General features: G+C 42.6%; 2 protein-coding genes across 6 annotated transcripts in view; one reads left to right on the plus strand and one right to left on the minus strand.

Annotated features, from left to right (window-relative positions):
• The first annotated feature begins 12174 nt into the window (after positions 1–12174).
• mbip (MAP3K12 binding inhibitory protein 1) lies at positions 12175–25587 on the plus strand. 3 transcript variants are annotated; one of them, XM_052486491.1, is made up of 9 exons: positions 12175–12272; positions 12893–13012; positions 16012–16233; positions 16910–17006; positions 17490–17555; positions 20433–20606; positions 20770–20864; positions 23795–23833; positions 24035–25587. In XM_052486491.1, exons 1-9 carry the CDS (start codon positions 12261–12263, stop codon positions 24143–24145), a joined length of 936 nt encoding a protein of 311 aa, XP_052342451.1. In that variant the 5' UTR covers positions 12175–12260; the 3' UTR covers positions 24146–25587. The 3 variants fall into 3 exon arrangements, with proteins under 3 accessions (XP_052342451.1, XP_052342450.1, XP_035597943.2); XM_052486490.1 differs by having other exon boundaries at positions 12199–12388; positions 20770–20878; positions 24035–24127; XM_035742050.2 differs by having other exon boundaries at positions 12201–12388.
• Positions 25588–69710: 44123 nt separating this feature from the next.
• The window catches only part of rps6ka5 (ribosomal protein S6 kinase, polypeptide 5), a 41823-nt gene continuing 39444 nt past the window's right edge, over positions 69711–72089 (minus strand). For all 3 annotated transcript variants that reach the window (XM_035743562.2, XM_035743561.2, XM_035743564.2), the window contains one exon: positions 69711–72089. This exon is cut by the window's right edge. The gene's annotated coding sequence lies outside the window, so the exon portion shown is untranslated.

Here is a 72089-nt window from a genome sequence, read left to right on the forward strand (position 1 = left end):
GAGGGCGTGAACAAAACGAGTTAAAACGTTTCTAAAATAACTACCCCAACAGGAACAAGACAAAATAACAAGCAATCCAATCAATACGCTTTATTCCAAAATAACCTCGGAATTACCATGCCATGGCAGCATGATGAGTTCAGACTAAAAATAATCCTCCTAAGTATATGTTTAACCAACAGGTCTATACGGGTCGGGGCTGCGAAAGGCAAAGCACGTCTATTTAACTCAAACCAAAAGAAAAAAAAGAACTGCAGCCGAATGAAAAATATCGGGGGGTGAGGAGTGAGGTTGGATCGGCTATAGCATTAGAACCTGTTGAGACGTTGGAAGGCGTTCGACATTAGTTTTGTTCTAGAACCTCTAATGAAATATGCAATTAAGACAGATTCATGCAACACAAAAGGCACGGCAGTCAAAAATTGCCCCACTGCTGTTCGGTAATTACATAGTTTGCCCTGGCAGCGGGCCGACTCGTGTCGAGGCAGGTGGCGATAGTCCATCATGCAAATGGCCTTGACTGTGTCGACATAATTAGCCTCTGCGAGCCGCTTAAATGAACAATTAGCTAACATGCAATTCGGTCCATGCAACGTGGTAGTTCTCCTTTGTATTGTATTTCCCGCCCATCAGTTGAATGCAATGAACACTGTAGGATTTGTTTCATAGGTCAATACCCAGCTGGCACATTTGGTTCCTTGGAAGTTGTGGGAACATATGTTTTTGGTTTCACATTGATTGCGGGAACGAAGCCATATATTACCTGAACGGTCAAACTGGACGTTTTTTGTTCTGAGATCAGAAGTGAAAAATGTGCCTGTTCTGAGAATGTTTATTTTTAAGTTGCAAGGAGGTTCTGAGAACGTTTCACTCTGGTTCCTTGAACGCTTTCCTTGGAGGTTTTTATTAATGTTCAAAGAATGGAAATTATATGTTATTTACAGGTTTTTTTTAACAACTTCCTTAAAACTTCCAGTAAATGTTTCAATAAGACTTTTAATACAACTGCTAGTTTATTGTAAGGTTAACTTTTTTGAATTCCAAGCACAGATATAAATTAATTTCCTTATGCATTAATCATGCAAACACATGTATTTCTTTTATTGTGAAACGGCATCAGTGAGATTTGTTTGACCCTGTAATCTTCTGTTTTCTATCAATGGAATTAGGCCACTACCCCACCAGGATGGAGCTAGCATGCTGTTTTATTTACGCATACAAAGGAGTTAATTTTATTATATTCAAACAGATCCCATTGCAAAGGAAACAAGCACACATTAAGATCAGGTGTGGCCAATTAGTGGGTGTGGCCAATTAGTGGGTGTGGCCAAACATCTGACCACACTTAACAAGGTAGAGAATAGAGTTTTGTTGAAGCTGAGAATGGAATGTATATGTTTAATACCATTCTAAATTAAGGTTTTCTTGTGGTTTTTATAAAACGTTTTCTTAAAGTTCTCAGGACAGTTTGAGAACATGACCTGAAATAAGAACCACGAGGCAATCTGTACAAAACGTTATGCTGAAGTACTGAAATTCCCACAGAGGAACGTTTTCTTAACATTATCTGAACTATTTGCGAACATTCCCAATGTCAAACCAGTTGGAGAACATTCATAGAACATTACCAAAATTGAAAATAAATGTAACCATGTTTGAAATTTTAGGAAAGTTCTGTTAAAATAATAAAATACCAAGAAAATTGTTCCTTAAAAATATATATATATTTTTTGTCAAGTTCCTTTAAATGTGCATAGGAATTCTCCAAAACCAGGCAACTATCCTAATATGCACCATTCCTAGAAAGTTGTGGGAAGGCTATATGCAAATTAACCATAGGACAGCCAAGCTCTAACAAACATATAGTTCTAAAAACGTTATGTGCTAGCTGGATATTAATAAGCTAAATCTGAAGGAACGGAACACGCTGGTGGTACAGGCCCATGGAGACACAGTTGGATCTCTGTGTTTGGAAGAGCTGAGTAGGTTATTATCAGTTATCAGCCATATAACTTTAGTCAAAGTTACGTTTCCTCCCCTTTAATTAGGCTAGTCTATTCTTTCAAGTCACTGTATAGATTTTACTTGGGTGCTTCGATCCCTGAATGCTAATTGGCTGACAGCCGTGGTATATCAGACCGTATACCATGGGTATGACAAAACATTTACTTTTACTACTCTAATTACGTTGGTAACCAGTTTGTAATAGCAATAAGGCAACTCGGGGGTTTGTGGTATATGGCCAATATACCACCGCTAAGAGCTGTGTCCAGTTACTCCGCTTTGCGTCGTGAGTAAGAACAGCCCTTAGCCATGGTATATAGGCTATATACCACACTCCCTCAGGTCTTATTGCTTAATTATACTGCCATCAATTTACCCTAGTGGGGCATGTGACACTATTGGTTTTAGTATGGGCTAATACAATTATTAAACATCAGTGACAATTATGTTAGAAAACATTAAATAGCTCATTTTTGGAATCCCTTTTGGGTCAACTTATTTGTGGGACGGTGACCCAACAGGCCACATCCTGTGTCCCAGGGTTCTGATAGTCTAACATCGCTCACTGATCTTCCTACATACCCCACATCATCCAACACGGACCCATCACGGCCCACCCACCCATTCATTATCCTCACTGCCCTCCGGCTGCGGCGTGACACAGGAACGAATCAGACATTAGGCAACTTTAAACCCTGGGCCGGGAGTAATCAGGACACAGTTTCTGTTAATGAGGGGAAACATGCAGAGGGATACTCACACTGCCTAATCAGTCGAAGCTGTCGGACAATGCTGGTTTAATGTTCAACCGATGGATGGACCCTGAACGCAAAAAAGGGAAAACGCAAGTCAATTAGAATCCCCTACGAAACAAACTAATTCATTTCACACGTGATCATAAGTTTCACATGTGATCACATTTGATCTTATTTGAAGTTAATGTGACAACGTAATGTGATACGTAATGCTTATTAAAGAGCAGTGATACTATCAAGAGCGGCGTGCAGGTTTCTTCTTTTGTTTTCTTCAGGTTAATGTGATAACATGTACATGAAAATTGATAACATGAAACTGCACATGTGAAAACTTGATCTAATGTGAAATAAATGTGACAACCATGGGGATGCAACATTTCAACCATGAAACGAGCCTTGATGACATTTGAAAGTTTTTCACATGTAAAACTGCAATTGCACATCAGAAGAGAGAGAGGTTTTTACATTTGAAAAAAATCACATGTTGAGAGGAAACATATTATTCTCCTCACGTGTGAAAATGTGAACTCTAAATTGAATTACATGTGAACATACGCTTTCACATGTGAACAACTGACCTCACATGTCTCTTTTGTTTACAGTGAACTTTTTTTAAACAGACATTATTTCACATGTTTTTTTTTTGTCACGTGAAAATTTGAATCCTCATGTGAAAGGTTATGTGATCACATCTGAAAATCCACATGTGAAATATCATGTGAAGTGTTCCGAAACAAAAATGGTTTCACGTGATTTCACGTAATATAGGACATGTGCATCATGTGAAAATGTTCCATCTGTGAAATCATATGTTTTTTTCCATACAGGATCCTCAGTCTGTGTTTGCCTTGAAACCATTCAGTCTATCTGTAGCATTTACTTCCTTAAATGTCATTTGTCATCCTAGCCTAAAGGTTACCCTAAACAGCCACAACAGTTGTTTAGTCCCAGGCACCATTTGAACAAAACCTAATGAATGTGATGGGACAGGACAGCCATCTGGCTATGCAATGAGTTAACAATCCCTTGAAGTCACTAAATTAGGTTAACATAACGCACAGTTGCACAATGAAATCACCGAAACACATCAGAAGGATTTTTTGGGGGGCTATTTTTTTATAAATGTGTAGATTCTAAAGCGTACAACATCATGAAGTTTAAAACATAGGCCTATACCATACCATTGAAAAAACAGGTGTCTCGAGCTCTTATTTTGATCAGACAGAACTGAATTTGTGACACTTACAGTGCATTTGGAAAGTATTCAGACCCCTTGGATTTTCCCACATTTTGTTACGTTACAGCCCTGTTCTAAAATGGATCACAAATTATTCATTTTTTTTTTAAACCTGTTTTTGCTTTGTCATTAGGGGGTATTGGGTGTTGACCGATGAGGGTAAAAAAATGTATTTAATCCATTTTCGAATAAGGCTGTAACGTAACAAAATGTGTGAAAAGTCAAGGGGTCTGAAAACTTTTCAAAATGCACTGTATATCACGTCTTTTATTTGCATGATCGTTAAGTGTGTGATCACTGTTACCTTGACTCACTGCAGCTACTACAACGTTACTCGGCTTCTGCCAGAGGCCTACCTCCTCTAGACTATGCGGGTTGCTATAGCATTCTCAAGCACCATTCTACTAAATCCCCGCCCCCACAAACCCGCTCTGTGCACTTGTCATAAATTAGCCTCAAGTGAAACAGCTCAAATGATATTTGGAGCAACTGGATTGGGCTGGACATGGCAGGGGCACTTTGGTGAATCATACCTCACAGACACACACACTCTTCAACTTCATATTGTGCGAGTGACCCTGAACCTACCCTGTCTGTATGCAGTTGATACACCTGGCATGTTCATTTCTGGTTTAGTTTCTTCTTACATAATCCCAGCTATGGGTTTGCTGTTATGTGGTCACATTTGGCACCAGTGGCAGATTGGCAATAGACAACATCTGTATGCAACAGAAGAAACATGTCTCGCATACAGAGCCTGTGCCTCGCCCCCTATATTCCAGCTTGAAGTGCAAACATATGTGACAACCAGGCTCCTGAGAAGAGCTCTGATTTGTTGACTAATTGAGAATGGCCCTTCAAAATGGCCCCTAAAGCGAACCACCACTGTAGACCGGCACCTCCAGGTTTACCAGTGAACAAGTGGAAATTTTAATAATTCAACCCCCTTTTCTATGAGCCCCATCTTTGCCAAATTGAATGCCGATTGAAAATAATTTTACAGCTCTTGACTTGTGCGATTCATTGGCTCTCTGGATTTGTTTATCACGGTCACATTGCCACTAGAATGCCAATAAATGCAGTTAAAGCTGCAGTAAATGCTTCACATGATGAATACGCATGGTTGCATGGTCATTTTGTGGAGAATGTGTACAGGGTGAAGGAATAATGACTATATTGAAATATTTTGAAAAATGGCGTGTTTTGTTCACTTTTGGCGCTTTTCAGCACAGCCTGTTAATGTTGTGATTCTTTTTTGGAAGGTTTTGAATGGACAAATCTTGGTGTTTTTATTTATGTTATGCATTGACATGGATGTAAAATAAAAAAAATAAAAAGCATTGATCATATACTCAAGCTTGGTAAATAGTCGGTAGATGTAAAAGCATCACAACATCCAAGTGTATTGATTGCTTTTGTACTCTTGAAAGTAAAGCACCAGGCAAAGAATCATTGAGTTTGTCTTTTTTCATACCTTTATAGAAGTTCATACCTTAGGAGACATTGATACATGTTTTCAAATACTAAAGCCTACTGAACACCCCCCCCTTACCAGCTCTCCTTACCCTTGCCCCCCACCCCACCCAAGTCGCTCCCCACCCTATTCGCCTCCCACCCCAGCTCTTCCCCCCCACTCCACCACAGGACCAGGACCAATCGCACGCTGCGATTTGGCAGAAAATCAATAAAAGGGAAAATCTGTTCTAATCATCGGTACATTTACCATCACAATCAACAATCAAAGCCAAGACCCTGGTGCTTTATTTGTAGGCCTGAGCCGCCCAATTTCCCCACTGTGAGACGCAGGCTAAATTAGAACCTTTGGTTCCTGTTAGCTGCTCCTAATGGCCCTGATTTGTGAACTGCTAAATGAGGTTATGTAAATGGCTCCTGAGTGTAGTGGAGTCTAGGCAGCAGAGGAAGAGCAGAGCAGGGGCTCCCAGGTGACAGGTGCATCGTCCCAATGTGGGGGCAGGGGAGAGAGAGGGAGGGAGGAGGGGGGAGATGTAAGGGGGGAGGGGGATGCTGGCAAGAAGCGCTGCAGGGCCACCGACTAAGTGAGAGTGAGAAACGAGGCAGTTTGACTGCACATTCCTCAAAACGTTGAGTATTGCCCTACATTTATTTGCCCCACAAAATCACCTTTGATACCTAAAATGGCAACAACACAAAAATGATGGGTAATATTGCTACCACAAGAAATACAAATAAAAATATGTCTTTGACATTAGTCAATTTCTTCACCAATTAGTCATGCTACAAATATCCATATGATGTATCCATCTACAACATGCAGATAAACAGTCTTCCAGACTGGAGTGCTCATAGTTGTGAGGATATAATGACAAGACAACTATCAACATGCTCCTTCTCCCTCTCGGTGGAAGTAATGCTGCAGAGTGATTGGCGCGCTCCTCCGATTTACTGCACTTCACTTCTGTTCCCTGTTTAGACCCCCCCCCACGACCCGGGTTACTGTCACAGCTGAGATGGGAGAGAGAGGTTGGCTTCTTTCTCTCTTCCCCTATCTTCTCTTTCCCTCTTCTGATTCTTCTCCCTTTGTTTAGGCAGTAGGCATAGGGACTTGTGTTTACCTATCTCCATCACAAGGCTGCGGTCAATTTGATTTGTCAATTCAGTCAGGATGTAAAATTAAACTCCAATTCCAATTTTACACTAAAGTACACATTCAAATTTCAATTCAAATGTTTCTCATTGGACTTCCAGTTTGCTTCCAAAATGAACTGGATTGAAATGGAATTGATTGCAACTCTTCTCGGCCAAAGATATTTTATTAAGTAAATACCGTATGTGGTAATGAGAAACTTTACTGAACAAAAAGGTGAAAGAGGTAAGTCTGAGCGTCAGTCAGGCTCTTGAATGTGAAGCCGGATCTTTATTATATTAAGAGGTCCAATTGAACATGGAACCGCCTGGGCTCTGATGCTAGTAGCTAATCCTCTACAGTACTTCTGCTGATTGGTGACACAGTCAGTGGTGGGCAAGAACAGAACAGCACTATAACTGACTGCTTTAAAAGCCTAACGAGTATACTCATTAATGCTCTCAACAGCGTAAAGTGGAACTTTTAAGTAATTTTTTCATTTCACTATTTTATGTTATTAATGCATGTTAAGGATGTCATTTTCGATCCCGTTGTAATTGCTTAATTTAGTTGAAATGATGTAAAAGCTAACAGCTATTTAAAGTTGCATTTGTTTCACCTGTCTGGTTGTTTATATATTTTTTGTATATTTTATTTGTGTTGTCTTTTTTTAAGGCAAAAATAAAATGATTGAAAGATTGAAAAAAAAAAAATATATATATATATACATAAATATATGCATTTAATTTTCCATGAGACAAAGAGGTATCTAGGCTATTCTACTGTCAATTGTCTGCTGTACAGTTTGCATTACAAGATCACTCTGTGATATTTACAGCAGTTTGCATTAAGCGCTTGTTCACCCTCATTGATTAGTCAAGTGCAGGTTTAGAAACCTTGCTGATGATCAACATATGTAGTAGGTAAGAAATACACGGCCTGGTATTATTCTAGAACTACTTACAGTTAAACATTTCACTGTGTTTCTTTTTCCTTTATTTAAACTGTTCAATTATAGTTCTACGTTAGCCCAGACACATTACATTACTTTATGTTGTTTTGAAATGGTGAAGTACAACTAGCACTGATTTTTCTTTTAGTTTTGTCACTTTTGTCTAAAAGACTGGAAAAGAAAACAGAAAACAAATGAATTAATCAGAGAGACTACAATGGACAACATTCTCTTTGTGCTGAGGAGTGTAGCTGAGACTGGGAAATATCCCTGGCATCTCGAGTATAGGTGTATGTATTCTGAATATTGCTCCCAAACTGAAGCAGGAAAAATATCAACGCCTATCACTTCCCCATACAAAAAAATATAACATTTCAGAAGGCAACACTACTCTCTCCTTTCCTGTCACTCTCTCCATCTCTCTCTCTCTCCCTCCCTCATGTTCTGCCTCTTCCTTTATCCGTCTCCTACTCTGTCAACATCATCTGCTAGTGAAGACTAGACAGACGGGCTAAATAAGCCGCTTTTTACTATACTGCAGGTGGCTGATGGTAGAGCAGCAAGAGGCAGCCTCAATCCCTCTTCAGATCCCCATCTCCCCACCACCTCCACCACTTCATGCCAGCCTCCTCCGTCTTCTATCCTCCCTACTCCAACACAAAGTCCTTAGACCTGTGAATGCACCAAATCCTGTCCTGAATAAAGCTAAAACCATTTATCGTAGAGATCAAATATGAAGTTATCCAGTTTATAATGATTACAATAAACTTGTATTTGTTTAGCACCTTTAGCACCAGTTTGTGGAAATATTGTTTTGTATTATTTCAATGGTTATTTATTTTGTTTCACAGCACAATTGCAACGTATTTAGAATCATATTTAGAATCATACAGTACCAGTCAAACGTTTGGACACACCTACTTATTCAAGGGTTTTTCTTCATTTTTTACTATTTTCTACACTGTAGAATAATAGTGAAGACATCAACACTATTAAATGACACATATGGAATAAACCAAAAAAGTGTTAAACAAATCAAAATATATTTTATATTTGAGATTCTTCCAAGTAGCCACCCTTTGCCTTGATGACAGCTTTGCACACTCTTGGTATTCCCTCAACCAGCTTCATGAGGTAGTTACCTGGAATGCATTTCAATTAACAGGGGTGCCTTGTTAAAGGTGAATTTGTGGAATTTCTTTCCTTCTTAATGCGTTTGAGTCAATCAGTTGTGTTGTGACGAGCTAGGGTTGGTATACAGAAGATAGCCCTATTTGGTAAAAGACAGAGTCCATATTATGGCAAGAACAACTCAAATAATAGAAATGACAGTCCATCATTACTTTAAGACAAGAAGGTCAGACAATCAGGAACATTTCAAGAACTTTTAAAGTTTCTTCAAAAGGGCAGTCACAAAAATCATCAAGTGCTGTGAGAAACTGGCTCTCATGAGGACGGCCACAGAAAAGGAAGACCCAGAGATACCTCTGCTGCAGAGGATAACTTAATTAGAGTGACCAGCCTCAGAAATTGTAGCCCAAATGAATACTTCACAGAGTTCAAGTAACAGACACATCTCAACATCAACTGTTCAGAGGAGACTGTCTGAATCTGGCCTTCATGGTCAAATTGCTGCAAAGAAACCACTATTAATGGACACAAATAATAAGAAGAAGAGAAGTGCTTGGGCCAAGAAACACGAGCAATAAACATTACAATGGTGGAAATCTGCCCTTTGGTCTAGTGAGTTCAAATTTGAGATTTTTGGGCCCAACTGCTGTCTTTGTGAGGCACAGAGTATGTGAATGGATGATCTCCGCATGTGTGGTTCCCACCATGAAGCATGGAGGAGGTGTGATGTTGTGGGGCTGCTTTGCTGGTGACACTGTCTGTAATTTATTTAGAATTCAAGGCACACTTAACCAGCATGGCTACCACAGCATTCTTCGGCGATACGCCATCCCGTCTGGTTTGAGCTTAATGGGACTGTCATTTCTTTTTCAATAGGACAATGACCCAAATCCTCCAGATTGTGTAAGGGCTATTTGACCAAGAAGGAGAGTGATGGAGTGCTGCATCAGGTGACCTGGCCTTCACAATCACCCGACCTCAACCCAATTGAGATGGTTTGGGATGAGTTGGACCGCAGAGTGAAGGAAAGACAGCCAACAAGTGCTCAGCATATGTGGGAACTCCTTCAAGACCGTTGGAAAAGCATTCCAGGTGAAGCTGGTTGAGAGAATGTCAAGAGAGTGCCAAGCTGTCATCAAGGCAAAGGGTGACTACTTGGAAGAATCTAAAATCTAAAATCTATTTTGATTTGTTTAACACTTTTGTGGTTACTACATGATTCCATATGTGTTATTTCATAGTTTTGATGTCTTCACTATTATTCTACAATGTAGAACATTGTAAAAATAAAGAAAAACCCTTGACTGAGTAGGTGTGTCCAAACTTTTGACTGGTGCTGTATATATTTGGTTAAATATATTGTAAGTAACTTTCTGTAAAAGTTAATTGTCAGTCAATCATACATAGTCAGTCAGACAAATGAAATGAGCAGCTTTTAATTATCCAGCTCCTCTTAGTGTGGGAACATACAACCACAGCATGTCAAAAGATGTCAAGTAACCACGACTCAGCATGTCAAGTGTTACAGTTCCCTTCCTGCTGCAAGGAGAGAGAAAAAAACAACCTAGACATGAATTCAAGTGAAAGGCTTGTCTCTAAACCCCTTCCTAAAATGATTAACCCATCCACCAGGACATTATGAGGTTCAGCTCTGAGTTCTCATGCTTTCTTATTGCTGTTAATTGTTCTTTTTCTGTTGTTGCCTCTCTTCATCAGTCTCCCCCCTCATTATATGAAAAGAGGGGAAAATGTCGACCTGAATAGAGGAAGGAGATTTTCCCACAGTCACTTAACAGAGAAATTCACCATTGTAGGCCAGGCCAGGCAGGTTCCCATCCCTTGTCTGACACACACACACACACACACCTCCAGCACAGTTTGATAGACAGTGTTTTTATAATTGAGTGACCAGTCTTTCCCCTTGTGTCTAAATTGAAAAAACTGAGAATAATATAGTTTTGGTAACAGGGTGCGTATCCCAAATCATTCACTTTCTGTCAAACTGATGGACCATTCACTCAGGTAACACTTCAGTGTTTAATTGGTATTTTATCATACCAACTATGTCCCAAATGGCACCCTATTCCCTATAGAGTGCACTACATTTAAGAAGGGCCCATACATCTCTGGTCAAATGTAGTGCACTAAATAGAGAATAGGGTGGCATTTGTAATTTCCTGGGAATAATTCAATTCACCATTACAACCCATTTCAATAAAAAAAAATATATATATAATATCTTAATATTGGAGATGAATAAACCAAATGAACCCGTTTTTGAAATCGTCAAAGCAAAACTGTGTACATCAAATGTTTTGTGATTACATTTTTAAAAACCTATTGAGCTCAGGTGCATCCTGTTTCCATTGATCATCCTTGAGATGTTTCTACAACTTGATTGGAGTCCACCTGTGGTAAATCCAATTGATTGGACATGAGTTGGAAAGACACACACATGTCTATATAAGGTCCCACAGTTGACAGTGCATGTCAGAGCAAAAACCAAGCCATGAGGTTGAAAGAATTGTCCGTAGACCTCGAGACAGGATTATGGTGAAGGTTAAAAAAATACTATTTGTAAATTCCTGGGAATAATGCAATTCACAAATTCAACTCATTTCAATAAAGAAAGTACTGCAGTGTGTCTCCATAATATACTATCTTCAGATTGGAGATTAATACACAAAATGAACCCGTTTGGGAAATTGTAATGGCAAAACTGTGTACATCAAATATTTTGTGATTCAATTAAAAAAAACTTGTTAAAACACAAAAAAAGCTCCATAAACCAATGCAATGTGAAATGAGGCTATTATTTGATTGCCAGGTCCTTGCTACTAATACAGGCCCCATTTGATTGTGGGACATAAAAGTTAAATGTTAATGTTTTAGTCAAATATTTAGGACTTTAGTTTTGAGTACCGATTCATATATGATGCAAGTTAAATCATTGTTCTGAAGTGCTCCTACTGGTTCTGGAATGTTTGACGAACCAGGTCGTTGGTTCACTTTGTTAGCGGTATCTGACTTTTCACCTTGAGTAGGCCTACCTTCTGATAATTCTGAAAGACTGATTCTATTCAATAGTTATATTTTCGCTACAAAGATAGTGGAGGTATATATGGAGTTTATATATATTATTTATTTATTATTTTTTTTTCACCTTTATTTAACCAGGTAGGCAAGTTGAGAACAAGTTCTCATTTACAATTGCGACCTGGCCAAGATAAAGCAAAGCAGTTTGACACATACAACGACACAGAGTTGCACATGGAGTAAAACAAACATACAGTCAATTATATAGTAAAAAGGTATGCGAAGAAAGTTGTAAATATATACGGGACAAGACGAGGACAAAAGACGTCTGAACTGCTATACCATCTTGGAGCGAGTATGTGCATAACATCGATTTTTTCTCATTTTGTTTATACTATGGCCAACTTGTTGCACCATCCATTTATTGCTTTGCAGGGGCAACGTAATAACACTTCCGGTATTGGAGGGACCGTTTCTTAACCAATCACTGAGCACTGTGCTTGAGACGCGGAAATGCAATGGCGGACAGGATGAAGTTGAATGACGAAAACGGTGTGTGCGATAAACAAAGGGGAAATGTTGCCATAACGTCTTCTTGCAAGGAAATATCAAGCTACAGAGACAGTATGTTAATTCTTTTGAATCTGCTCACAGACTTCGGGAGTGAGGTTGGTATACTAATGCTTTTGTACAATCTAATTCAGCTATAATTGCTTCGATCACAGCGAGAGATGTCCACGAGATGTGCATGCTGCATGTCTGTTCTTATCAAATAGGAGGAATTGGTCAAATATCCTTTGTCGCATGCAATCGCACGCTAAATGGTACAATGTTGCAAGAATAGTTTGTGTTGCAGCACAGTAGGCTACGACTACTCGCTTGCTTTTGCACTGATTACAGATCGGCTCCTTCCTCCTTTATCTAGCAGGCTGAATGCGACAAAGTAGCAATCAAAAATATCTTACTGACAACTGCCGCGTGGAGCAAAGTAACAAATAATAGCCCTCGTTTGTATTAACAGCCTTTGCGTGTTTTCTTTACCCCGGTTCATATAGCCCTGGAAATAATATAGTTTGTAGACTTAGTATAGCTCAAATGGAGGCTTAACTACTCTTAGTCCAGGTTCTGACCAAGTTTCAATGATTTATTTTGTAACTATTTTTCATTTCAAGCTGAAATTGGGTGAAGCTGCACTGAAAATCAGCGCCAGCTTAGAAGCAGTGGATGTGTCATCTCTTCAACCTACTCGTCATGTGTTCACCTGTCTTCAGCAACACATCTCCAAACTACAGGTAGACTACACTACAGTCTCACAACGATGTGCTGACAGGTGCACAGTGGTGTCATGTCGAAAATTAAGGATGGATATGCAACACTACTTTCAGTATTTATTACATTTTTAATTTGGTTCTTTACTCTAGAGCAAGTATTCCCAAACTGGGGTATTCCAAATCAAATGTGATTCACATTTAAAAATACATTTAAAAAAGTAAAATATTTTTATTAAAAAATAAATGTTTCACATTATCAAATAGTCCAATTATATTTTCCAACGGGGCTATGCATTTGGGAGATGTTGTTTTCTCGCCTGAGTAGCCTTGCTTCACTGCCAAAAATAAAATTAAACCATCTAGTGTTCAGCAAAATAACAACATAATGTTAAATACAGGTAGCCTAGTCAAATAATTAACATCCGATTATATTAACCATTACTCTCTCGTGGGAATTCCACTAACAGTCCCATGTAGCCAAACGTAGCTGCTGCTGATTCTGTTTGCTAAAAAATTGATAAATGTTTTTTTTAAAGTATGGCACACGTCCATAGACACATACCAGCTCTACTGGTAGTACTGCTAATACCAGCAGTACTACACCTGCACCTGTCGATGACACAAGTTTTTCTGCTTCCATGAGCGCATCAGTAATTCTACATTTGTTGTTAGCCCAGCTTGCATGGACACTGATAGTAGTGAATCTGATACAGCCAAAGAGCTACTGCCCCTTACCCGGGAAAGCACCGAACAACAGACAGGGACGTTGGACCATCAAAGAGGCGCAAATATGATGAGAACTACATTGATTTTGGGTTCACTTATATTGGGAGTAGTGCCTTTCCTCAGCCACAGTGTGTTATATGTGTGCAAAAGTACTATCTCACAACTCAATGAAACCTTCACTCTTGCGTAGACATTTAGAAACAAAACATTCCAGTATGAAAAATAAGCCACGGGAGTTTTTTGAGCGAGAATTAAGATGACTTTTGAGTAGTAAGACATGTATAAATGCAACAGATACCATTAATAAGAAGGGTCTAGAATAGTCTTATATGGTGAGCTACCGAGTGTCTAGGACAGGCAAACCACAAACTATTGTGTAGGACTTAATTCTTCCTGCTGCCATGGATATGGCTGGGATAATGTTGGGGGGAAAGGCCGAAAAAACTATACAGACAATATCTTCATCAAACAACACTGTTTCACGACGCATCAGTGACATGGCAGGAGATGTTTCGAAACAGTTACTGCTTCGCATACAAGCCATTGAATTCTATGCGTTACAGCTGGATGAGTCAACAGACCTGTCAAAAGGCCTGGCACAGCTCCTGGTATATGTTGTTTAAGTTTATGGGGGTCAATTAATGAAGGCATCCTCTTCTGCAAACCACTGGAAACAAGGACAACAGGAGAGGATATTTTAAGTACTGGACAGCTTCGTGACATCAAATGGACTTTGGTCATCAAGATTTGTTTGTATCTTTACTAATGGCCCAAAAGCTATGAGAGGGAGACATGGTAGAGTGATAACCCACGTGCAAGCGGTTTCTCCCGATGCTACTCGGGTACACTGCAGCATCCACCGAGAGGCTCTTGCTGCCAAAGGAATGCCTGACAGCTTGAAAGATGTTTGTGACACTACAGTGAAAATGGTTAACTTTGTTAAAGCAAGGCCCCTTAACTGTCGTGTATTTTCTGCACTATGCAATGATATGGGCAGCGACCATGTAACGCTTTTACAACATACAGAAAAGCGCTGGTTATCAAGGGGCAAAGTATTGACACGTTGTTTGGAATTGAGAGACAAGCTTTAAGTTTGCTTTACTGACCATAATTTTCACTTGTCTGACCACTTGCATGATGACGAGTTTCTCACGTGACTGGCCTATCTGGGTGATGTTTTTTCTCACCTGAATGATCTGAATCTAGGATCACAGGGACTCTCCGCAACTATATTCAATGTGCTGGACAAAATTGAGGCTATGATAAAGAAGTTGGCGTTCTTCTGTCTGCATTAACAAAGACAACACACAGGTCTTTCCATTGTATGATTTTTTTTTTGTGTGTGTGTGCAAATTAACTCAAACTTACAGACAATGTCAAATGTGATATATCGAAGCACCTGAGTGAGTTGGGTGCGCAATTACGCAGGTAATTTCCCGAAACGGATGACGTAAATAACTGGATTCGTTATCCCTTTCATGCCCCGACTCCAGTCCATTTACCCATATCTGAACAAGAGAACCTCATCGAAATTGCAGCAAGCAGTTCTGTGAAAATTGAATTTAATCAGAAGCCACTGCCAGATTTTCTAGATTGGGCTGCGCTCAGAGTATCCTGCCTTGGCAAATTGCACTGTTGTTAAGTCACTGATGCTCTTTGCAACCACGTACCTATGTGAGAGTGGATTCTCGGCCCTCCCTAGCACGAAACTCAAATACAGGCACAGACTGTGTGTGAGGCATGATTTAAGACTGCGACTCTCTCCAATACAACCCAACATTGCGGAGTTACGTGCATCCTTTCAAGCACACCCTTCTCATTAACCTGTGGTGAGTTATTCACAATTGTCAATGACCAAATAAGGTTTTGTATGTAAGATGGCTAAATAAAGAGCTAAATTATTTACATATTATTATTTGTGCCCTGGTCCTATAAGAGCTCTTTGTCACTTCCCACGAGCCGGGTTGTGAAAAACTCACACTCATTCTTATGTTTAATAACTATATTGTATAATGTGTGTGTCAGGATGGTAAAAAAAAAAACATTTGCGAGTGCGCTGACCCTGTCGCTAGAGGGGGTACGCAGCTGGAGGTTGAATGTTTGAAGGGTTATGGGACTATAAAAAGTTTGGGAACCACTGCTCTAGAGTTAAATAAAAAATAAATTGTTGCATTTTCATGTTTTTTTTTGTGAGTTTTAATTCTTTGTCGTATTCGTTAATGGATGTAGAAAGTGTATGTTGACGGGGACTTCACCGTCTCTCCCCATAACCTGCCTTTAATCCTCCTCAACAGTCAGTTTCAGACAACCTGAGGGTCCTGGTGGAGGCAGAAGACCAGTCCTCGTCTTCAAAGAGCAACAAGGATGAAACCACTAGCACACTCTCTTCTGATGAGATGACCATAGACTCGCCACCCATTCTACCTGCAGCTCAGCCAACCCGGCCAGAGGTAGAGGAGGAGGGCAAGTTGCAGGTTGATGACCTCAGCATTCAGATCAGAGCCAACAAATCCGAGGTGAGTTGACTGTAGCTTCTGTTTGGTCATTGGTCAACTCCGCTCAGCTGTACTGATGCTGCGGTTTATACGGCAGTGTTTTCAATACTGTTTCCTATTCTCTGCTAAAGCCAATGAATACTCCATAAGTAATTGCCTCCGAGTGTGCTGCACACTTTGCAATAACATAGTAGTGAATCAAATGCTTGATCAGGACCTGATGATAAGCCAGTTTAGCACAGAATAAGGGCTCCTTCAGAGTGCTGCAGTCAGGGAACGTGGGAGTGTGTGTGGTCGCTGACTGGTGTGGTGGCAGTAGCAGGAGGGCTTTGCGAGAGGGCCAGGCCCTTGATATATTATGAAGTGGATGCTCATTACTCTAGAGAGATTGCATGTGGATGAAGGACAAGAGGATGCCGAGGCCTGTTGTATTTCATTGTGTATTTATTTTTGTAGCCAAATAAACAGTATTTTGTAGTACTTTGTCATTTTTAGAAATGGCAAAGCAATTGTGATGGGGTATTCTGAATCTGAGTACATTTCACGTGCTGTTTGGATGTGAGCGCTAGTCTCATATCGCTTTGCTTGCCCCTGCCTTTATTACCATGATGTAAACAAAACTCGACTGTCATTTGATATCAATGGCTCTTTAATCCAGCCTGTGTCACATCTCCAACTGTCTCCTCTACTACTATAGATTGATAGGAGGATATCTGCATTTATAGAGCGAAAGCAGCTGGAGATCAATGAAAACAACGTGAGGGAGTTCTGCAACGTGATCGACTGCAATCAGGGTAAGAATCTGAGTGAGGTGTGGGGAGAGGCGTGTGTGTGTGTGTGTGTGTGTGTGAGAGCTGGTGGAGTGGGGGGGGGGGCCGTGCACAGATTGCCAATGTTTGGAGAGGGCTGATTTCCACAGCCAGAGAGGCAAGAGGTCAGACTGAACTGTTATAATAGTGGGCCTGAAGTAGCTAACACCCTCCTCAGCTGGCCTCAAAATAAATCCAGCTTTCTTTGAACAGAAGGTACAAGTTGTTGTTTTTCTTCAGAAATAGATGGTGTGAAATGACAGCAATACAAATGACAATTAACAGTAATGACCGGAACAGAAATATTGGTAACAGAAATGAGGGTAACCGAAGTGACCGTGTCACAAGGACAGTCCATTTAATTTTAAACGGATGCATCAGTTAATTATCCACAAAATTGATATTTCAAAGGTAAAATATATATTTTGTGCTGATTAATATAAACGGTTCTCTTTTGCTATGATGTAGAAGACAGCTGTGCCAGAACCGATGCAGTATTCACACCCTACCCAGGCTTCAAAAGTCATGTTAAAGGTAAGAGCATTCTGCTTTAAGTTTAAACATAGTTTTCTTATGTTATTTTTTTATGTTTATTGGTGGGTCGTTCAAAGAAATTAGTCCCTTTTGCGTAGTGTAACTTGATTAAAATAATAATAATAAATTAGTTACCTAAATTTAACATTATTAACAAAAAAAAAACATGTATTACCATCAAGTTAAATAAATGACTGTAGTAATTTCCTATTAAGTGCCAAATAAAGTACCAGCGTTGCCAGTCATTAATCCCCTTGTGACGGGGGGAATGGAAGCTTGTTGTTTGCAACAGGGAGGAGCAATTGAATGCAAGTTTCACAAAGAAATGTACATTGTAAAAAAAATGTCTAGCCTGTCTATCGACATGTTATGTTTGACCCACTGTTTTCCACCACGATACACCAGAAAATGGCCAGAAAGAGTAGAACCAGCTAACTTGCTTTTACACTATGATTTGACAATTAGATGTTCAATGTTTCTTTAGAAAAAAAAATGTAATGATCAACTGCCCCTTGGAACCATCTTCTCTGGTTTTAAAGGGCCTATGAGGCATTGATATGAGTCAGAAACATTAATTATAGTATTAGAATTGACTACAAAGTGTAAATATGATAATTTTGTTTTATAAAGTCAGTCTCGTCCAAAATGGAGTGTGGTAAGTGACTGTGTTATGACTTGATGGTTTGGATTACAGTTATGTCAACAATTCATGCCTCATTTTGCCTATTAACGCGTGATGTCACTGTGTTTTCTGGGAAAAGACTGGGTGAGTTCGCTTTGCATGGCACAGTGCCCCTCGGCAGACATAGGAGACCTCTCCTTAGCACAGTTTTTCCCAACCCTGGTCCCCGAGTATCCCCCAAAGTTCACATTTCTATTGTAACCCTGGAGGACAAGCACACCTGATCCAACTTGTCAACTAATCATCAAGCCCTCAATGAGTTGAATGAGGTGTGTTAGTCCAGGGCTACAACGAAACGGTGTACTGTTGGGGGTACTGGAGGACCAGGGTTGGGAAACACTGCCTTAAGAGGACCATTCCATTGGTCCTCTTAAGGTAGTGAGCAGACCCCACCGAGGCGAAACAAACTCGCCCACTGGAACCTCTTCCCAAGACAAGACGTGGGTAGTACATGCCCTACCCCATTCATAGACGCTAACTACCTTTAGCGCCTATTGACGATAGTATCTTCTGGCCAGGGGGGTTTGTTAGGAGCCATGACCCTCAACCTGAACACGGACCACGGGTCACTTTAATTATGTTTACATACTGTTTTTTTTTACCCACTTCATATACACTATATATGCAGAAGTATGTGGACTTCTAGTTAGTGGATTTGACTATTTTGGTATTTTTTTAGGATCCCCATTTAGCTGTTGCAAACGCAGCAGCTACTCTCCCTGGGGTCCACACCACACAAAACATGAAACATCATACAGAATGACATAATACAGAACATCATTAGACAAGAACAGCTCAGACACAACTACATTCATTAAAAAAAGGCACACACACACACACACACACACACTATCTAGGGGAGAGGTGAGGTGTTGCTTTACCTTGAAACAAGGTTTGCTATTTATTTGAGAAATGTGCTCTGTTCTGTTCTGGGCCAGCTGCAGCTTAACTAGGTCTTTCTTAGCAGCACTGGACCACACAACTGGACAATCTGCAGCCACTCCTGTTGCTGACAGGTGTATAAAATCAAGCACACAGCATTGCATGTTAAAATTGTCTGTCCTCTGTTACAAGACTCACTACAGTGTTCCAAACTGCCTCTGGAAGCAACGTCAGCACAATAACTGTTTGTTGGGAGCTTCATGAAATGGTTTCCATGGCCGAGCAGCCGCAATGCCAAGTCTCTGCTGGAGTGGTATAAAGCTTGCCGCCATTGGACTCTGGAGCAGTGGACTCATTCTCTGGAGTGATGCATCACGCTTCACCATCTGGCAGTCCGACGGACGACTCTGGGTTTGGCAGATGCCAGGAGAACGCTACCAGCACCAATGCGTAGTGCCAACTGTAAAGTTTGTTGGAGGAGGAATAATGGTCTGTGGCTGTTTTTCATGGTTCAGGCTAGGATCCCTCAATTCCAGCGAAGGGAATTCTTAACCCTACAGCATACAATGACATTCTAGATGATTCTTTCAACACACCTGGTCTTCCAGGTCGATTAAATCAAAAACATGTGGTCCTGGGCCAGGGTTGCCTACCCCTGTACTAGGCTAGCTAGCTCATAACTAAGCAAAGCTGACAACATGTTTGATGCATGTTACCAGCTTGCTTTCAGTAAAGAAAATTAAATGCGAACTGGGGAGCTACTGTCCTTTTTTTTGTGACTGAATGACAAAGACAAACCCAAGAAACACGCACATCAAACCACACCCCCAAGACAGCTCTCGTTTGCCTTTATTCACAGGCGCTAGCATTTCTTAATGAGCAATGATGAAAGACGAGGCCAAATCAGGAAGTGCGGTCGCCCTTTAACAACGAATACTTTCACCATATTAAAAGGTTTATCTTTTTTAAACCTTTAAACCTGCATCACTAATCACATTTAAAATAAAACAAAATCTTCAGAAATGACTTTGTCACAGCAACAAAAGAACTAGGGCTTTGTGAAAACTGCTGAATTTTGGGCACAATAGCTAGTCTTTATTCATATATATTGATTTTTCCATGTGCTCTATATTAAAGGCCACTACATTTTAAAATAACAGGCTTTTAAAATCCAATGTAGGTGCACAATTTCTACTTAAAATATCAAAGGGATGTAAAAGGGACTCATTCCGATGAAACAACCCTGGTATGTTTCTTTACTTTGCTTGTGACATTTAATGGGTTTCTATTGTCTGTATGCCTTGTCTGTGCAGTGACTCGTGTGGTGAACACCTACGGGCCTCAGACTCGTAGAGGGGGAGGGTTAGGAGGAGGTGCCTTGGGGGAGGCTGAGGAGCAGCAGAGGGCCATGGTGTCTAGAGACTGTGGGAATCCAGCCATAGAGGAACGCCTGCACAACATCGAGACACACCTAAAGCTCCCAACAGGTGAAGAGGTTAAACAAGATGTGGCATCGGCCATATTGTGGTCGTTGCATGTCTCTCTTTACCCAAACATTTGTATTCCTTTCCATTTCTGACACTTGACTTTTAGGAATTCTGGTCTTATACTCTAATATTCCTATCAGCCACACAAACCTTTCTTTTCCAGAGGGTCCAGTGCCTTTAAGTGTGTACCAGAGGCTGAAGAAGCTTGAAGATCGGATCCTGGAGTTGGAGGGACTTTCCCCGGAGTACTTCCAGTCTGTGAGTTTAATATGGTAGAAAGATTTTAACACATCCACTTATTTTTTTGTGTGTGCGTGCGGACATGCGTGCGTCTACTTGCGCGTTAGTATTTCTCCATGTTAGTATTCATAAAGAGTCCTTATGCCGTGATTATGAGAAGTGGGGTATTTCTTCCTCTTCAGTTCAGAATATATCATCCATGTCATAATTTAGCCTATCAAAGTTAGCTGAATAAGAGCGCTCGAGTTTCTGCATGACTCTTATCTCTCCCTTCTCTTGGCTTGACGTGCCGGTTCTAAGAGCGTGCTGCTCTCCATGTCCTTTAGGGTGTGTGTGTGTGTGTGTGTGTGTGCACAGAGAACTGGGGGTTGAGAGAGTCTTTTTGAATAAACTGAGCTGATCTTTTTTTTATTCCAAGTGCCACTGTTTAAGCAATTTCTGCAAATAGTTTGGAAGTACACAGTGAGCAGGTTTCTGAGGGTGGAGGAGGGGAGATGTTTCCTCAGTAGCGGCCCAGTGAGTCTATAATCTCGTCTTTAACATTCATACCCAGGGCCTAACATTAACACCTGCCAAATGTGGGTAGATTTTTCCATTGGTGGGTATAAGATGTCTATTTCACCAGCCACGTTGGTGGGTGGTCGGTCGGGGCTCCACAGTGCACACATTTCACTCGCATTTTGTGAATTAAAATGGTCAACTATGATCACATTTTATAGTAACATAAATGCTGCAGTAACTGTTTTCAAAGTACACTACAAATGTATGTGGACACCTGCTCGTTGAACATTTGCTGCTGAAACAGTCTCCACTCTTCTGGGAAGGCTTTCCACTAGATGTTGGGACTTGCTTCCATTCAGCCACAAGAGCATTAGTGAGGTCAGCACTGATGTTGGGCGATTTTGCCTGGATCGCAATCGGCGTTCCAATTCATCCCTAAGGTGTTTCGATGGTACTATGCATTGGGGCAGGTAGCGTTTTTTCCTGACATCCGCCAAACCAGATTTGTCCATCGGACTGCCAGATGGTGACGTGTGATTCATCACTCCAGCGAATGTGTTTCCACTGCTCCAGAGTCCTATATCAGCAAACTTTATACCACTCCAGCCAATGCTTGGCATTAAACATGATGATCTAAGGCTTGTGTGTGGCTGCTCAGCCATGGAAACCCATTTCATGAAGCTCCAGACTAACAGTTATTGTTATAGCACAATTTCAACATGCTATGTGCTTCAGCACTCGGCGGTCCGGGTTCTGTGAGCTTGTGTGGCCTACCACTTCGCCGCTGAGCCGTTGTTGCTCCTAGACGTTTCCACCTTACAATAACAGCACTTACAGTTAACCGGGGCAACTCTAGCAGGGCAGAAATTTGACAAACTGACTTTGTTGCTTTGTTTCATAGCTGGTAAATTAATCGCACAAAGTCAAAGAACTACGAATTCTATATAGCCTATACCATCTCGCGCTGCAACACTTCCTAGATTGGGGCTTTGCGCACATGAAGAGCTGAGTGAAAGATTATTTACTTGAAATGAAAGTCTACTTAAGTGAGACTTTGTCAATGTGTTTCTTGTCTATTTACATTGTTTTGTTCACAAGCTAGGTTGTTTTTCAGTTTGAGTTTCAACTGCTAGGGAAGATAAAAAACTGCTACTAATCAGACTCAATCTCAAAGGCAGACTGGAGCAGCGTTACCACGGTAACCTCTCACTCTTAAAGGGGCAGGTGAACATTGTTGTCTCATCTGTGATATTTTGGTAAAAGACTCTGGCCACAAAATATATTAAATTAAACAATATACCACATTACTTCTTACTAGTAATACATTTGTATTGTTTTAGAAACATTACAACGCATTGCAGCATGCTCTCCTCTTTTTGTGTTTTGTTGGTGTAATTTTACAGGGGGTGGAAAAATGTTCTCTGGTTAAAAAAAAATCTGAGTGGCTGGTAGATTTGTATTTTACCTGGCACTGTGGTTGGTGGACCAGGAAGTTAATTTTAGGCCCTGCTCGTACTCATATAGTGGTTGAAAATTCCAGATTTGGTCACTAATAAACGCTTAAATTGGAATGCAGTGGCTTTCTATCAGTGGTTTAGCTAAGTCATTGCCCAAGTCTTTAGATTTACAGTACTGTATGTTACATAGCAGACTGCTGCAGTGCATTAAAATACTTTCATGGTTGGGTTGAGGGTGGGAAGGCCATGTTTTTGTACTCTCATTCCTGTCCCTTTTTAGTCTGCTAGTTCTGAAATGACTAAAGAACTGAATTTTTCATGGAGATTCTTCATATGAGTAATATACTTGCACTGTTAGCCTTCTTGCAGAATGTATTTTTGTCACCAGAAAATGAAGACACAGCTGGTTGATTTTAGTAATTTTTTTATTCTGAAAGCTATTAGATGGTGCCATTTCCAGAAATAGAAGGTATTTTCTGAGGTCGGTGTATTGACGTAAAAAAGAACAAGTAGCTCTCGGGGCTAATTTTAAAGCTACAATATGTACGTTTTTGGACGACCTGACCAAATTCACATAGTAATGGGAGTTCTAGATCTGTCAGTCACATTAAAAGCAAGTCTATTATTTCTATGCTTTCCATTTTTGTACACCAGCTTCCAACAGTTGAAAATATAATATTTTTGGTTATGGAAACTGTTTAGATGGTACAATGATTCTCTACTTGCTTGTTTTGTCACACAAACTGAAATTATACGAACGATTTTAGAATTTTTAGCAACCAGGAAATGGTGTAGAGATTTCTGCATAGTGCATCTTGAATGGATGGATAATATTTGTTCAGTCTGTCTGACCCTGTGCACGGCAGGAATGTTGCCAGTGGCTAACCTCCTAACTCTTCGAGTTCTCTCAAAGTTACTGAACCTCTTTTTGTCTCAGCTCTCTCTGAGTTACCTCAACATTCTAACCTCTCATCTCCCGTGTTCTTCCAGAGTTACCTACACAAGCGACCAAAGACATCAATGTCTCAGGTGAGATGTGTTATCATACCTTATCACTTGTCTCGTACCTTTCCTCCTTTCATTACATTCAAGTTCAAAGCAGTGTTTCTCAACCTCCGGTCCGTGGACAACCAGCAGTTTAAGGTGACACTGATTTTAGTGCGCGCGTATGTGCTTATACTTGTACTTGCTTTTGTTGACTGTGATTGTTCTTATCTCCCATGTTGGCAGGTCTGCAGTCTGTCGGAGCTGGATGTGAAGATCAGTGCTGTCAAAGCAGCCTTGCTGAAGAGGATGGGGGAATTTGGGCCGGTAGAGTACGACACCGAGTGTCCACTCTGACCCCCCCCAACCGTTTTGACCTATGACCTTGACACGTACCCACCATTATGGGCAACAGACTAGAGGAAGAGATGAGAGACTTTAACCTTGAGGTGTAGATATCCACCCTTACACACGGCTGAATGCTGTGTGTATCATACAGCCATATGGGTCAGGGAGAAATCCACACCAGGCTAATCGGAATGAGTGGCAGTAGAGGCGCAATATGGATTTTTACTTATTCGGGGAAAATAAAACTAATGCATGTGATATATCAGAAATTGTTTAATACAATTATCAACTGAAAATATTGTCATATAATTATAAATACAGTTTTATACCAATTGAAGGATACCATAAATGTCTAAATTGATGTTTTCTTGGAAAGCTGCGAGTGCTATTATATGATACAATGTCAGTACTTGTTGCATTTACAACTTGTCTAAGTCCTATCATCAGCTGATTTCAACCAGTGTGTGGCTGTGGATTGACTGCATTGTCTAATGGAATGTTGGGATATTGGCCGTTTTTAATTAATTAGAAAATGAATGAAATCATTCCCCTAAAACTGTCTGGCTAGCTAGCTGACCAACATCACAAATAAATTATTTGAATTAATATTTTATGAATCACAGCACTGACTAACCATGGTTGACCAACTCCCTGACCAAGATGGCTGACCTTTATCCTATCATAAGAAGGTTAATGTCCATTCTGGTATTCTATTCCTAATTCTGTGTGTCCTGAGCTGAAGGTCTTGGTTTTGTTGCACTCCATGAAACTACTGGAGAATTCAAGTGTGTGTGTGTATCTTTCTAGCATGATGTGGCTCTGCGGCTCCCGTGTTTTTCGGGATCTATAGTCTGCCCCACTCAAAGTTCCGGAGCTTCCTGAAGCTTCTGCGCATGTATATATTCTCTACTTTACGCACAGAGAACAGGCTACTCGGGTGAATGGTGCTCATTTAATAAAGTTGGATCAAAGCTGAAACCGCGTCGGCAAGATCGCATAATGATAATATTCGACAGAGTTTGATATAATAGCGTAGCATAACATTACTGCAAGACAAAAATGGGGATATGCATTTAGATCTTGAGTTATACAGTGTGTTTTTTTTCAAAGTAGTCTACAGTGTTGTTTTGAATGATGTACGGTGAATTAATTTTAGAGCAGATGGAGTAAATAAACTAGCATAGCCTACCTGTGTATTTTGCCCAGTGGCGCATGCTGTTGTGTTTTGGCCACATGAGAGAGAGATGCGTTGTTGTTTTTTTTAGAAATGTTACATGCTACTATTATATGATTGTTCTGTTATGGAGAATACTATGCTCATTGTGATGTTGCAGACATGGCTTCAGACATTGATCTAACTTGATTCAGCGTTGATTCTTCCTCCTTTTTGCTGTTGTGTTGCAAAGTTTTAACGTTGATGTTTTTGTAAATAAATTCTCTTTTTCATTGGGCGAACCTGTTGAAGTAGACTTTGACTCAGGGTTCTAATCACACACTCACTATGAACTGTTAGACACACACACACACACATTGTACATGAACAGTGTTAGTCATGCACACAGCTAATCAGATCGCAATTAATTCCTTTTCTAAATTGTACACAACTGAAGAGGTTTAAATTTAACTACGTGAGGTAATTCATATTAAAGGGTGACAGTGGGAAATCAGCAAATCCAGGAAATGACTTGGCAGGGGGCCACTACAGCCTGCATGCTCTGTTCAGTGAACTTTCCAACAGAACATTTAAAGTACAGTAGTTTGTAGTTAGGAATTGAGTAGTGCTTTTCAGGACCCTATCTTTTTCAAAGATAATTTGTAAAAATCCAAATCACTTCACAGATCTTCATTGTAAAAGGGTGCACCATAAACAATTAATGAACATGCACCTGTGAAACGGTCGTTAAGACTAACAGCTTACAGACGGTAGGCAATTAAGGTCACAGTTATGAAAAATTAGGACACTAAAGAGGCCTTTCTATTGACTCTGAAAACACCAAAACAAAGGTGCCCAGGGTCCCTGCTCATCTGTGTGAACGTGCCTTAGGCATGCTGCAAGGAGGCATGAGGACTGCAGATGTGGCCAGGGCAATGAATTGCAATGTCTGTACTGTGAGACGCCTAAGACAGTGCTACAGGGAGACAGACAGCTGATCGTCCTCGCAGTAGCAGACCACGTGTAACAACACCTGCACAGGATCGGTACATCCGAACATCACACCTGCGGGACAGGTACAGGATGGCAACAACTGCCCGAGTTACACCAGGAATGCACAATCACTCCATCAGTGCTCAGACTGTCTGCAATAGGCTGAGAGAGGCTGAACTGAGAGCTTGTAGGCCTGTTGTAAGGCAGGTCCTCACCAGACATCATCGGCAACAACGTCGTCTATGGGCACAATTCCACCGTCGCTAGACCAGACAGGACTGACAAAAAGTGCTCTTCACTGACGAGTTTCAGTTTTGTCTTACCAGGGTTGATGGTTGGATTTGCGTTTATCGTCGAATGAATGAGCGCTACACCGAGGCCGGTACTCTGGAGCGGGATCGATTTGGAGGTGGAGGGTCCATCATGGTCTGGGGCGGTGTGTCACAGCATCATCGAACTGAGCTTGTTGTCATTGCAGGCAATCTCAACGCTGTGCGTTATGCAGGGAACACATCCTCCTCCCTCATGTGGTACCCTTCCTGCAGGCTCATCCTGACATGACCCTCCAGCATGATAATGCCACCAGCCATACTGCTCGTTCTGTGCGTGATTTCCTGCAAGACAGGAATGTCAGTGTTCTGCCATGGCCAGCGAAGAGCCCGGATCTCAATCCCATTGAGCACGTCTGGGACCTGTTGGATCGAAGGGTGAGTGCTCAGGCCATTCCCCCCGGAAAATGTCCGGGAACTTGCAGGTGCCTTGGTGGAAGAGTGGGGTAACATCTCACAACATGAACTGGCAAATCTGGTGCAGTCCGTGAGGAGGAGAACTTGTTCTGTGGAACTTGTTCAGTTTATGTCTCAGTTGTTGAGTCTTCATACAAATATTTACACATGTTAAGTTTGCTGAAAATCAACGCAGTTGCTGAGTTTATGTATGTATGTATGTATGTATGTATGTATGTATGTATGTACAACTGTATTAAGTTGTGCATATGTGTGTGTACACAAGTCTATTCAGTTGTGTGTCTGCATGCATGTGTATGCAGGGCCGGGTCTAGCCTTCTGGGGGCCCTAAGCAATATACTGCAATTCTGATGATGCACAATCACATTTTGAAATTGCACCTGCTGTGTTGTACTATTCTTACTCTCAATAGTTGAGACCCCGACTGAAATCCTAAACTGGGTCGGGGGCCCCCTAGTGGTCGGGGGCCCTGAGCTACCGAATATGTCACTTATGCCTGGAACTGGCCCTGAGTGTATGTGTACAAGTGTATTGAGTTTCTCAGTGAGTGTGTAATTGGGGTGTGTCAGAGTGCACATGATTCAGCTGTCTGCTTTGCTGTGAGGTTGATGATCACCATGATTTCTATCATTACAACAAATTACCTGATTACTAGATCTCTGTCTGCACCGTACAATGCATCAGGCTCTGAGTCCTCACTCACGCGCGCACACACAGCACGCGCACACACACACACACACACACACGCGCACACACGCACACACGCACACACACACACACACACACACACACACACACACACACACACAGCAGTTAAGGAAATTGCTCTGTGTATCTGTGTAGGCATAAATTGATGTGTGAAAGCTAGATTAATGCTCACAGCCACACGACTAGACGTTTTAAACACCTGATATAGAATTGCTATTGATTGTCATTTCATCTACAAAATGGATCTATGGTTTACAATGATTGGGTATCAAAAAGCTTTCACATTTCATTCCACATTTCTTGGAGACTTTAAATCATCTAATTGCAGAGTAATCCTTCTTTTCTCACTCTTATTTGACATTTCCTCGCAGTAAAATGGCACATCAACGTTCTATGAATTCTCCGGTGGCGTCTCGACATTGATTGACGGAGAGGTCTCTGAGCACAAAAGGAAAATGTCCTTTTGTTTCTGCCTTGTTCAGTCACATAATATTCTTACTGTGGAAATGGGGGGGGGGACCTTTTCCTCTCAGTCCTTTTCAGGTGTTCCTCACTTGTTCTGGTCTCTCCCCCAGTCTTTTATTCTCTCATTCATCTGAACTTTCTGGGCACAAGGCCCACACGGCACTAAGGGAGGCACTTGAGCACTGACAATGTGAACAGGCGGTCGCTGTATTGCGGTCACAATGTGAACAGGGGGTCTCTGCATTGTTCCCCTGTGGTTCCTTTGTCTTAGATACGGAACCCTTATAAGGGTTAATGACAAATGATTGGTCTGAGTGTAACAAATGGATTTTGGACGTGGACAAAGGGATTATCAGAAGGCATGGCTTGTGTCTCAAATGGCACCCTATTCCCTATATGGGCCGTAGGACCCTGGTCAAAAGTAGTGCGCTATATAGGGAATAGGGTGCCATTTGGGACATCCCCTGTCTGTCGAGCTGAGATAGATCCACCCATGATGAAGGTATTGAACTGAGCATACAGACCAAGGGGGAGGTGATGGCGGGCTACACTGCTACATTGCTAAATATCCCGTTATCTTTACTTGAAGGAATACAGTGAACACAACACAACATTTTAGCGGCCGCCATGCTCCAGTCCGGCTCCAGAATATTTGAACTGATCTCGTTCCCTTCCCTCACGCCCTGGTTTTTCGCCAGGTGATGACGTGACCTTCAACAACAATGCACAGCTCAAACACGTTATTTTACTTTGCCACTCAATGAGCTGCAATTAGGAGCAAGAGCCACCGCGGAATTACATACATGGATTTGAATTGTACCACCATGTTTGGTTCAATAAGGAATAAAGTCAACAACGTTAGTGTCAGTAAATAGCCTATTAGTCCATGGGTGGGTGAGCACAGTATGGCCTTCTAGAAGACTACAGAGCCACTTCCACACCGACGCAATGCTCCCTCCCTGTCTCTGTTTGCCTGTCAATCTCTCCCTCTCCCTCTCTCGGACTATTTCTAGTTCTGTGATTGTCTATCTGGGAACCTTGTTAAAAGCCTGGGAGGTTTATGCTTGTCTTGTGTCAAGGTCTCCCTACATGATATCAAGGCCAGGGAGGAGTTATTCATAGCCATTCATAACTCCCCAACTCTTAATGGGCTCGGACCCTCCATAGAGAAAGGTTTTTCATGTGACTAGTCAGCTCCAGTCGTCATTCAGCCCGCGGCTCCGTGTCAAAAAAAGACTGTTGCTCGTTTGTGTCCTGAACAATGAGGAACAAGGCTGAATCTCTGGCCGGGGACAAAGGGGAGAAAACAGCCTTTTCATTCTGCAGAACATTAGATTCTGACACATTTTGCCATGGCAGGTTTTTTTTTCCTGGGGTCCTGAGTGCTGCAGGATCTGGGTCTTTAAAAGGACCACCTGTTGGTTACCAGCCGGGTCTTCATTACGTGCTAGGAACTATTATCACAGGGTGTGGAGTGCAGCACGAGGGACTACTTCGAAAAGTTAACCCTGTTGATCAGGACCCGGCTCAAAGGAACCACGTTCCACAGCCATGCCTGTAAGGGGAAAGAAACCTACAGAACCAAATCCAATGTCACGTCCAATTCTGTCATCGCTATGTGGATTCATCATTTTTTTGGGGGACTTTTTGTGGATCGGGGGGATATTCATTCACAGCTGCCACTCACTCACAAATGACACATAAAGACAAAAGATGACCAAATAACCATTGTTCAAACCACTCAATGATAGAACGAGTTATCTTTATTTTAAGTGTAGAAGGGTTTATATGCATGCAGTGTGCAAAAATGATTACTTTACTATATTTCAGTTTCCAAAACGTGTTAACCATAATTGATGCTCCAACAGTTCATTGCACAGCGTTAAGGCTGCCTAGAGAGTTTAATAGGAATTTCTCTTTATGGACATTGACCCATTTTCATTCCCAAAGCCATTGTCAGAGCAAGGACATAACCTCCCATGATGTGTATTGCTGCTGTGAATGTGTTCATGCCTCTCAACTGCCTCACAATCTAATAGTCTTCGAGAGCATTGAAGATTGAATTGAACAAACTAAACTTCTAAACAGATAGCACGGCAATGCTTGCCATTCAGATGATCTGTATTAAATACATCTGATGCCGCTATAGATGCTGTACCAAATACCTATACACACAGCATCATCACTTTGTATGTGAATGTGTGTACAGTTTGTTGTACATCTTTTGTTTTAAATCACACATACTGAGAGGAGCTTACACCTCTGACCTGACCCACTGGGGTGGTGGGGGGTGGAGAGAGCCAGCCAGCCAGCCAGCCAGCCAGCTGCTCCTTGTGGTCCTCTCTGCCTGCTGCTGCAGCCCCCAGTCAACATGTGCCTGTGATATTGCCAGGATGGATCAGCGGGAACCGAATTCAGGCAATTACAATCAAGTCAGGGCATAGTTAGTGCATGGGCCCAGCACCTGAGCTGGATGCTGATGAGAGACTTAGTCCCGACCAACCCCCTCCCCAATTCATTGTACCAGACACAGCCTAGTGCAGGGGTGGGCAATCATTTTGGCTCCAGGGCCACATTGGGAATTCAAAATTCAGCCGAGGGCCGTCCAGATTTTTTCCAGGTCAATTTGTTAATTAAAAGCAATTTGCAGGTCAAGAAAAAGGGCAGTTATTTGAAAACGTATAGGCCCATTATAATTTCTACATACTTTCTATCTCGTTTTAGATGTTCCAGAGTGGCCTGGAGTGTTTTTAACCCCCAACCTCCATCACCCAACCTCCCAACCCCCCGTTTGACAGCAACCGTTCCCCTCACCTCATTCACTCCCCTCCGTAATCCTCTCTCACCTGTCTCTGTTCATTCTACTATATACTGCACTATATATAGGCCCTGGTGGTCATCTACATGTACAATTCATTCTTCACACTGTAATACTTGAAGTCACACTTTCCATAACATCTGCACGTGCTGGACATTGACTGAATTGCTCATGGTACAGCACATATCTGTGGTAAGAGAGGGGAAGAGAGTGGAAAAGCAGGTCACAGCCAGGAGAGTCCTCTACCTGGCCGTGATGCAAGAATATGGAGTCACAAGATGTCACAGCTCTCCAAATCATTCTTAGCCCCCCTTTTTCCTACAAGATGCTCTCAACCCTTTGGAAAGGTAAGGACAGCCAGCCGGCTAGTCACCCTCACTCAGGTGGGCAGGCAGTACACTTTGCTGAAGGGTCATTGTGATTCTACAGATCAGGTTACCCACTACTAGCTACACTACTCCCACCACTGGCTGTTCTTATGGAGTCCCTATAAATCCCCCTCCCCCACACCCCCCACACTCTCAATCTCTAATCTTTCAGCCTCATCTTTCATCTGTTGTTTTGAAGTGCATTGACTGTCTGTTTTGGGAGATTGCTAGCCTTTATCCCCATTCCATTGAACCCTCAGAGCCTGTGGCAGCAACATATATTTGAAGTCCTCCTGTGTGTTTTGTGGTAGTTTGGTGGGGTGCTGAAGTTGAACACATCTCTGTAGCCAAACATTTCTGTTTAGATTACACCGGTGTTGTTTCTGGTGGTTGCTAGTTTGGCGGGGCATGAGGGTGAATTTGAACGGCAATTGGCTCTCCCAATTCTTGCCATAATGGTTGTTTCTTGACTATGGTTTATCTTCCTGAGGCTATAGATGCCAGGCCACAGCCAGCCGAGGAGTCAAATGATTGATGCTTAAAGATTCCTTCTGTTTGTGATAAGTGGTAGTTGGTGCTATTTTGTTGGGCGTCGGGGTGAAGCTGATGACCCATATCTTTTCCCCAATTTTTGTCATAATGGTTGTTTTTTAACTCTGGTATATATATATATATATATCATTTTCTCTCTCTCTCTCTCTCTCTGTGGTAAGATACCGACCTCCAGCCCAGACAACCAGGGTTTTCACTGTAAAATTATTCCATTTTGGTTGAAGAAAAAGAAATTGGATTGTGTTGATCCTGTTCTGTTCCTGGGAGGGCGGCAGCGGCATTATCCTCGGCTGACACCGCTGTCCAAGAGGCAATCACAGTGGCCTCGCTCTCTTCGCCTCGCCTCGCCTCACTGCGACAAAAACACTCCATCTGCTAGGAGAAGGAGGAAATCACACCACAATGAGGTCTCACTCTCCGAGACTGCTGCTATGGCGGTATGGCTGGGCTGGGCTGACAGCTGGGCCCTTAGAGAGGGATGTATACTGACGGGCCACTACCTACACAATGTTCAAACACACACACACACACACACACACACACAGACCATACCCCAGAACACAAACCAGCAGCCATATGTACTACACTAGTGCTATGCACCTGTTCACACACACACAGACCATACCATACCCCAGAACACACACCAGCAGCCATAATACTACACTAGTGCTATGCACCTGTTCACACACACACAGACCATACCATACCCCAGAACACACACCAGCAGCCATAATACTACACTAGTGCTATGCACCTGTTCACACACAAAGATGATTTTAACTATTGGTTTCACAGTTTAACAAATAGACGAGAAATCACAATATGTACACATTTTGGAAAATATTGTGGACACAGTTTATTTCTATAAAGAATTTACAGTTAATATACGGTCTCCTTGGTTATGGAATGAGAAGATGTGGCTTCCCCACCGTGGCACTAACCATTACACACAAGATGGATAACACAATTAGCCTTTCTGGTGTAACTAATACTTATCTGACAACCCAAAGAAATCATTCAGAAATCATTCAGAAAACCACAATGCCTCGCACTGTAATCTTAGCATACAGACATACAAAACACATTGGCACAAATACTACCATTAGGTCAGCAATCTGGGATAGACACTCTTATGGAAATAACTGCCACCGTTTACAGGTCACCCTTTGAGCATTGAGGAGAGTCCCCCCTATTCTCTATGTAGCCCACTACTTTTGATTAGAGCCCTATGGGCCCTGATCAAAAGTAGTGCACTATATAGGATATAGGGTGCCCAGCTGACACTGCCTCTTGCGCCATGTAGATGGAGGCCCGTGATTACAAACAGACAGGCAGGCAGTACAGTCCTGAAGAGAACTCCACTCTCCTCTCTTACTTTTCTCCCCATCTACCCCCACGCACATGCATACACACACTTTCTCCCCCACAACAAATGCACATGCTAGCTATCTCTGACATAGATGTTAATCTCCCAGCCAAGCCACTACCACTGTAAACTCGCTGACACACAGTATATAGCCATGCCGGAGCCACGCTATCACTAGCAACACACACACACACACACACACACACACACACACACACACACACACACACACACACACACACACACACACACACACACACAGCACTGTCAATAACAAATGGAAGGCTTTTTACACAGAGTGGTGAAATAGAGGCCACTTTACACAAAACTGGGTTATTTATAGTGACAATTGTTCTGATAGATTAGAATTTGAGATTAAAATGTCACAGAAATCGTTCTTTCCCCCTCTAGAATAAAGTACAGTAGAGAGAAGGCATTGAAATAAGTGAACATATGACTTTGTTGAAAGAGAGCAAGAGCAGAGGCTCATGTGGGGTTTCACATAGCAAATTAGCAAACCCTCGTCTCAAACCCTCGTCTCAAACCCTCTCGTACAGACATGCATATACACTTCAGGACACCCACACACAAACTCACCTACGCATGCATCCCTTTCAAATCCTTGAAATCAGTCTCTCTCTCTATTATTAGAGAACAGGTGCGTCAAAGCTGGGACCGAGAGATTGAGAAACAGCTTCTATCTCCAAGCCATTAGACTGTTAAACAGTCACCTCCAGCCAGCCTCCGCTCAGTACCCTGCTCTGAACTTTAGACACTGTTGTAGCCGGCTACCACCCGGTACTCAACCCTGCACCTTAGAGACTGCTGCCCTATGTACATAGTCATTGAATACTGCTGAATTCATTATTTTTCTGGACAATATGTGTATTTTTGTATTGCTAGATATTACTGCACTGTTGGAGCTGGAAACACAAGCATTTCACTGCACCTGCGTTAACATCTGTGTACCCGACCAATAAACTTTGATTCAATTTTTTATTTTGAATTTGATTTCACGCACGCACGCACACACACACCTTCAATTGTACTATATGAACCCTTTGGAATCATCTGGATCAAATTAGATCTGATCTTCATCTAAGTCACATCAATAGGCAAACTCAGTGTGCTTAAACTAATAACACACAAATTATTGTATTTTTCTTGTCTATATTGAATACATCATTTAAACATTCACAGTGTAGGTTGGATAAAGTATGTGACCCCCTAGGCTAATGACTTCTCCACAAGCTAATTGGAGTCAGGAGTCAGCTAACCTGGAGCCCAATCAATTAGACGAGATTGGAGAAGTTGGTAAGAGCTGCCCTGCCCTGTAAAAAAACACTCACAAAATTGGAGTTTGCTATTCACAAGAGGCATTGCCTGATGTGAGCCGTGCCTCAAACAAAAGAGATCTCAGAAGACCCAAAATTAAGAATTGTTGTTCATGGAAGGGCACCATGGAAGAAGCCACGGCTCTCCGAAAAAATCCATTGCTGCGCGTCTGAAGTTCGCAAAAGAGCATCTGGATGTTCCACAGCGGAACTGGCAAAATATTCTGTGGACAGATGAAACTACAGTTGACTTGTTTGGAAGGAACACGCAACGCTATGTGTGGAGAAAAAAAAAAGCACAGCACACCAACATCAAAACATCGTCCCCACTGTAAAGTATGGTGGTGGGAGCATCATGGTTTGGGGTTGCTTTGCTGCCTCAGGGCCTGGAGAGCTTGCTATCATCGACGGAAAAATGAATTCCCAACTTTATCAAGACATTATGCTGGAGAATGTAAGGCTAACTGTCTGCCAATTGAAGCTCAACAGAAGTTGGGTGATGCAACAGTACAACGACCCAAAACAAATAAGTCAATCAACAACAGAATGACTTTAACAGAAGAAAATACGTCTTCTGGAGTGGTCCAGTCAGAGTCTTGACCTCAACCCGATTGAGATGCTGAGGCATGACCTCAAGAGAGCGGTTTACACCAGACATCCCAAGAATATTGCTGAACTGAAAAAGTTTTGTAAAGAGGAATGGTCCAAAATTTATCCTGACCGTTATGCAGGTCTAATCCGCAACCACAGAAAATGTTTGGTTGAGGTTATTGCTGCCAAAGAAGGTTCAGCCAGTTATTAAATCCAAGGGTTCACATACTTTTCCCACCCTGCACTGTGAATGTTTATACGGTGTGTTCAATGAAGACATGAAAACATATAACTGTTTGTGTGTTATTAGTTTAAGCAGACCGTGTTTGTCTATTGTTGTGACTTAGATGAAGATCAGATCACATTTTAGGACCAATATATGCAGAAGTCCAAATAATTCCAAAGGGTTCACATACTTTTTCTTGCCACTGTATCGACAGACACAGAAATCAATCTCTTGTCTCTTTAGTTAATCCGCAATGGCTCTGCCACTAATAACGTATGGAGCAGATGAGACGACAGACTGAGGGGGGAGAGGGGCTGAGGGGAGAGGTAAGGAAAAGGTGGTGAGGGAAAAACAGAGAGGGAGGAGATAGGACTGAGGAGGGGCAGGGGGGGAGCAAAGAGGTGGGGGAGGGCAGGGGGGCGAGGAAGAGGTGAGGGGCAGGTGAGGGGCCTGTAGTCTGAGACTGGCTGGCACAGTTCCAGTGCAATTATGGGACTTGTGTATGAGAGGAGAAGGGTGTAGGAAAAGAAGCTGCACAGAGGGAAAGAGGAAGAGCAAGAGAGAGAGAGAGAGAGAGAGTAAGAGGAGAGAGAGAGAGAGAGAGAGAGGAAGAGGAGAGAGAGAACGCAACAAAGAGTGAGTGAGAGAGAGACCGAGAACCGAGAGCGAAAGAGAGAGACGAGACGGAGGGGGAAGGTAGGGTAAAAATCGATCCCATCTGTGGTCTGATGGTTAATTACCACGTCTGTGGATGAGAGGAGAGAGAGCAGAGCAGAGCAGCAGCCCTGTAAGGATGAATGAGGAGGATGAGAGGCTTGGCTGGCCTCCCGGAGCCTCAGCTCTGATTAATACCACAGAATAGAGGGTTTCTTAGCAATGAAAGGAGGAGGCCATGAGCTGCCTGGTAAGGTGCACAGAGGGTAGACAGAGAGAGATGTGCGTTCTACACACACACACAGAGAGACACACGTCGCACACATATGCACATACATGTCCGCAAGTATGCACACACACACTGTCACACATAAACGAGATTTCCATCCAATTGGCGACAGATTTTCATGCAAATAATCTAAAATCGGCATGAAGAAAATAAGCGCATTTTCGAACCAGCGTCGTGTATCCACCCATCGGATAAAAGTCAATACATGATGACTTAGTACACAAAATATACTTTTTCTCTTAAGTTTTCATGTACTTTATAAAAACTAAAGTTCAGTGTGTTTCCATCGTATTTTCAACTCTACAGATAGTTTTGTCACAAACTGTTGCGTTTACGTAACAAACGTTCCTACTCTGGTCTTGGCCCATGCTCTCTGTAGCCAACAGCTTGCAGATACAGTGCAGGTAGGCTAGTCTACACGATGAGATTATTATGGAATTATTATGGAAAAGAGCTAGAATATTTGGATTTGTCAAACTGCAGTCAAACACTGAGCATCATGTAACCAGGATAAGACCCTAGATATTTATTGGAAACGAGCATTACCGCCCTGGTAAGTTCATCATCTTTGATTTTATCTGTAGCCTAATAAACTACATGGTTTCACCGAGTCATAGTGGGAGGACAACACACCATATCATCACGTGACTCCAAGTTTACTTCGATATGATATTATTATTATTATATTAATATTTGTGCCTAAAACCATTTCTTGCATAATTCATTTTACCACCATGTCGAACAAATAAATGATCTGTTAGCATTTATATAATTGTACCGAAACTACCTGTTTCCATTACAGCCCTCAGCCATTTTTTATACGGTAGGACTCTGGAACTGTGGAAACGTGGTTACAGACATCAAAGGTTTAAGCTTATTCGATTTTAAAGCGCATTTTACAAAATGGTCACAACACACAAGACGGATGAAATATGACAAGAAATGCACGTATGGAAACACACAGAGCTCAAAAACGATCCTGATGAAATGTTACTGCATATAGACAGAGTTTCCAGAGCCTCATCTCAGACCACCGATGATGTGCTTGATCATATTCTTGACCTCTGACCCTCTCAAGGTTCAATTGAACAATGCTACCAGAGCCCCTTTTTGCAACTCTGCCTGGATAAAGGCTAGCTAAAACAGCAGGCCAGAGCAGAAGAGGGAGGGAATTTAGAAGTAGAACAGGGAAGGGAACAAAAGTGTACTTTTGTAATATCTATGTTTTAGTTTCCACTATCACTTACAAATAGGCATAGTTATTATGGAGGTTGCTAGTATCCTTCTTTGATCATCCCGTTCCCAGGCTACCTAAATGTGCAGCTTTCTTCTGGGATAAGGTCACTGCATGGTGGTGGCACTTTGGTGTGACCCCACCCCCTTATGGATAGATTGGGTATTACATAATAGTGGTGGGGTAGTAGTAGGAGTTTAGTTGTACAGCAGGGTACTAGGGGGTAACTAGCCCCACCTTAGAACAATGTCTAATTGCTGACACACAAAAAAAAGCTATGTTTAGATAAAACATTTGGTATGTGAATGAATGTCATGCTTAGGCGAATAAACGCCTAAACCCCCTACTACCCTACTAATGCCAATTTGATCATTTAATTGAGCTCTGGCAGTTTTATTGACATGCATCTGTATTCTCTTCCAAAAGACTGAATTGGGGACAAGCGACAGCCAAAGATATCGAGCCCAAGAGAGAGATGGTGATTATACAGAGAGAAAATACATCCTATTCTTATTAAGTCAAGTCTAACGGTACAAAATTAATGTAACTATAATCACACTTTCAATGCCGGAGAGAGGGAATAATACATCTGAATCATTATTCCACCTCAGGTAGATGCATTATGTATAGCTATGATAATTTGATGGCTGAATGTAGAACGACTCAGAGTGAGTCAAATGAGTGAATGGCTGATTAGAATCCTCCGCCGGAGCTTCACGTGGCTGTATCTCAGTCTCAGGGTGTGTGGTTGTGTTTTTATCGGAGGTCAGAGCCCTGTGCTAATTGGCGGAGGGCCGAACGCTCTGTGAGGAAATTTGAAAATTACACGTTTTAGTACGGGAGAAATCAGCAGCAGTTCTTGGGGATCCGTGTAGCTGTGTGCACAGTAGTGGCTAGCTACTCCTCGGTCTTGTCTTGTCTGTGTGGCAGACTAGAAGTGGCTGTAAGGCTGTTCACCTCAGTATTCAGAGATAGGGGAACCCAACACACCCTTGGAGGCACACAGAGGTAGGGTTGGGGTCAATTCCATTTCAAATTCCATTAAGATTAAATTCCAATTATCCTTAATGAAAAGTAAAAACAGGGGATCTGATTCTTACTGTAAATAAGATATATTTAATTTGGGATGATCGTACAGAACTAGTAACATTCCCAAAGGACAAACCCAAAATATTGTCACTTACAGAAAAGGGAACTAACAAAGTCACTTCGACAACCAAAACAGAAAGCGGTTCCAAAGTGGTTCTGGAAGTAACTAATAAACGACCTGTATTCCGCCATAAGCAAACAGGAAAACGCTCATCCAGAGGTGGCGCTCCTTGTGGCCGGCGACTTTAACGCAGTGAAATTCAAATCAGTTTTACCTCATTTCTGTCAGCATGTTAAATGTGCAACCAGAAGGGAAAACAACTGGACCACCTTTACTCCACACACAGAGAGGCGTACAAAGCTCTCGCTCCATTTGGCAAATCTGACCATCATGTTTTCCTCCTGATCCCTGCTTACAAGCAAATCTAAAGCAGGAAGCATCAGTGACTCGGTCTATAAGAAAGTGGTCAGATGAAGCAGATGCTAAGCTACAGGACTGTTTTGCTAGCACAGACTGGAAGTCTTCCGGGACATCCACAAATGAATACATACCAAACAAAACATATCGTACTAATTGGAGTGCAGCGGATTTACGTACAGAATCATATGAAATGCTCTGAGATTAGGGTGCCAGCCAGTCAGCTCCAGGCCACCTATTAAGTTGGGTCAACAGTTCTGAGCAATGCAATAGACCAGACAACACCTTAGCAAAAATCTAAACGTTTTATTACAATTGTAACAGTGAACATTACAGGTTCTAGGCACATTAAAAGGGAAACAGTACAGACAGATCAGCAACGTTTAACAAAGCTTAGAGAATTAGGTTCTCGTTTGACACAAACAAGAGTTACACCAAAACTACTTCTTAGATCTGTTACTTCCAGTAGATACTTTTCTAAAATACAACAGTGCTTTCAGAGATTCAGCTGACCAAGTTTTACAAGAGGACCAAAAACGGAGACAAACAGTACTGTACCTCTGATGGTAGGAAAGAACACAGTTAGCCGCAGCATTTACATAAATTGAGTTTTAGAAACACAAATTACTTTACTTAAAGACAGTCACCTTATGACAGAGCACTGCCAATAAACTGCCTGGACCTCAAACCAATTGAGGAAAAAAAGGGAATATTGTCACATGTATTAACTCACCTGTGTTTAAACTCAACAGATACCATTCAGAACAATCGACCAAACCCAAAGCATTTCTTCAAGAAGGTACGGTCACAAAAATGGTTGCTCACAGAAATAAACCAATATCAACAGTGTCATACAACACACACACACACACACACACACACACACACACACACACACACACACACACACACACACACACACACACACACACACACACACACACACACACACACACACACACACACACACACACACACACACACACACACACACAGGAAAACAAACCATCAGGAGTGACGAAAGCAGACAGCTCTTTGGCACACTCGGTTGGAGGAACCTGCCAATACCCGTTCAGCAGATCAAACCTGCTAACATACTTAGCAGCGTCAACACGGTCCACACAATCATCGACCCCAGGCAAAGGGTACGGAGTCTGACATAGTAACGGAATTGAGTTTGCGAAAATCGGAAAAACAAACCGGAGAAACCCATCCACTTTAGGTACTAATATACAGGGTGAACTCCATGGACTGTTGCCATGTTGTGGAATACCATGCTCAAGCATGAACTCCTCACTGTGGAGTTTCTCTCTCTTTTCAGGATTCAGTCGATAGGCACGCTGTTTGATTGGGGCAAACGTCAATATAATGCCCTAGTATATTTGTCTGAGTAGGCACACCTGAGAATAAACCCCGATGTTCTAAAAGCAGTGCAGCAATGTCGCCTTTTTCCTCTGGAGACAAGTGTGCCAAAAAGTCATCAAGGTTTATTTTCCTGAGTTACTCACACAGGGAGTATTGGGCTTCCCTCTCAAGGAAGACAATAGTGACTGCAGTGGCCACAGGCAGCTGATCACTCACTACCTGTTTCCACCGACCTCTCTGACTGATCGCAATGGGAAAAGTAGGACTTTATAACATGTTGACATGACACAGCTGTTTTTTTCTCTATGGTTTAAGGCAGCGTTTCCCAAACTCGGTCCTAGGGACACCAAGGGGGGAACATTTTGGTTCTTGCCATGGCACTATGCAGCTGATTCATATAATGAACTCGTCATCAAGCTTTGATTATTTGAATCAGCTGCGTAGTGCTGGCCAAAATGACATGAAAAGTGATCAAAATATATTAACAGTATTATAGTAATTTCAGCAGTTCAGAATTTGTTTGATTTGTAGATAGAAAAGCAATCGATATCCTATCCTAAACTTGTTGCAAGCGAGAGGCATTTTGCAATCATTCGTTAGCTATGTCATTTTGATCCGCATCCCATGTCTTGCTTGCCCTGGCCACACGGCTTCACCCCACTCAAAGATGCAAAAGCATTAGCTAGGTGTCGATGAATGGTCTACCAATACAATAACACCAATCCACCGCGTTTAACCTTTGAGCATGCAGTCTTCCCGTTGTCTAGTTAAGTCATCAATCATCGTTGAAATTAATGGCTGACTTCTTGTTGTTTGATATTGGAAGTTCGAGTGAATAGAAATACTAAACGCAACGTGCAACAATTTCAACGATTTTGACTGAGTTACAGTGCATATAAGGAAAACAGTCGATTGAAATCAATTCATTAGCCCCTCATCTATGAATTCCACATGACTGGGAATAGAGATATGCATCTGTTGGTCACGGATATCATGAAAAAAGGCAAGGGCGTGGATCAGAAAACCAGTCCGTATCTGGTGTGACCACCATTTAACTCATACCGCTCATTCACATAGAGTCGATCAGGCTGTTGATTGTGGCCTGTGGAATGTTGTCCCACTCAATTTTCAATGGCGCTGCCAAATTGCTGGATATTGGCGGGAACTGGAACACGCTGTCGTACATGTCGATCCAGAGCATCCCAAACATGCTAAATGAGTGACATGTCTTATGATTATGCAGGCCATGGAAGAACTGGGGCAGTTTCAGCTTCCAGGAATTGTGTACAGATCCTTGCGACATGGGGCCGTGCATTATCATGCTGAAACATGAGTTGATGGAGGTGGATTTAAATCTGTGCTTTCAAATTACCATAGACAAAATGCAATTGTGTTTATTGTCCGTAGCTCATGCCTGCCCATACCATAACCCCACCGCCACCATGGGCACTCTGTTCACCGCATTGACATCAGCAAACCGCACCCCTCCACGAGGCGGTGCCATCTGCCCGGTACAGTTGAAACCAGGATTAGGCTGTGAAGCGCACACTTCTCCAGCGTGCCAGTGGCCTTTGAAGGTGAGCATTTGCCCACTGAAGTCGGTTATGGCGCAGAACTGCAGTCAGGTCAAGATCCTGGCGAGGACGACGATCACGCAGATAAGCTCCCCTGAGAGGGTTTCTGACAGTTTGGGAAGAAATGATTTGGTTTTGCAAACCAACAGTTTCATCAGCTGTTCAAGTGGCTGGTCTCAGATCATCCCGCAGGTGTAGAAGCTGGATGTAGAGGTCCTGGGCTGGCGTGGTTATACCTGGTCTGCAGTTGTGAGGTCGGTTGGACGTACTGCCAAATTCTCTAAAAAGACGTTGGAGGCGGCTTATGGTAGAGATATTAATATTAAATAATCATTGTATGAGCACTTTGTGACATCTGATAATGTCAAAAGGGCTGTAAATAAATACATTTTATTGATTGACTGAGTCCACCACAACATCCTGTTTCAGACCAGGCCAGAAGAAGTTACGCAAGTTACGGTCATAGGTCTTGTTGACCCCAAGATGGCCTGCCATACTACCATGACAAGCCAACCCCAGTATCTCTTGTCAAAGTGTAACTGGAACAAAAATTGTAGATACACTAGTCAAAATGTCTTGCCCAGAAGTGGCGTGAGAATGCCATTTCCTCATCAGAACACAATCTCTGTCAAAGTAACCCACACAAACTTCATAAAACTCTGGATGTATCTCAGCAAAAAGAGGGGAGAGAGAAGCGTCCTTACTCTTGTCAGCAATCAGGTGCTTCCTAGTCGTCGAATTGTCAACTGGTAGTGATCCTCTCTTCTTTCAGAGGTCCTTAGGGGTCTTCAAAAAAAGGTCAACTGAGGAGATTTACCAAAATCGGCACCACACAAACGTCTCAGACAGATCAAACATGGTGGAATCGCTGACATCCTCCTCAACACTATACTTGCGCTCTACAATCTTCTTAGACATGAGCATGTGTAACAGCATCAGGTTCCTCCACGCTGGCCCTCCAGCCAAGTCGATTCCCCCAAATTAATGAGACCCCCTTTACAGGTAGGGTAGGCCTCACTCAAAAGACCACGGGACCAGAAACCAGATCAGACTCGAAGTTCCACATTATACAAAGGAACGTACATTCGACCCATATCCACACCTTGAACTAACACACTGTCACCGGTTGTTGAAGTATCAGACAAAGGCAAAACACCCTCCAAAATGAAGGACTGGGATGCCCCAGTGTCTCTTCACCAGCTGCTTAATAGCATCACCCCTCTGCAGACACACAAACCTGTCTGAAACAAAGGGTTCATACAAACTGATCCAAAATCTTGGTTAGGAGATAAACCAGTCCCAACCAGTGAGATAATGGGCTGGCGGGCTCCCGGAAGAACATGAAATTATTATTTATGATTTTTTATCTCTCTCATTTCAACTTAGGACACAGAGACGATATGGCCTTTCTCGTGGCAGTAATGACAACCTGGCAGATATGAACAACCAGCATTCTGCCAATCCCTGTCTTTGGACCCTGGGGGAGAAGACTACAACCTTGTAGTCCGAGGTGACTTCTCTGGATATTTTGTGTGTAGGGATAACGACTGTGTGTTTTGTTTGGACGATGTGTTTTATGTGTCAACAAAGACTCATCTGCAAGGACTGCAGCTTTCTAAATATCGCTCATAAATGAAGGCCACTCTTGAACTGCTAGAGTTGCATGAGTGTCTTTAAATCCTGAAAGTCCTTGACCTATTGAGAAGCACACCACCGATCAAAAAGACATCCTTGCTCCTTTGGAACTTATGGAACTGTCGTCTGTATGCCTCCGGGACCGACTCGTCAGCCCGGGACCGACTCGTCAGCCCGGGACCGACTCGTCAGCCCGGGACCGACTCGTCAGCCCGGGACCGACTCGTCAGCCCGGGACCAACTCGACCAACACTTTCTGAGCTTCTCCCACATGAACACTTTGGCGGAGCAGTGACCGAATATTGTGCAGCCATTCTAAGGACCGCTCAAAACAGTAAAATATACATCACTTGATTCTAGTCAGGCTGCACGTTCATTTCCCTTTTCTTTGTTTTGAACTCAAGTTCCTTGTTCCCTGAACTCTAATTTCCTTTCCTCGACCTGTTGCTATAATTCTGCCTGCAGTCCTACCTCCCGCAGCCACATGTCTAAAGGATGTACTCTACTACCCGTAGCACTCTTTTCATTATCCACCCTCTCCGGGAGGAATTCCTCCTCCACCAAAGCAGTATCTATTGACTCTTTGATTACTGCTTTTCACTGGGCAGATGCCACTTTGAGGTCTGTGTCACAATGATAAGCGGATTCACCTTTGTAACTTATATCCAGCCTCAGAAGACAAACTGAAAGAAAACAACGCACAACAATTTTGGAAGGGGATTAAAAAATGAATATTGGAGCAAAACAAACAGGGGAAAACACAAAACTTAAGCTTATTTTGGGTTAACTGAAGTGGAAGAGCTAACATGAGGTGTAGCTCTCCCAAAGTCTCCAACTGATGCACTGGGACAGCAGGTCCTAAATACCAGCTGGGCCAGCACAGGTGAAACACATACGGACTAACGACGTGACTCCAATCAGTACGCCTCAGCTAACATGCCAATGAACCTCTAAATGGATAAAGAAACCCTTAACAACACTACACAGGGTGTCAAGAATGCTCCACGCTTCAAGTGCCAGCACTCATTTTGCTGCTCACAGCGTATTCACGATGATCACCTTTGTCAGATTTAATTGTCAAGTTCTCCAACCTCTCAGAATCTCCACGTCTTGCTATTTTCACGTGTGCCTCCCATCATGACCCTTCCAAACACATTTCTGCTCGCTGCCAAGATGATGGGCTTACAAGTGTCGAAGGAAAATGGAAATCATCATCTACAACAAGTCCACTTAAACCCCCACCCCAACGACACACACACTACTGCAAAATGATCATGTCTAGATGTTTTTGCTAGACTGTTAAAGTTACACAGCGCATTACAACATTATAGCCTCTACTAACTGAGTAATGATACGTCGGCAGCATTTATTTATTTGTACAGCCCTTAAGGATCCGACACGTTTTGTCGGACACTAAAGAGAGTCGCACACTCTATATATAAACTCCCAGTAATTTATTGGGTAAACCACCAACGTTTTGGCATCACTGTGCCTTCTTCGGGGTAATGTCATGAATGCTTGAACCAGGTTATGTAGACAAACAGTGCAATTAGTGCAACCGATGACAATAGCGAAGGGTGTGTCATAATTATTAGGTTGATTAGAATGAATTGAGTGAAACCGTTAAAAGACAATAGTTCACATCCTATTGAATATGGAACCGGGTGGATCCTGAGTGGCACAGTGCTCTAAGTGCATCGCAGTGCTTGAGGCGTCACTACAGACCCAGGTTCAATCCTGGGCTTTATCACAACCGGCCGTGATCGGGAGTCCCATACGGTGGCGCACAATTGGCCCAGTATCATCTGGGTTAGGGGAGAGTTTGGCTGGGGTAGGCCGTTATTGTAAATAGGAATTTGTTCTTAACTGACTTGCCTAGTTAAATAAAGGTGAAATATATATATTTTTTAAACAATTATGATAGAGACTCCAGTTGAACAAGTTTACGGTGTGTTTATCCTGTACCCAGTCAGGTCGCCTGGTCATCAGTACTATTATTAGAGTGGCAACAGTTTTGCAGAGGTCCGTACTCAGTGTCCAGTTTGGTCACCGGGTCTTCAGGTGCCCAGGTGGGTCTGAGCAACCGGCTGGTACTTCAAAGCCTCCTGGCACCGCCTGCCCGGCCTGACCACGCCATTACAGCACAAAACCTCTTTAAACAACTGATAGCAACACAAAGAGGGCCACTGCATGCTTTCTGTGGACGATATGAGTATGTTTACTCAAGATTACCTGCTTTCACCACCAAAGGAGTCTGGATAGAGTCGGAGAGAAAGATAACCTGGAAGAGAAGAGAAAGAATGAAAGACAGAACAAAAGAAAAGAAAAGCAGGGCAACTCAGAGCTTTGGTCATTAAGTTAGTTCACTTTGTTGTTTGTCTGGTGTGACTGAGTGGATAGAGGAATGTTTTGGTTGGAGGTGAATCATTTGCTCACTCGTTCTCTAATGTGAAGACTAAATCCAAAACTCTAGGTGTCTGTGTGTCTTAAACTACCGCGCAAAGCCCCTGGAGACATTTTGGGATTTCAGTTATGTGTCAAAGTACTGTACTTGAAAGTATTTTTATAAAGGTGTTGGGCGAGGTGTAGTAAAAGGGTGCCATGTCCATTGAAGTAAAAGAACCCCAGAGAAATGTGTCAACGCAACAGGAAATAAATTAAGTTAGTCTGGCAAATGTTGCCGACGTTGACATCTACTGGTCTGAATTATGACTTTGATCCCTGGCCTTTCTTATGAACAAATGTTCATATTTTTTAAGAGGTCTTGTAAATTGAATATATCCTTTCTACGGCTTATCAGCGTACACCCAATATGTTCCCCCTTTTGCTAATGCTTATTATGCATGATGGTTGAACCAGAAGATTACATGTCACAAACATTTAATGAAATTGGAAAGAATTAAATATATGTGAAATTAAATTGAAACAACAATGTATTTTGATTCTAATATTATGTACAATATCTAATTATGTTGCCATATGATAACAATATACTAATATTAACCTTTATTTAACCAGGTAGGCTAGTTGAGAACACGTTCTCATTTACAACTGCGACCTGGCCAAGATAAAGCATAGCAGTGTGAACAGACAACAACACATAGTTACACATGGAGTAAACAATAAACAAGTCAATAACACAGTAGAAAAAAAAGTCGATATACATTGTGTGCAAAAGGCATGAGGAGGTAGGCGAATAATTACAATTTAGCAGATTAACACTGGAGTGATAAATGATCAGATGGTCATGTGCAGCTAGAGATACTGGTGTGCGAAAGAGCAGAGAAGTAAATAAATAAAAACAGTATGGGGATGAGGTAGGTAAATTGGGTGGGCTATTTACCGATGGACTATGTACAGCTGCAGCGATCGGATTGCTGCTCAGATAGCAGATGTTTAAAGTTGTTGAGGGAGATAAATGTCTCCAACTTCAACGATTTTTGCAATTCGTTCCAGTCACAGACAGCAGAGAACTGGAAGGAAAGGCGGCCAAATGAGATGTTGGCTTTAGGGATGATCAGTGAGATACACCTGCTGGAGCACGTGCTACGGGTGGGTGTTGCCATCGTGACCAGTGAACTGAGATAAGGCGGAGCTTTACCTAGCATGGACTTGTAGATGACCTGGAACCAGTGGGTCTGGCGATGAATATGTAGCAAGGGCCAGCCGACTAGAGCATACAGGTCGCAGTGGTGGGTGGTATAAAAAATAGGTGCTTTAGTAACAAAACGGATGGCACTGTGATAAACTGCACCCAGTTTGCTGAGTAGAGTATTGGAAGCTATTTTGTAGATGACATCGCCGAAGTCGAGGATCCGTAGGATAGTCAGTTTTACTAGGGTAAGTTTGGCGGCGTAAGTGAAGGAGGCTTTGTTGCGAAATAGAAAGCCGACTCTAGATTTGATTTTGGATTGGAGATGTTTGATATGAGTCTGGAAGGAGAGTTTACAGTCTAGCCAGACACCTAGGTACTTATAGATGTCCACGTATTCTATTCTAATAAGACAGCACACCATTTCAGTGTAGGATTCATGCACATTTTCTACAATTTCCTGTGCGTAGAAAGGGAACGTGGACACAATACACACCACAATATAGTAGCACACAGTTGATAGACTTGAGGGGTGGGGTTAAATGCGGAAGACACATTTCAGTTGAATGCATTCAGTTGTACAACTGACTAGGTATCCCCCTTTCCCTTACCGTTGGCCTTCAGTAGCAGATTCTCTCACTGATTTGACCATTTCCTGGGGCTAGGGAACAGACTTGAGAGGTGAATTATGGGTGACGTGCATTGGGAGAGCGAGGGAGGGAGGGGAGGGAGATGTTTGGCCTGTAGTCTGAGTCAACAGCTGAGAGAACACAGCCTGGACCTGGGCCCATTAGAAGCTGATTTAAGAGAGTAACCCTGTACTCTACTCCAGTGTCCGCTGGCATACAGTATATCCACTATACCATCACACACACACACACATTATGGGTAATACACTTGCTCTTACCTCTGCTATGTACTAAATTATAAAGAGGTTAAGGGAAAGGTTGCATATCAGGGTATCCATCCATCTACCCTGGAAACCGACATGGAGAGAGAGAGCGAAAGAGAGAGAGGTCTGATCCTAGCCCCTGCTGTGCTTAGTAAATACAGTCTAATGGCTCCTGATTAATTCTCATGAGGCCAGTAAAAAGAGATGTAATGACCTGCATGTCTGCCCCTCGCAATCTCTCTCTCTCCCTATCCCCCACTCTCTCTCCCTCCATTTCTCTGTCGCGTTTGCCCAGTTTTTGATTATGAATTAAAGGGATTGTAATGTAATGGCGTACTGTTCTGTTGGTTAGTCTCCTGATTGCTGTATTTGATTAAGAAATGTCAGTGTGCATGTTTCTCCTTCACCCCCCCTTCTCTCTGTTCGATATACCATTCACTCACAATGACCTTCACTTCCACCATGATTCTTCCATGAACAGCAAGCCTAACGCTAATCAAACACATTCTTCCACCGTTTTCTTTCTCCTCTTTCATTCTTCTCTCATTTTTGCCTTTTGAAGACGTTGTGGTGTATCAAGTGTGCGAGACAGCAACAAGTGAAAATCAGGTTTAATCGCTGAGTCTTGAGATCAAGATAGCCAGGTAGAGATGGAGAGTATAGTACATTCTCTTCACTTTTCACTGTTGTCGGTTCTTCACTTCTGTTATCCTTGAAGATGTCTCTAAGCTCTGGACCAGGGCGGTCCAACTTCGCTTTCTTGTAAATACATTTTGTGATCTCAAACAGTGGGAACTTCTGGTGGCAACTGAATTGAAAAATAACATATTTATTATAATTCTGTTGTAACTAAGCTCCCTAATGTACTCGGGGCCTTGGGTTATAGCGCTTTGAATCCAGTTCTGTAAATTTGACTCCTACGACCGTACTCTCAATTCCCAAACATGACTTTGTACTCAACACACAGCCCCCTGTCCTAAACCTCAATCACAGACCAGACAGCTATATTCCATGCTATTCTCCACACATCTCAACCCCCAATAGCTCTGTGCTGCAAAGCTTAGAGGCTGTGTGTGTGAAAGCCAGATTTATAATGGCCTGTGGCCATCAGTACACTGAACACAACCCTCTGTATCAGGCAGAAGAAACACTTAATGCCTGCCACAGGGTCAGATAAGGTGTGTACAAAAGAAAATTGATTATATTTGAGAGAAAAAAAAGGAACCCAACGAAGGACAGTTTTCCCATTTGCTGAGGAATAAGAAAGAGCGATGGAGATAAAGAGAGAGGGAGAAAATAGACGGGAGAAAGAAGTAGCATAGATGGACGCTGACAGAAACCTGAAAACATGTCGATCTTTTCAGATGGGAAACCTTAGCTATATTCACAGACAAGAGCTACAGAATGACATGAGGAGAAGCTCCAGGGCCAAAGCTATTCAGACCCCCCTCTTTTCTTTTCATTCCTGGTTCTTTTGTTGGTAGCACTGCCCTCATTAGTCAAGCTAGAGGTGGTGGGGAGAAGTTCATTTTTTTGTTTTACTGTTTATTTCACATTTGTTTATCCATTTCATTTGCTTTCGCAATGTAAACATATGTTTCCCATTCCAATAAAGCCCTTTTGAATTGAGAAGAGGAGGAGAGGAAGGCTCGTTGTGTATCATCTCCCACCAGTAAAATGGATTCCTTTCCCTTCCCACTCAGCAGAGAGAAACAGCCTAACCATACACCTCAAGGAGGAGAGTAGAGAAGGAGAGGAGGAGGAGGAGGAGGAGGAGAGCAGGACCCGGCAAAGGAGGGGAAGATTGAAGTTGGAAGTGAAGAAGTCGTGGAAGAAGGGAAGGAGCAGGGGACTGTGTAATGAGGGGGGATGGGAGAAAGAGAGATGAGAGAGAAAACCTGGAAAGGTTTCAGTGCATTTTTGCTCTTCTTTCTGTGTGGGTGGCGGGCAGTGCTGTTGGCTCTTGTATTATGTTCTTGACTCTCCTCTGGGAGGGCCTAATGAAGCTCTCTAGTCACGCTGGACCTGAGGTGACAGAGGAACAGGAAAAGAGAGAAGAGGCACGCCAAGAGGATGGGGGAGAGAGAAAGAGGGAGGGGGAGAGGGGGCAAGCCGAGATGAAGGCTCGCCATCCAATAGGGTCTCTTTCGCCATATTTTCCTCCCTTTCTCTCCATCCAACCTCTTCAACCTCTCACTTCCCCTCCCCTCTTCGAAGATCCTTCTACCTCTCCCTCTCTTCCGAGTGGAACAGGTTGGTAATGGTCTCACACACATAGCTCACTTCCTTCATACATACTGTTAAAAAAATATGGATTCCTCAACATGTCTTGAATAGGCCTCCCGAGTGGCGCAGCAGTCTAAGGGACTGCATCGCAGAGCTAGGAGTCACTACAGATCCAAATCAAATCATATTGTATTGGTCACATGCAATAACACCTGCTAACCATGTGTGAGTGTAGCGATATGCTTGTGCTTCTAGTTCCGACAGTGCAGCAATATCTAACAATTCCCCAACTACCTAATACACACAAATCTAAAGGGATGGAATAAGAATATGTACATATATGGATGAGCAATGTCAGAGCGGCATAGACTAAGATGCAATAGATAGTATAGAATACAGTATATAAATATGAGATGAGTAATGCAAGATATGTAAACATTATTAAAGTGCCATGTTTAAAGTGACTAGTGTTCAATTTATTAAAGTGGCCAATGATTTCAAGTCTGTATGTAGGCAGCAGCCTCTCTGTGCTAGTGATGGCTGTTTAACAGTCTGATGGCCTTGAGATAAAAGCTGTTTTCTTTCTCTCGGTCCCAGCTTTGATGCACCTGTACTGACCTCGCTTTCTGGATGGCAGCGGGGTGAACAGGCAGTGTCTCGGGTGGTTGTTGTCCTTGATGATCTTTTTGACCTTCCTGTGACAACGGGTGCTGTAGGTGTCCTGGAGGGCGGGTAGTCTGCCCCCGGTGATGCGTTGTGCAGACTGCATCATCCTCTGGAGAGCCCTGCAGTTATGGGAGGTGCAGTTGCCGTATCAGATGGTGATACAGCCTGCTCTCAATAATGCATCTATTAAAGTTTGTCAGGGTTTTAGGTGACAAACCACATTTTTTCAGCCTCCTGAGGTTGAAGAAGCGCTGTTGCGCCTTATCCACCACACTGTCTGTGTGGGTGGGCCATTTCAATTTGTCCATGATGTGTACGCCGAGGAACTTTCCACCTTCTCCACTGCTGTCCTGTCAATGTAGATAGAGGGGTGCTCCCGCTGTCTCCTGAAGTCCACGATCATCTCCTTTCAGGAAACAGCAGAGGGTGCACCCCACTATCCACATCAACTGGACAGCAGTGGAGGTGGAGGAAAGTTAAGTTCCTCAGCGTACATATCACTGACAAACTTAAATGGTCCACCAACACAGACAGTGTGGTGAAGAAGGCGCAACAGCGCCTTCTTCAACATCAGGAGGCTGAAGAAATTTGGAGTGTCACCTAAAACCCACACAAACTTTTACAGATGCACAATTGAGACCATCCTGTCAGGCTGTATCACCACCTGGTACAGAAACTGCACCACCCACAACCGCAGGGCTCTCCAGAGAGTGATCAGGTTTCGATCAGGGTTGCAGTCGGCCGCGACCGGGAGACCCATGAGGTTGCGCACAATTGGCCCAGCGTCGTCCGTGTTAGGGGAGGGTTTGGCCGGCTGAGATGTCCTTGTCCCATTGCGCTCGGAGGAAACAGCTGTATGGGGTTTCCTCCGATACATTGGTGTGGCTGGCTTCCGGGTTAAAGGAGCCGTGTGTCAAGAAGCAGTACGGCTTGGCGGGCCGTGTTTCAGAGGACGCAGGGTCTCGACTTTCGCCTCTCCTGAGTCCGTACAGGAGTTGCAGTGATGGGACAAGACTGTAACTACCAATTGGATATCACAAAAATCGGGGAGAAAAAAGGTTAAAAAGGGTAAAAAGTACCAAAAATAAATAAATACATGTCTTGAATATCTTAAGAATTTCACATTGTCAGTGTTCATGTCCACCCACTATCCACCCTCCACAGCTATCACCCTCGTGCTCCCCACCACCACCCCCCATACTAAAAATATCAAACAAAATCAGAGGGTACAGTAAGGTCTTTAATCAAGGCAATCAGTGCTGTTTTCAGAATAATAACACAGAGCACACACTGCACGCACACACACTGTGTACAGGATCAGTGGTGGTCTCATTTTTAAATTCTTGCTTTTGCAGTCTGATGGTGACAGGGATGTGCGTCTGTGTGGGTGCATGTAACAGAGGGTGATTGTGTTTTATCACCTATCTCCCAGGAAAAAGTACTCACCAATTACTTTGTTTGGATGCTAATGATTGCATTTCATTAGTAGCCCGCTCTTAGCCCTCCTCACCCGCTTAAACGGATGAATATGCTGTAATTTCAATTATTGGAATTATGAAAATTGCTTTTAAAAAAGACGCCGTGGAGCCAAGGCGGGTATCATCAGTTCTCCACTGTGGCATGATGTCAGTTTAATTTCTATAATCGTTTTAATTGTGGGTGGCCCTGCTGAGCGTTAATCATTTAATTGTATTGTATTTTTCTCTTCCTAAACACCTAGGTTGTTTCCCAAATGGTATCCTATTCTCTTTAAAGCGCACTATTTTTGACCAGGGCTGGTCAAAAAAAAGTGCACTTGATAGGAAATAGGGTACCATTTGGGACATATCCCTACATCCTGCTTAACCAAGCTTTGAAGATACAAATCACAAATCAGAGGGATCATCATCTCAAGAGTTGATGAACACTACAGAATGGAATGAAATGGCAAGTTGGAAGGATCATTTAGAAGTTTCAAAGCACCGATAGTCACGACGGTACGGCCTACTGTCGTCCTTTATCATGGATCTTTTCGAAGGCAGTTATTTTCTAAATATCTTTTCCCCTCATCACAATTCAGAATTGGTCTGGTGGAGTCAATGCAGACGCACTTTGGTGGTAACTAACTTTGACATCCGGTTTTGTAAACTGAACTGAAAAGGGAACATGGCATTACAGTGGTTGTGGCCCAAATGGCACCCCGTTCCCCATATAGTGCACTAATTTACACTATGTAGGGAATAGTGTGACATTTAGAACGTAGCCAGTCCCTCTCCTCAGGTGACTAATACAAGAGATGGAAGGAGACAAAGGAGAGATGGAGGTAAAGGGAAGAGGTCGACCAAGGTTGTGAGAACAAAGCCCAGGACCAAAGGTCATGTGCACTGCTGTCACCCTCTCTAAAGCATCAAGGAGAAAGAAGACTTACCGTAGGTGAGTGAAGAATAAGCCTACAGTAGATGTTAGTTGGAATGTGTCAGTTTGCAAAGACAGCAATACAAAATCTCCAATGCCTTGATATGGACATAGAGCAGCTATTGGCAAAAGATTGAAAACACATACAAAATACTTTGCATTTAGAGAAAGCTATACCATGTCAGTAAAATAGTTTATCCCTCTCTGATCAAATGGGTGGATGTGATAAAAACCTTAACTAAGAGGTTATTGTCCAATGAATTGTATATATTCTTTAGACATTGACTTCACAATGACAGATACCAGGTGTTTGATGCTGTTTTGGTGGTCCTCTTCACAGATCCTTCCCATGCCTGTGTTGTACTGTACGACTACGTGTGAGTAGAGAGAGCCTCCAGAAACAGACAGGCTACTCCTTGAGGACCGTTAACCATGTCTGCTCTCCTCCGCTCACCCACCTCTGAGTGACAGCTTTGAGCAGCTCTCTATCCATCTCCTCCTGAGTCTCTCTCTCTCTCCCCTCGAGAGAAACCGGGAGGTCAAGTGTACCCCCTCAAACAAACAGACTAAAGACATTCAGCTCAGATGGATGCCCATGCAGAGCACCTTGCCAAACCGTTTAACCACTGCTCCTTTTCCTAACCACAAGTCATCGAGAGAGACAAGCAGAAAAGCGAGAGGGCAGGAGGGGGGTGTAAAAAAAAGTAAGAGAGGGATGGAAATAAGACAGTGAGGGAGTAAAACAGGTGATAGAAAGCTGTGGATGCAGGGAATGGATTTGCAGAGGACTTGGCCTTGGTGTGTTCGAATGATAGAACTCTGTAGGTGGCACTCCAACCACCTGAGCAGTAGACTCTTCACCCTTTGTACTACCCACAGACATTCACTCTGCATAGGGAGCAAGGCCGTTTAGGCTGCTGATGCTCCATAACAAAAACCACAAAAAGAGGCACGTACAATGCAGAGACGACACTGAAGATACTGAACTACATACATATACAGAGGTAGATGCATAGTGCAACCTTTTTGGAACTACTGGGCTTCAACCTTCCTCAGAGAGGCTGCTGCTGCATACAATGTTATCAGAGTAAGCGTCGCTGCTCACGGGAGACAATCAGGGAGACAATCAGAGAGACAAGCAGGCTGGAGACATGAGACAATGATGAATGAGAGTCTGCCGACAAAGAGAGGTGGAGACTACGACAGTGAGGGGAGGGAGACCGAGGGAATGCGTCTGAGCTCGGCTGCAACCATCCCAATGCAAGTCTGCCATCTGCTGGTAGAAACGTAAAACTACTGTCTCCAGATCAAAAAATAAATGATGCCCAATAGAAGAACATTTCCCCTGAAATAAATACATCTAAAATATTTCTCAAGAAGACGCCTCTAGACACAGAATGAGCATGATAGCCAAAAGGAGCATACACATCCTGTGACATTGCAATTCATATGTCACAGGTGTGACGAAGGCCCTTAATTACTGCGCGTGCTTTTGCCCTAATCAAGTGTTCCTGATTGATTAATAGAGCAATATGATTGGCTCTGTTTATAACCCTTGTTTCCTTTGTTTGAGGTGCGGCGCCCACGGGAAGTGACTGCGGTTGAAACTGTGGCAGAGCGTCTTTGGAACTATTGGGTTTGGCGAAGAGAAGTATTACCTTGATTAAATAATTATTTCAGTTGAAACGTTTTTCCTCCACTGTAACCAGTTTTGTTTGATTTCATTGTTTGTGTTATCCTCCATTTGTGCTTACGCCAAAGTGAGTATAGAAACCGAACAATTCCGACATGCCTTTGATCCTCATTTCGTGTTCTTCCACTCAACCCCACATTGAAAGAACCTGCGTAGGCAATGGTAGTGTTATTCAGGGCTCCCTGTGCTATTGGTATAAACCTAGGGTGGTGTTGTCGGCTCTGGTCCTCAACTGAGTTTAGCCACAGCTCCTCTCAGCTGCGGCGTGGCATTGTATACTGAACAAAAATATCAACTCAACATGTAACATTTTCTAAGATTCTACTGAGTTACAGTTCACTAGAGGAAATCAGTCAATTGATCAATTCATTAGGCCATAATCTATGGATTTCACATGACTTGGAATACAGATACATCTGTTGGTCACAGACCTGGGCCTCAGGATCTCGTCGCAGTATTTCTGTTCATTCAAATTGCCATCGATAAAATGCAATTCTGTTCGTTGTCGTAGTGCATATCATAACACATACCATGAGGCACTCTTAACAAAGTTGACATCAGCAAATCGCTCGCCAACACACAGTCTGCGGTTGTGAGGCTGGTTGGACATCCTGCCAAATTCTCTAAAACATTGGTGGCTTATGGTAGAGAAATTAACATGACATTTTCTGCCAACAGCTCTGGTGGACATTCTTGCGGTCAGCATGCCAATTGCACGCTCCCTCAACTTGAGACAGTGTTGTGACAACCTATTTTAGTGGCCCTTTGTCCTCAGCACAAGGTGTGTAATGATCATGCTGTACAATCATCATCATCATGATATGCCCAGTGGCGATTTTGTAAATCTTTGTGGGGCAAAAATAAAAATGTAGGATGCATGCCAGCAAAGCCACAACACCACACAAAATATGATAAATTGCACTAGTGTTACACCTGGCTATCAGTGGAGCCTTGTCTGGCAGTGAAACAGTTCATTCAGCCTAATTTACTGCCTTTAAATAAACACAGCTGATATTGCTGACTTGCTGAAACCAATGTGGTTTCTACTGACAATTGAGATGTCCTCTTATGCCATAGTTTGTACAACAAGCAGCTAAGAGGCAATCCGTAATTTAGTTTAAGACATTAATGAGCGAGCTAGGGCAGACGTAGTCAGCTATTTGTTCAGCAGTTTTGAAATGTACAGTGACAGAATTCAGAACATTCTTAGTGTTCTCCCTTGTACACCAAGTCCGAACCCTAGGATAAATAAAGGGGGCATGTAAGCAGACAACGAAAACTCTTACAATATTCAATTATTACATTTCTCAAAAACAGGTTATAGGCTACATGTGCACCACCAAGTCAGAATAGTAGGCATAATTGAGGCTCATGGTCTACTAACAGTATTACTTTCTTAGCTACAGTAACATATCCCCCCCTGGTATAGTACATCCTTTATGCAGCAGCATACAAGACATGTTTGGACTCACCTTGTTGTGTTGTGCTCATTTGAACAGGAAGGTGGTGCGGCAGTTCTTTGTGGGCAAATGTTTTAATCAAAGTCTGTCATTCTCTGGATTTACGGTGCTTTCAAAACAACTGGGAACTCTGGGGAGGGGGTTGAATCGTGATGACTTCAGTGATCTTCAGGTCATAGCTGTAGAAAGAGGCCCGAGTTCCCAATTTACAATTCCGAGTTGGATGAAAGTTCAAAATGCATTTACCCAGTCGTAGCTCGTTTCCCCCCAGCAATGTTTATGTCCAGTGGCCGATGAGCACCAATAAGTTGTATCTATAATTTCTCTTCATATGACAAGGATTAGGAGCTTTAATTTCAGTTTAACTATACATGTTGCGTTTATATTTTTGTTCAGTGTAGCATGGAGAGACTCCTGGGTAGCCTACATTCAGAACCTCACTATCATATCTTATTGGCAGACGGACCTACTTTAATGACCATTCCTTGTGTATCAAGTCCAGAAAGACACTGGTCGGGAGGAGGGGTGGGGATGGAAGGAAAACCTATGAATTATTTAATCGCTCCACAAATAGATTTGCCTAATACAGACAGGGCCTCTGATCCAAACTGATACACAGCTGGAGCACTGTTATTGGAGAGGGAGAAAAGAGGGGGTATGAGAGAAAGGGACGGAAAGTGAGTATGACCGGAGGTAAATATGGAATGCATTTCTGCTTTAACATTTATTATATAGGATGATCCATCTTTGTTTTATAGCAGGCCATTTCTCTTTTTTTCCTTGAGCGGATGGTCAGGGGGCCAGTATGTAATTACAAATCATTTGTAGACTGCAACTTGACCACAAGAAGTCCCAAGCAGATACGCAACATATAAAGTGTTGGTCCCATGTTTCATGAACTGAAATAAAAGGTCCCAGAAATGTTCCAGATGCACAGAAAAACATTTCTATCAAAGTCTGTGCTCAAATTAGTTTACATCCCTGTTAGGGCGCAGCAGTCTAAGGCACTACATCTCAATGCGAGAGGCGTCACTATGGTACCTCTAAAATGTGCAGATTTGTCACAACGCCACAGATGTCTCAAGTTGAGGGAGCGTGCAAATTGGCATAAAATGTAAAGTACATTTCTTCTCCTACATCGTTTTAGAGAATTTGGCACTAAGTCCAACCGGCCTCACAAACACAGACCACGTTTAACCAGCCACCCGGACAGCTGATGAAACGGAGGAGTATTTCTGTCTGTAATAAAGCCCTTTTCAGTGAAAAACTCATTCTGACTGACTCGTCCTTGCCCCCCAGTGGGTGGACCTATGCCCACCCATGGCTGCGTCCCTGCCCAGTCATGTGAAATCCATAGATTATAGCCCAATTTATTTATTTAAATGGACTGATTTCCTTATATGAACTGTAACTAACTAAAGTTGTTGCATGTTGCGTTTATATTTTTGTTCAGTGTATTTGACTAAAACATTTTAAACCTTGCTTACTGATTATATGATCACCAATCTATTATGCATGGGAATACTTTGGAACAGTTTTCCTAAATTCAAATCACTTGAAGCTGATTCGTTGGTGTTTTTAGTCTTTATGTAAAACTTTGTTTTTGATTCAGAACCTGGGGGCCAAATAAAATGACGGACCGCCAGATGGGGAACCCTGCTTTCGAGTAACAATACTTCCAGTGTCTATATGGTGCCCCTGGCATCATAGGGGTTAATACATGGTTGTCTGGGGAAAAAGGGAACATGAAGGGACTCTCCACCATTCACCTAGTCCACTCCTCACTCTAACGTATGGGCTTCTTTCGGAGGAAGACCTGTGACTCTCTCTCTCTCTCTCTCTCTCTGGTAAATATGGTGGTCCTGCTAGCCCCCCTCGCTAATGTACATTACATTTGCGTGTGTGTGTGTTTTTACTCTCCTTGTGGGGGACCAGAAGTCCTCACAAGGAACATTCTGACAAGTGAGGACATTTCAGTTTAGGAGTTAGATTTAGGGAAAATAGGATTCTGAATGGGTTGTGGTTAGGGTATAGTAGAAACAAAACGTGTGTGCACAGGGATAGATTGAAAGAGAGAGCAAGGGATAGAAACTGAGAGTGCTTGTGTGTGTATGTGTATTTGGTAGCCAGGGGTCTTCCCAACTACACCACACAAAAAGCTGCTTAACATGAACACACCAGGGGGCTCTTGGGAAACCTATTGGCTCTTAGGGAGAGGCCAGGGTAGAGGCGGAGGAGAGAACTAAAGAAAAATCACTTAAAGGTTAGGGTTATAGGAGTGTGACGAGACGGGCCTCTGCTTATCTAGTGAGGGGAATCACTGGAAGCTTGCTAACGCTCACAAATTAATACTCTAGATCACATCTTTGGCAAAAATCTATCCATATCATACTCAGGAACCCACAGAAGGGAAATACAAATTGTTGGATACCAGGACTGTTGCCCAAGACCAAAACACACGCACACCACCCCTCCCCCCACCCTCCCAGCTGTACCCTCCTACTGTGTTTCCTTTGTGTGTTTCATTGTAACAGTTTTGTCTATGCCATATGGAGGGTTTTTACAGAGTTGGACCCCCAGCAGCTGAACCATTGTCTTGGGGTCACAGAGGTCACAGGGATTGTGTTCCAGGCTAATTCCTCCTTTCACTGACTCCAGATCAGAGTCTATAATGATCCGACCAGCCCAGCACAGGGGATTAGTGTTGGATCTGACACCCACAGGGATGGGATGGAAGGAGAGGGGGATGGGGGGGGGATGGAAGAAGAGAGGGATGGGGGAGGGAGGAGAGAACCCCAGAGGGATGACATCTTCAGATGAAACATTGTAGCCACTCTTTTCACAGCGGGGCTCAATTGTTACCCCCTATTATACAGGAGACACCAGGGAGAACCACACTTTTCCACCTCATTTCACCAACTACAGCTTGAGCAAACATTATCAAGAGAGAAATAAAGAGAAGAGGGACAGAGAAGAGAAAAGTTAATTAATGGAAGAGAAAGTAATTGGTTTCTGTGATAAGTCACCTTGAGACCTGATTGCCATCCTCACCACGGTTCACCAGTGGTAGGTTAAACTTACTGTATGCTTACCAGTCAAAAAAGTTTGCACATATACACTACATGAACAAAAGTATGTGGACACTTGCTTGTCTTACATCTCATTCCAAAATCATGGGCATTAATATGGAGCTGATCCCCCCCCCCTTGCTGCCATAACAGCCTCCACTCTTCTGGAAAGGCTTTCCACTAGATGTCGGAACATTGCTGGTGGACTTGCTTCCATTCGGCCACAAAAGCCACATACTTTTGTATATATAGTGTATTTTGATGACTTTTTTTACTTGATTTGTTTCGTTTTGGTATACGGCAGGCATTTTCTTCGGCTGTTCATGCACACAATTTTCTTGAGCCAGGTCAAGGTTAGTCTACACTCCTTTGTCGGTGTTTGGTAGACAGTACTACTCCTAGTAGGAGTGGGAACATGAAGTCTTTTGTTGTCATTCAACGAGAGACATCTTGTTTTCATGCAAATGATTTGACTTGAAAAATACTGCACCAAACATCTTAGCTATATGAAAAATTGCACGACCAAGACCTGCTTTGCAAAAATGTCCAAATTAATGACAGTTTTTCCCCCGCTTAGATTAATTCTGACTATTTTGAGGAAGTGTTTCCTGCTGTTGTTGTTGCTACGGTGGCTCAAGAGGGACAAACAGAAATATTGCCACTTTTTGTCTTGTTTTTCAACCAAAGGTCTTTAGGGTGTATGAGAGCACAGACGGTCGGCTCGCCTTGCCGAGTTCTGCCAGGAGCAAACCGACCCTATGTATGCAAACGCCTTTAGGTCTCCTCAGAATGGTTCATCAATGGTGGGTAATGGTTAACTTTTACTAATCTACATGAATATCAACACGCATCATCACAAAGGAGAGGGCAGAGAAGAAGGGAAAACCAAAATAAACAGATTAATGTTCTAGATACTTTTATAACAGTACTCACGGGCATCTTGCATCCCAAAAATCTGAGGAGGGTACGTGAGGCTGGCTGGGGGGTGGTCCGGATCGCTGTCTGTATCCTCCTGACTGGTGTTTCTTTTTTAAAAGAAATGACAAATGCATCTCTGCTAAAATCTGGACACAAGATTGATAGTTATTGCTTAATTTTCTAAAGCCTACCAACCTGGCCAGCAGGCATGCCAGCAAAGATGGACAAGCCAGCTACTCTAACTTGATAGCCTGAAATGGCTTCTTGGTAGCTACTATAGGAAACTATCTGGGCTAGCTAAAGACAACTTCATAAAATTGCTAAGTGACTAGTGGTATTACAGAGAAATAACAACCAAAAATATTTGAGGCACGTGACAGTACTACTCACTTGTATGTATGTTGTAATATGATCTAAAGTAAAACATGTAGACTTCATTTCAAGGTATATTGCACCCTATGTAATATAATAATATTAATGTATGCCATAATGTACATTTTTGCCAACACTTTTATCCAAAGTGATTAGTCATGCATACATACTGTATGTAAAGACCATATTGTAAATTAAGTTTTGAACGGACAAGTCCTTTTCAATGAGCCACCTAAACAAAACTTGCTTGCTTTTTAAACGCGTATCTATTTCCCTATTTCAATCTCATTATTCTCCTCCCTCTGAAAGCGCCTACCTATCATTTAAATTAAATTCATGTTCTCGAGGACTCAGGAGCCCAGGCAAGGCCAGAGGACAAAAGGGCCAACCGATTTACAACTGCTATGGTGTTGTTGGTCTTCCCCCCCCAAATTAAACCCCCAAATGTGATAGAAAAACAGATACAAGGCCTTGGCCTGGGTGTAGTAAAAGAAAAACAGATACAAGGCCTTGGCCTGGGTGTAGTAAAAGCCAAGGTCCGGGTGTGAGATGAATCTGACCAGGGCTCGAAATCAGTCCTTTCCTTTATCGTCACTGATTAGGAAGACCAGGTGAAAGCTCGGTTAATGACGAGCTTCCACCATATTGTTTTCACCTGTGAAGTATTTTCCAATCATTAGAGATGAAGAAAGGCTATGAGGAACGGACATATACTTTAGACAATTAAGAGCCCAAGACCTGCAGGTATATGGACAGTGTGCAAAAACATGAAGAACACCTGCTCTTTCCATGACATAGACTGACCAGGTGAAAGCTATGATCCCTTACTGATGTCACTTGTTAAATCCACTCCAATCAGTGTAGACGAAGGGGAGGAGACGGGTTAAAGAGGGATGTTTAAGCCTGGAGACAATTTAGACGTGGATTGTGTGTGGGTGCCATTCAGAGGGTGAAAGGGCAAGACAAAAGATTTAAGGGGTGCAACTCAATAGTAGGAAGGTGTTCTTAATGTTTTGTACACTCCGTGTATGAATGCATACATTATGTAAACATGCTCGCTGTGTATCAGAGAGTTCATCCACACGCAACCATCTATTCAAAATATGTCTATTTTCCATATGAATGGTGTTATTGACTGCATGGACGTGGTCTTGGAGGCATTTCGCTTTGGAAGAATGAAAACTATGCATCAATGGAGAGATCCTGATTTTTAATTTATTTGTAATTTTTTACATTTGCTCTGCTGACCATGTGAATAGATTAATACAGAATACAGTATGTACACATGATTACATCAGAAACGATTGACACAGTCTATTAGGAGACCTATCCTTCGAACATGACAGCATCCCTATGCTCCATGGCCCTCAAGGCCAACCCGTATCAACATCAAAACCACAAGAAAGAAATGAGATTGTTCCAAACCCCCGAGCATAGGACCGTTGTCACGGTAACCGGCGGAGCACAGACTAGTGGCAGACCTCCACATATTTGTCCAGAGTTTAAACTCTTTCTTACAAAAGGACACACATGCACGTATACATGAGCACAGACAACAAGGGCATGTGTTTGGCAGATGGTAGAGGGAGAGAATACGAGTGAGAGTGTAAGAGAGAGAGAGTAAGAGTGAAAGAGGAAGAGCAAGAGAGTGTAGGAGGGAGAGGGGGAGAGAGCGTAGGAGTGAAAGAGTAAGAGCAAGAGAGTGTAGGAGGGAGAGGGGGAGAGAGCGTAGGAGTGAAAGAGTAAGAGCAAGAGAGTGTGAAAGAGTAAGACAGTGTAAGAGGGGGGGAGAGAGCATAGGAGTGAAAGAGTAAGAGCGAGAGTGTAGGAGGGAGAGAGAGAGTGAGTAAGAGCGAGTGTAGGAGGGAGAGAGTGAAAGAGTAAGAGAGTGTAGGAGGGAGAGAGAGTAATAGCGAGAGAGTAGGAGTGAAAGAGTAAGAGCGAGTGTAGGAGTGAGAGAGAGCGAGAGAGAGTAAGAGTGTAGGAGGGAGAGAGAGAGAGAGAGTAAGAGAGTGAAAGAGAGAGCGAGAAGGACCAGCAGCACAGCTCATCTGATCAGACCAGCCCTGATGTGCACGAGTTCACAGGGATTCCATAAGGTTCCCAGGGCCACTGACCAATACACAGGCAAGACAAGTGACCAGACCAGAGTAGCCCTTCTCCTTCTGTAGCCATTCCACCACTCACAGACATCACACAGAGACAACACGCACAGGAGCACAATTGCATTCTACTCTCCTTCATTCTCTCTCCTCTCTTTTTTGTCTCTCTTGAGAAGAGAAGATGCGTCACTTGAAAAAGCACAGTAGCTGCGTTTTAGAGTCCGTGTGTGGCAGGGTGACACCACTCTTTCCCTTGTTTTCCCCCATTTGGGGAAGACTGGGGTAAATTGAAAGTGGGTCCTCAGCTCCCTCCCCTAGCCTCTCACTAGACCCCCTCTGTGTCTCTGTGTGTGTTATTAATACCTCTGGTAGGGTAGCGTTTTGTGCAGGCTATATAAAGAACAGGAAGCTAGGGGGTCATTGGGGCAGGACTGAAGGTCAGCTCAATCAGTCTCCTCTCCAGCGTGATGACGTCGTCGCTGTGATGGATGGATGTGATGTGATGTGATGGATGCAGCATGGGTGTCAGGTCCCCTGAAACACGCAAGTCAAGATGAGCCACATACATCAAACACACACCATACATTCTCCCACTCTCTGGCGCTCTCACACACACACACACACACACACACACACACACACACACACAGTTCTCTTGTCCTCCGCTGTATCTAATATCAGAGTGAGTTGTCCTGCCTGTATTTCTAGCTAGAACAAAGTCTGACGTATCGGTCGGCAGCAGAGCCATATAAATACAGACACACCCGGTAGTAACCCATCTCGACCTGCCGCCCATCGGAAATGAGAAACACATTGAGAGTCGTTAACCACACGGCGGTATATGGCTCTGGGGGTGCAGGAGTTTTCGGGGGTTGGCATGGAGACCCTCCGTTGTGTGGGAAGCGTTCCAAACATGATGGGAGGGGGCAGAATTTAGTGACTCAAGGTGTCTGGGGTGATTGGGAGGGCTATAGGGACAATGGCCCCCTCCATTAGGCCTAATGGGGACACATGTAATGGGATTAGGGTTAGGGCACCTGGGGGGGGGGGGACCACATGGGGAGACACTGCACTTGTCCCACACACACCCCCCCCCACCTCCATGTCCCACTCCATCAAACCTGCCTGACAGTGTCTGACTGCCCAGCAAGTTCTCCTTGATTGGAGAAGGATGGATGAGATGGCTGTCTGTAGGTCTGTCTATTCAGTCTGTAGTTAGATTGAGCGCTTTCAGAAAGTATTCACAACCCTGGACTTTTTCCACGTTGTTGTTACAGCCACAATGTAAAATGGAATACATTGAGATTGTGTGCCACCGATCAACACACAAACCCCCATAATGTCAAAGTGGAATTTTGTTTTTAGACATTTCTGCAAATTTTGGCATCTGAAATTTCTTTAGTCAATAAGTGTTCAACCCTTTTGTTATGGCAACCCTAAATATGTTCAGTAGTCACATAAGTTGTATGGAGTCACTGTGAACAATAGTAGTCCAAACGTACAGATAATTGCAAGGTCCCTAAGTCGAGTAGTGAATTTCAAGCACAGATTCAACTAAAAAGACCAGGGAGGTTTTCCAATGCTTCGCAAAGAAGGGCACCTATTGGTAGATGGGTAAAATAAATAAAAAAGCAGACAATGAATATCCCTTTGATCATGGTGAAGTTATTAATTACACTTTGGATGGTGTATCAATACACCCAGTCACTACAAAGATACAGGCGTCCTTCTTAACTCAGCTGCCGGAGAGGAAAGAAACCGCTCAAGGTTTTAGCCATAAGGACAATAATGATTTTAAAACAGTTTCAGAGTTTAATGGCTGTGATGGGAAAAAAACTGAGTAGTTACTCCACAATACTAACCCAAATGACAGAGTAAAAAGAAGGAAGTCTGTACAGAATACAAATATTTCAAAACATGCACCCTGTTCGCAATAATACACTAAAGTAATAATGCACTTAAAAAAAAAAAACATTTGGTCCTGAATACAAAGCATTATGTTTGTGGCAAATCCAACAACACATTCCTGAATTATCACTGTCCATATTTTCAAGCATGGTGGTAGCTGCATCATGGTATGGGCATGCTTGACATAGGCACATACTAGGGAGTTTTTCAGGATAAAAAGGAACTGGATGGAGCTAAGCACAGGCAAAATCCTAGAAGAAAACCTGGGTTCAGTCTACTTTCCAACAGACACTGGGAGATTAATTCACCTTTAGGCAGGACAAGAACCTAAAACTCAAGGCCAAATATACGCTGGAGTTGCTTACTAAGACGACATTGAATGTTCCTGAGTGGCTTAAATCAGTTTGAAAAACTATGGCAAGACACACCAACTTGACAGAGCTTGAAGAGATTAAAAACAAACAATGTGCAAATATTGTACAATCCAGGTGTGCAAAGCTCTTTGAGACTTACTCTAAAAGACTTACAGCTGTAATCGCTGCCAAAGGTGATCCTAACATGTGACTCAGGGGGTTGAAAATGTAAGATGTATTAGGGTTTTATTTTTCATTTATCTTTAAAAGGTTAGAATTTTTCTTCCACATTAAGATTATTTGTGTAGATCATTGAAGAAAAAAGATAATTAAATCCATTTAAATCCTCATTTGTAACAGAACAAAATGTTGAAAAGTCAAGGGTTGTGAAAACTTTAAGGGGCGGATTCTGGACCGAATCCCCAAGCTGCCTAGTGGTTAGAGCGTTGAGCCAGTAACCAAAAGGTTTCTGGATCGAATCCCCGAGCTGACAAGGTACAAATCTGTCTTTCTGCTCCTGAACAAGGCAGTTAACCAACTGTTCCCCGGTAGGCAGTCATTGTAAATAAGAATTTGCTCTTAACTGACTTGCCTAGTTAAATAAAGGTTAAATAAAAATTATTCAAAAGGCAATGTATATCCCAGATACATTCTCAAGCAAAACCAAGTTTCGCATTAAAATAGTACTTGATAAGGGATATCAAACAAATCCTGACAGACATTTTGGGAAATATACTTTTAGTGAATTTTTCATACATCATTATCCCCCGCCCCAGTGATGTGAATCATAAAATAATAAATTGGGGGAAAAGTGTCCAATGAATCTTTATCAGTCACCACTCCCCGTTCCCCCTCTCCAAATTCCTCCCCTCACCCCAGGACAAGACGCCCAGTCAATTAATAAGACATTGTCTCCTCCCCCAGGGGCCGGTGCACAAGAGGCCACCCAGGAACCAGCGGCCCTCCATCTAAAGCTGCTTCACTGGTGGCCCCCAGGAATGCAGAACATCGCTTTGGGAACAGGACAAGGACAGGGGGTCCGGGTGGGGTGAGAGTAGAAAGGGGGGAGGCAAGAGAGAATAGAAACAGCCCCATCATCATCATCATCATGCTGGGCCAGGGCAAGCCAGTCAAAACTGGAGGGCAACAAAAGGAAATGGCATCCAGGGTTCCAGTCTCTCTCCAGGATCCAAAGCCACTTCACTTCACCCCTCTCCAGTCAAATCCCACCTACCACACACACACCACCACAACCCACCCCAAAGCACTCTATCACACGGCTGCCCCAGTCATAACCCCCCCCTTGGATACAGCCCAATCCCGGCCCTCTCCCACAGTCCTGCACCTTCAAAAACAGACTCCCTGTTCTGGTCTGCTTCTCTTTCCGTCTCCCTCACTCGCAGCATCAGTTGCAAAAGGGCAAAAATCTTACGAAAGTGACGTCATTAAATTAGGGTTTACCTTTATTGAACAAGGGCTGACAACTAAGTGCTATACTGTCCAAGAATAAAACCAGGATTCAGATCCAGACTTGAATAGGACATTTAGGCTTAACCGTTATCACATAAAAGTTACATATGGCAAGCACAGTGCGCTGGTGAAACTTTCCTTGAGAATCACGTCAACATTTCAGCCAGACACAACTGAAGCAACCCTCCGATGTGGGACTGCGTTTCATTTACATGGTAGTAGAATGATGCTGCCATACATTCCCCCTGGGAATACCACTACTGACAGCCATGACAACTCACAGAACATTGTCTGGGAATACCACTACTGACAGCCATGACAACTCACAGAACATTGTCTGGGAATACCACTACTGACAGCCATGACAACTCACAGAACACTGTCTGGGAATACCACTACTAACAGCCATGACAACTCACAGAACACTGTCTGGGAATACCACTACTGACAGCCATGACAACTCACAGAACACTGTCTGGGAATACCACTACTGACAGCCATGACAATTCACAGAACACTGTCTGGGAATACCACTACTGACAGCCATGACAACTCACAGAACACTGTCTGGGAATACCACTGACAGAGCCACAGACACCGAGCCCCCTCTGCTGTCCAGATACTGAACAGTAACTATTGACAGGAAATAGTTTATAAATATGGACTTCTCCATGCTTAACTATTGAGAATGTGAAAATCTCTACTGAACCAAGTCACTATGAAGTAACTAAATAATCATAGACATCAATTCCTTTTAATATTAATCTCTGCCAAATTAGTTAATTAATGGTACAGCCGGATTTAGCTGTGTTTTACCAAAACATTCGTACCACAAGACTTGAACTTAGATATTTTACAGTATTACATTATTTTCTATATAAAAGAATAAAACCTTAATGCCCTTCACATTTTTTTAATAAACATTTATTTAAACAGATATATTAAACGAACCACAAACAAGCAATACCAACAGATTGGTTTACAAAACAAACAAAACAAAAACACTCCCTTCCAATGATAATATGCGAGTTGATTCAACTCGTTCTCACCCAAAACAATGCAATACAATACAAGGGTCACACACACAAAACGTTAACCTTATTTTCCTGACAAAACAAAATACAGTAGAAATCACATCAAAATTCATCGTTTGAAACACAGCTTTAAAAACAACAACCTCTTATTAGTATTCAATGTCATTCTCCATCTGTAAAAGTTTGCATTTCAAGACAACCCACTGCATTGTATCCAATGCAGTTGAATTATATATATATATTTTTAAAGTCATACCGTTTAGAATCTTATGGCGTAGCATAATTACAATATTTACAGCATTAGGACACAAAGAAAAATACGGTTATTTTAGTTATTTCTTAAATGTACACGCATCTACCTAACTTCTATGACTCTTAACACAAATACAATTTCTAGCCCAGCTAGATAAAATGTAGATTTGATATAATAGCCATGAAATAACTTCTTCCAAATATTTTCTTAAAGCCTTTTTCTATGGATAAATATAAAATATATAGTCACTAATGTTGCACAGTGAGTGGATAATGAGCTACAGAGAAGAGAATTAGGATGGTCCCTCAGTACCAGTTCATTAGAGCCAGGAGCTGGTCGACGCTGCCCTCTTGTGGCTGCCGTTGGACATGTCATCTTAAAACTACTGATTGCCCTTTGCTTAACTTAACTTTTACATCATTTACAGTTAACTTTCAAATAAAAATACAAAAAGGAATTACATTTTATTTTGATAGACAACACAAATGTAAATAAATACATGTTCTATGATGCTAAAGCTATTCAAATCAAATGCACAGGTGTTGTTTTCATGATTCCTCGTTTTTGAAGTAAGAAAATGTCCCTTGTAGAGTCCAGAATTAGAACAGCCCCAGGAAATCTTCTCTTACGAAACTCGGGATCAAACCAAATCACATAAACAACATCTCAGTTGAATAAATTATTTTCTCATTTAGGATGCATGTAAGATTCATCTATTTTAACAGGACTAAAACAATAGGGCCGGATTCACAGCGAACACACACACACACACACACACACAATTTTACATGGGTAGACAATATAGAAAAAGACCCAGAACACAGCTATGCTCTTCAGTTCATAACATAATGCCGTATCAGAGAACATCCATGGTTTGGCTGGCCTGCACACCTGAATGATGGTGTATTAAGTGACCAAACCATATACCACATGTCAAATGGACCAAACACACAGGTAGTGTTCACAGTGATGGCTAGGCTACGTATGCCCTTGCAGTAACTAAAGGGGTAAGCAGTAGTGTCATAAATGACATTGACTGATGTTCCATTCCAAATGGAGGACAATTATCTACCGTGAACCATCAACCATCAAGGTTGATAATATTAAAGCTGATTTGCATGTTAGAAGGTTGGATATTTCGGATATAGTCTATTGAAAGGACCCACCGCTACAGTACTATTCAGGAAGACAAGCTCCAGAGAACCATGCCCATGACAATGTGGGATGCGTCCGTCTGTACCACCAATAGCATTGAATGTAGTGGGATGGGAGAGAACCAAGTGCCTCAGCCCTCATAGTTGAGCAGGCACAGGACTCACCTGGTAACAGCATAGCTATTGAGTGAGGATGCACATTACAAATTAAATTGGGAACAACAACTTTTGGGTGTAGAAGTGTGTAAGTGTGAAGGTGATGTTAATAAAAAGACAGGTCAGCTTGGAGCGAGTCTGACCTAAAATGACAGGAAACCGCGAGAGAGAGTTGAGCATTTCCCTTTCTGGAACAAACAGGCCAGCACTACAGCAGACTCCCAGCTCCCAAAGGAGAGTTCAATATAGGACACACTCCTTCCTCTCCTCCCTTCTGTTCTCCTTACCCTCTCTTCCGGTCCTCCCATCCCCTGCTTCCTCTCTTCTGTGGGTTGTGCTCTCTAGTCTATTAATAGACCCAAACAACTTTAGGTTTAATGGGGCAGAAAAGAAGGAGGGAGGGAACTCATGCAGAATGAAGTCAGGAGAAGAGAAGAGCTTTGTACTATTTAGCTTCTAGGGTTCAGCCTTTTAGTCCATGAAACTGAGAAGTGCATGTGTGTGTGTGTGTGTGTGTGTGTGTGTGTGTGTAAAGTGTTCCCTGTTGACATATCAAGCTATAGGTTCAGACCTTTTCTGGATTTGACTGCAAGAAATGGGGAGAGCAATAATATATTTATGGTTTCAACATGAACTGAGTTCAAATGAAGCCCTCAACCCGAAAAGCAAGCTGACAAGTCCCTGTGCCCCGTTGTCTAGAAATAAACAGGTTCTCGCCTCTGACAGTCAGACAGTGCCATACAGATATTCAGACATGAAGGATCCTCACCAATATGATCCGGATGGGGAAACATGTGAGTACTTGCATAGAAAGGAAACATCGCATGCAGATCTTAACAGGTCGCTACCTAAAAGTGTGTTTCCACAGAATGCCGTTTCTAAATACTCAAGTAGATAAAGAAAGCCAAGTCGAGGCGCTCTTCGCAAAGCAACATGTCAAGATGTGCATCACAAGAGTTCAAACCACAGTGCGTGTCCCAAGAACGCCAACCAACCATTATCTCAGTCCTGCAACACTAGAATACAGAGAAAGACACGATGAAAGGAGATTCATTTATGTTTCTACAAAAATAGCAACCAGTGAACTGTTTTGTAGAAGTCTGAAGCAGAGCCAGACAGTACTCATTCAAGGGTTCTTCTTTATTTTTTACTATTTTCTATTTTGAAGATTAATAGCAAAGACATTAAAACTATGAAATAAAACATATGAAATCATATTGTAACCCCCCAAAAAAATCTTAAATCAAAATATATTTGAGATTCTTCAAAATAGCCACCCTTTGCACAGTCCTGGCATTCTCTCAACCAGCTTCACCTGGAATGCTTTTCCAACAATCTTGAAGAAGTTCCCACATATAGCCACCCGGCAGGGTTAGTGGTTAGAGCGTTGGACTAGTAACCGAAAGGTTGCAAGTTCATATCCCCGAGCTGACAAGGTACAAATCTGTCATTCTGCCACTGAACAGCATTCCAAGTGACTACCTCATGAAGCTGGTTGAGAGAATGCCTAGTGTGCAAAGCTGTCAAAGGCAAAGGGTGGCTGAATCTCCAATATAAAATCTATTTTGATTTTTGGAACACTTTTTTGGTTACTACATGAATCCATGTGTGTTATTTCATAGTTTTGATGTCTTCAATATTATTCTACAATGTAGAAATTTGTCAAAAGAAAAACACTTGAATGAGTAGCTGTTCTAAAACTTTAGAGACAGACAGACAAACACAGACAGACACAAGGGCAGGAGACAGCATCTAATGTAGAAAAGGCAGAGGTTTTTGGCACAGTACTTGTAACTCCCCTGCCACCTTCAAGACAAGTTGATGTATATGAGGATCCTACCCTACTATTTGTCGTCCACAACAAAACACTGAATAGACCTGAAACATAACATCAACCTGCCATTGAAACGTTTTGCAATGAGGTGACACTGGGTCTAGATCTCAGGGGGGGGGGGTTCTAGATCTCAGGGGGGTTCTAGATCTCAGGTTGGTGGTCTGAGCTTTTCCATCTATCATAAAACATCTGTGAACCATTAATAAGTTAACACAAAAAGAAGAAAGAATTTCGGTCTGCATTATTGTCATACATAAAATCCTGCAAAATATATGTGCTCCGCTTTAAAAACTAGAGGTTCACCCCAATGTGAGAAGCTGCAGTACTTGTGGCTTAGCGGCCCATTTTTTAAATAACGCAACATGCCAGTATAAAAAGAGACCAAGAAACACAACCAGGACGACCATCTACTAAACCTGACAAACCAACAAACAAAAAGACATGACTGAAACAGAGTTGTGGTTGTAGAGGGTTCTCGCCGCTGTCTAGCCCTGAATCCATAGAGGAGCCCTTATCATTTGGCGTGTGTCTACTGCTAAGCAATGACCGAGAGGTGGTTCCTGCTCCCACTGCATGCTCAGTTTGAGGCGTGCGTGCGCGCGCTTGCTGTCCATGCGTGTGACTGATTGACTGCGAGCTGCCATGGAAGGAGAGCAAGAGAGGGAGAGAACAATAGAGGGTTCTCCCTGCCGTCCGTCCAGCCATCTTTCTGACGGCGCAGGCCTTCTCCCTGCCTTCTTTCCCCTTGCTCGCTCAGTGCGTGTTTTGAGATTGACCGCATGTGACCGCACAGAAAGACTGACCTACGAATTAAGATTAAGCGAATCAGC

The sequence above is a fragment of the Oncorhynchus keta genome, chromosome 29 (assembly GCF_023373465.1).
Source record: "Oncorhynchus keta strain PuntledgeMale-10-30-2019 chromosome 29, Oket_V2, whole genome shotgun sequence".
NCBI classification, from domain to species: Eukaryota; Metazoa; Chordata; class Actinopteri; order Salmoniformes; family Salmonidae; genus Oncorhynchus; species Oncorhynchus keta.

Coding starts and splice junctions, on each gene's coding strand:
- mbip (XM_035742050.2), top strand. CDS start 12,239: ATGGCGGACAGGATGAAGTTGAATGACGAAAACGGTGTGTGCGATAAA. Junction 12,389..12,892: donor TCACAGACTTCGGGAGTGAG/GTTGGTATACTA, acceptor TTTCATTTCAAG/CTGAAATTGGGTGAAGCTGC. Junction 17,556..20,432: donor CTTCAAAAGTCATGTTAAAG/GTAAGAGCATTC, acceptor TTGTCTGTGCAG/TGACTCGTGTGGTGAACACC.